The sequence below is a fragment of the Papaver somniferum genome, chromosome 3, assembly GCF_003573695.1.
Source record: "Papaver somniferum cultivar HN1 chromosome 3, ASM357369v1, whole genome shotgun sequence".
Classification (NCBI taxonomy): domain Eukaryota; kingdom Viridiplantae; phylum Streptophyta; class Magnoliopsida; order Ranunculales; family Papaveraceae; genus Papaver; species Papaver somniferum.
In genome coordinates, this window is record NC_039360.1 from 156,852,659 (window position 1) to 156,924,747 (window position 72,089).

The 72,089-nt window shown below is 38.0% G+C and overlaps 2 protein-coding genes across 2 annotated transcripts; both read right to left on the minus strand.

The window, feature by feature from the left end:
• Positions 1-33,834: 33,834 nt before the first annotated feature.
• LOC113357733 (GTPase ERA-like, chloroplastic) lies at positions 33,835-36,914 on the minus strand. Its single transcript, XM_026601182.1, has 9 exons — positions 36,495-36,914; positions 36,180-36,325; positions 35,887-36,027; positions 35,697-35,804; positions 35,169-35,294; positions 34,986-35,084; positions 34,786-34,887; positions 34,298-34,378; positions 33,835-34,162 (listed from the first exon to the last, which is right to left on the minus strand). Exons 1-9 carry the CDS (start codon positions 36,823-36,825, stop codon positions 34,076-34,078), a joined length of 1,221 nt encoding a protein of 406 aa, XP_026456967.1. The 5' UTR covers positions 36,826-36,914; the 3' UTR covers positions 33,835-34,075.
• Positions 36,915-52,459: 15,545 nt separating this feature from the next.
• LOC113357734 (GTPase ERA-like, chloroplastic) lies at positions 52,460-55,539 on the minus strand. The gene is made up of 9 exons (XM_026601183.1): positions 55,120-55,539; positions 54,805-54,950; positions 54,512-54,652; positions 54,322-54,429; positions 53,794-53,919; positions 53,611-53,709; positions 53,411-53,512; positions 52,923-53,003; positions 52,460-52,787 (listed from the first exon to the last, which is right to left on the minus strand). Exons 1-9 carry the CDS (start codon positions 55,448-55,450, stop codon positions 52,701-52,703), a joined length of 1,221 nt encoding a protein of 406 aa, XP_026456968.1. The 5' UTR covers positions 55,451-55,539; the 3' UTR covers positions 52,460-52,700.
• Between the last annotated feature and the right edge of the window lie 16,550 nt (positions 55,540-72,089).

Sequence of the window (72,089 nt, forward strand, 5' to 3'; positions counted from 1 at the left end):
TTATACGAACTCCTGATCCAACAATCAGATGTGAGTATTGAGACACGGGTCTCTCATCGAATCCTCTGACTGAGAATACTGTCTCTCAGAGTACATGCAGATATGTAGTCTCTCGGCTGGACAACGGCATATCTCATGAATACTGAACACTTCAGTAATTATTTCTATATAGAATCACGAGATTGACGGCTCCTAGACAGCTTGCTCTGCTAGTATAGAGCGATAACGTCTTAAGGATACAAACAACAAGTTTTCCTGACTATATAAAGGATATGAAGCTCCAGCAATCTCATGTCAGAATAATTAATGCTCCTAGACAGCTTGCTCTGCTTGTATAGAGCCATAAGTTAATTATTCCTGAATTCTTTAATTCATCCACTGAATTTCCGAAAATATTCAAATATTTTCGCAATATTTCGTTACTTCAATCTATGGTTCTTCCCAGCAGAATTCCATGGGTTAGTAATAAATATTCAACGCATGGGCATCTGAGTTACCTCCGAGTAAGCCCCGACTCAAATGGTGTAAGTGTACTCAACGATGATGCACTAACAATCACGGCATGAACGAGTATTTCAAAATACGACGAAACGATGAACCTATGCAAAATAGGGGAAAATAATATATAATTAAATATTGACCAAGGTGCTGAGGGATTTGGCTCACCGACCGGCCGTCCGTGCCGTGGCCAATCCCACCCTAGTTTTATATTTATCATATTTTTTGTTATTTTCCTTGATCTTATAAAAATCCTTTCATTTGAACAAACATCCTTAGTTTGAGGAAACTCCTCAGTTTCATGGTGCTTCCTTCGCGCGAAGGAAATAATATTAAATTGGGAAAAATATTGTGGGGCCGTGATTGTTGGCCAACAGACCATGCCTTGATCCCGGCCGGCCCCACACCTCATGGTTCCTCATTATTTTATTATTATTTCCCTAATCTCATGAAAACTCCTTCATCTCATGGTATTTTCATAATACATGAAAAACAATATAAAATTAGAAAACCCGTGGGACCGGGCTCCAGCCGGTCGGCCATGCCCTAGCCGGTCCCACACACCCCTTTATTTTATTATTATTATTTAAGGTTTCCTTCATCCCATGAAACTCCTCGATTTCATGGTATTTCTCTCAAATTAGGAAAATTCCTTCAAATCATGGAAAAGACACGGAAACATAAAAATTAGGGAAACTCGTGGGACCGGGCCCAAGCCAGCCGGCCATGCCCTAGCCGGTCCCACATGCCCTTATTTTTACTATTTTAATATATTTGCTTCCTTGATCCCATGGAACTCCTTCACTTCAAGGAAACTCCTAGATTTCATCAAATTCTTTTATTTCATGATATTTTCATAAAATTAGGAAAAGCACCATGGGACCGTGGTCACTGGTCGGCCGGCCATGCCTTGGCTTCAACGGTCCCACGCTTCATCATTTCTTCATTTTATAATTATTTTCCTTCATCTCATGAAGTTTCCTCAGTTTCAGCAAAACCCTGATTTTTTATTTTCTCAAATGGTTGCTCAAACGCACGCCAGAAAATATCAAAATTCTCAGGACTGAGACGCGGACGTGTTGACGACGTGAGCATGTTACCTTGACCGAACAAGGTTGGCTCTTTGGTTCACAATGAGTCGGTCCCACGTATTTTCATGGTTTGACCTAATTTGCGCAATTGCACGTATTAGGTCCAAGACTCTTCCAAATAATTTTGGAATTTCATGAAGTGATCGTCATTCGATCCCACGACCATCTAGGGTTGGTTTCATGACCCCTTGGTCGGTCTCTCACCTCTCCATAATAAATTAGGTTTTATCACCTAAGGCTCAGACGAGCATTATATGAAAAATGATTGAACCAACATTTGATCATCTTTTCACCAACTCTTCAAGGGGTCTTGGTATTTGCTCACGCGAGCATATGGACACTACATGGTCGACCCACGGTCTCATGTAGCCGGTCCTCATTCATTCCATGGTTAAATTTTCAATAAACTATCACTCGGTCATTGATCAATTAGGGTTTCTGAGTCCAAGGATCATAATTCCAGATTCGAATGCTAATAATTTTACGACGATCTCATGATCACCATTTTATTATACTCGGTTCAACTACCAGTATTCTAATTAATGTTTTATTTTGGTCACGCTGCCAATAATTCATCAGACGAGCAACACTTGCTCAGATGAGCAATATTTGCTCAAACCAAGGAATATTGGTTCAACTATCAATATTCAACAATTCATCGAATGAGCGATACTTGCTCACCTCAACGTGAGAATTACAACTATGTCTCAACTGACACGTTCAATTCATGAGTTTCAAAATATTTTGCAGAATCATGTTCAACTCAGCAAATACATGGACTCATCGTCCCATGAAGTCAGCAACTCACTAAATACACGTCTGCCCTGCAGACTCCACGTTCACGAGACATCAATCATGTCACTTGGGGGGATATAAACTAGGGTTTTGGTCTGGCGGTCTACGACACGTGCGTTCATACACACGATGGAATGTGAGCAAGTCGTGCAATCAGTTGAAGGAGTTAACAAAGTAGTGGATGGAAAATCGACCAAGTCTCCACACGATGAGCAACTGGTTTCAAGCACGATTTCCACTTCCCCACTATTTGATTCCATCAACTGTCACACTTCATGGGATCATGGTGTCTACAATTCCAGCAATATAAATAAATCTTTGAATCATGATTGAAGAGAACAAGAATCTCACGTCTCACAGACAACACGAGATTAACTCCACATCTGAGTAATTACTCAACAGAGATTCAATCATTCAGAACTTATATTATTCAGAATTCACAACACAACCACAATCTTTGATTATCATTGATTCCACACATTTCTCAGCGTCCCTCGTACAGATCAACACATCCTCTCTTGTGACCGAATTTATTCTGGAATGACCATTGTCTTGGTTTAGGCCGGAGTACTACAAATTGATCTCTCGAATTCAAAGCACTCCCTTCTTGCAGTGCATCTGTATGAGGTTGAAAATTTCACTCGGTTCAAGGAGTCTCCTCCGTACGGTTGTCTCCTCAATCCCGTGAAAACCGGCAAATCGTTTTGCCTCATCTACAGATTGGCGACCATAGTGGGAGATCATTCTCTCGGTTGCAAATCATAATTTCACAAGATGGCCGGTCTTAGGTCTGGGTTAGTCACAGGTTCCAACGCAAATGGCGCTAGAACTAGCAACAACAACAACGACAGAGAGGATATCCCGAAAACGATTCCGGCCTCTAACACTGACGGTGGTGATGTTACTCCTCCTCACGTCAATGCGGAGGGTCATCATTTGTTCGGCCAACACCCTGAGGAAGTCAGAGGAAATCCACCACCTACCATTTCCGATCTCATCAAAATGCAAGAGACTCTTGCAAAGAATCAAACCGATATGGCTACAACACAGAAGGAGCTATTTAATCAAATGAAGGCTCTCACTGATACAATGTCAGGGAAGACCCAAGGAAAAGGAAAAGAAAAGGAAAAATCCTCAGACACTGATCCTGAGGTAATTCCGATTCATAAAGTAGATGATGATGAAGTCCGCAAAGCTGCAGACGATCCATCGGCGAAGGAGTCATCAAACTTCATCACTCGGGAGGATTTGGAACGCCTTCTGGAGAACCGTGGAAAAGACAAAACCCCACATGTCCATCATCACCAGCCTCCATACCCTGCTGCTACGCAAAGGATTCCTCTTCCAAAAGGTTATACCTCTCCAACCTTCACTTTGTATGACGGAACACAATGCTCGGGAACATGTTTCTCGGTTCCTGGAAGCCTTGGGTGAACATGAACATAACCATGTTGTTCTCCTCAAAAAAATTTCAAAATCCTTGAAAGGCAGGGCATACACCTGGTACAACAACATCGCACCAGGAACTATCAACAATTGGGGAGAAATGATTAATGCCTTCTACAGAAAGTACTTCTTTGTGTCAGAGAAAATTACTCTCTCCGATCTTGGAAGAATGTTTCATAGAAACAATGAACATCCCAATGACTACATGAAAATATTCAGAGTCCAAGCCCTGGACTGTCATGATCCAAACGTCACGGAGCAGCAACTGGTAGACTTGTGTATCAACAACATGATCCCGGTCTACAGAGCTTTATTGGAAAATCTTCGTTTCCATACCTTCTCAGAGCTTCATGAAGCGGCAAAGATACCGGCAACTACTGCGCCCGCTTTACTGGAAAGAAGAAAAGCTGCAAAGGCTGAAGAACCGCGAGACACTCAAGGTAGCATACGTCTGATCAAGAAGCAGTAAAACCTCCAACCTTCCACAAACATTGTTGCATAAGGAAGAAAACGGAAATCCAAACCTCCCCGCAAGCATACCTCAGCTCCTTCAAAAGCACAAAGGAAGGATAAGCAAGATGCACAAGCCTCTGACCAACGCACAAGAGTTCCTGATCAAGAATCACCTGACTTTTCTTTTTCCATTGAAGAGGTGATCGAAATCCTAGATGCCTGGGTCCAAGATGGTGCAATCAAGTTTCCATATGTCAAGAAAGAACCAACTGAAGAAGACATGGAAAGTCCTCGTTAGTGCTGCTTCCACAAGTTCTTCAATCATCCCACAAGCGACTGCGGAGTTTTGAAGCATATTTTCAAAGAGAAGGTTGATCCATAATAGCTTCAACTGGGACAGAAGGAGTACACAAGAATCCTCTCCCAGTCAGAACCTTTACACTCCATGAACAACCTATCAAACAGGCAGTTCAATCCTTGGTCGAACATGAATTGCGTTATCTGTCGAAGGCACAAAAGAGAGACATGTTCACAGCACTGAACCACATCGTGTCAAGAAGTCCATTCCGGAAATACTTCTTGAGCCTCCAGCCACAAACCAAGAGATGTACGACTGGGGACTTCTTACCACAGTCGAAGAAACGAATTTGGAAGAACGTTGATCGATGCCGGCACCGCCATCAACATCATTCCATTGAAAACCTCAGACCCGCAGGCATCAGTCGACAAGAAGCTACTCATGCTCCCATCTCAATCAGAGACCTTGAAGGAGCGCTCGGAGTACTTATGGCTATATCACTCTCAAAGTGAACATAAGTTCAACACTGGACAGAAACCAAGTTTCACATAATAAGGAAGATCCAGGATATGACATGTCCTTAACACGAGCGTGGATACGCGCTGAAAAATGGTTACTTACAAAGCGCCTTTGGTTACACGTCCCTCCAACGAAGAAAGTTCTGATCCAGAAGATTTGACGGACATCATCAGAGTACTTGGAGGAATTTCAAACTTTGACGAGGTTGAAGAAAGAACCTGCAAAAGATGCATATACATCCATCAAGAGGTTCTGCACTCAGGCAAGTCTCATCCCATGTCTGTGTCATTTATTTCCTCACATGCTATCCTAGCATGGGGACTCAATTCTGCTAGCAACTCTGCAAGACGTTATGAATGGTAGCTTCACCATATTAGTATTTTACCAAGTGGTTGACGTTTCTCCGAATCAATTACTGAAATATTCATTATTGACGTCCAAACATGGCAAATAACACTTTGGGCGTTTCTCCTGCAAGTCCATGTGTTCCACAAATTCAGAAAGCTCTGATGTCTGCACAAGTGTCAAATACCACTACTGCAACGAAAGGGATGTTGAATCAACAGAAGATACTCCAGAGCCAAGACGATCAAACCCCTAAGACATTTGATGCTTAAGGAATATACGCTTCAACGCTCAAGCATCTAAAAAAGCCACCAAATTGTACTCCCAATCAAAGAGTACAGCTTCAACACAAATATCTCAACGGTGACACATTGATTCAACACCAACACGATCAAAGTGTAACTAAACGATAAGTCTTCATTATCCCATGATAAGACTTCTGAAGCATATGCAACATCATTCATACATGGATGGCACTAACTCCTTCAATATACACTGGGCAACCTGAGGTGATTCCGTGAAACTTCATTAACAGGTTTTCGCTACATCACAAGCCCCTGCATGATTTAGGAACTTTCTCTCTTCACCAATCACATCCAGTATGAAAACTCTTGATGCCATCTACCGTAACAATGTCGACTCACTGACAAAGCCAGTTCGTGGTAAAGTTATGCTTTCAGGAGCATTCAGGTTGAACTCTCAGTACACCTTCATCTTACGGACGCTCAACTCATCAACTAGTTGGTGAATGTAAAAGTCTCACTGGATGAAGTAGCAAAGATTATATCTATAATCATGGTTCTAGCCTTTTTCGGTCTTTGGAGCTCCAACCATGGTATCAACATCAACAATAAACTCTAGAAGAACACCATCCATGATCTCAGCATCGACAAGGATCTCGGGAGCGTTATCATTCATGGTCTTAGCACCAACAACGGTCTCAGGAGCAACATCCTCAGGGCTTTATCAACTAATCATTCTCTCAAGTATTGCTCGATGAAGTGGACTTCTCCAAGAACTAATGATTCATATCAAGGCGTGTAGACATGAAATATATTCACATGAAAGTCTTTCTGAAGCTTGCACGAGGGACGGGTACAAATCAAAGTCTTCAACAAGATGTTCTCATCGCCTCTACAAATGAGATACGACACACTTCAGGCCATGGGTTTGCAAAAACGTACCAATGGGTGAGGAATGGGACAATGCTTCCTCAACGAAAGATGTTCGACTATGTCTCTTCTATAACATACCAAAAGGGCGCATCGATCGGACATACGAGCTGAAATATATGACCTTTACAATCAGGTTTATGAAATATGAAAAATTTGTACGGGATTACAAATCACAAATGTGCACACTTTGTTGGCTGACCTCTACAACTCCGAATTGAGTGATTCTTTTCTCATGTGACAACTCTGTCTCTTAGCTTCAAAAGTTGGGGTCAAGCATCTTCCGACCTTGTATGAGGTCCCTACAGCTTCCAGAGCGTACAACATGCAAGCAACAATTCTTAGACGGGATTCATGACTTCCACAGTCGATCGGTGTCCACCAGGTCTTTCCACTAAGTACTTCATCAAGGTACCTCCAACTTCGACCACCTAGGTCTTTATATCAATTTTTCTACCTGGGTCCTCTATCCAAGTCTTTCCAAAAGAAGAAAAAAAAGGAGAGATTTAACAAAAACTGGGGACTGACGGTCCACTGATCATGACGATCAGTTTCACAGTCCAAGACTCATGGAACCAGACTCTCATGTGCTAATCATTCATCATAAAAGTAATGCTACCACAGGGACATGAAATCATGGTCATTACATCATCCCCTCTCGAGAGCAACCTCAACTATGGTCCCGTGACCAAGGTTTCAGAAGTGATGTTTCTACGACTGCCAGAAACAAGATGGTACTACAAGCACCATGATCATGTATCAATCAAAGGGTCCTGATCTCGAATGAATAAATGACATTAAAATCCTTCACCAACCGTTCAAGATACAAGCGAATGGTCTAAGAACACAACATGGGTATTTTACAACAAGCTCGTCTGAGATGATTTTACACTGTCCTGTACAAACCGACGAGCTGGGAGAAATTGGTGAATAATCTAGGGATGGGTCATATACCATTCTCTTCGTATAAATGTCCTTTACAACGTATCCAAAATTCAAAGAAATTGAAGAAACGATCAAGGAGATGTGGCCGAAACATTGGACAACATACAATCTGAAAAAGTTCTGAAAGTCTCCTGAAAGTTCACTGTTTCTCCTTTTTCAGGCCCTCAACATGCTCAAAACTCAAAAATATTCTTTGTTAAAGCTGGGAAATTTTCCGGGCTTGAAGATACATATGCAGATCGCGAAATCCGACTTCGAACGAAGATTCTACGGTGTTTTTGCTAAAATGCCGAAGTCTGAAATTTTCTGGTGACGTATTTCAGCAAAATTACTCGTACACTCACATGGATACTCATTCATTCATTCACAAATCAGCAATTTCATACTTCTATGAAGAGATTACAGAGATATACTTACCAGGGTTAGGGCTGAACATCGTTTCGGTTTTCCACTGGAACCGGACCAAACCAGACCAATTAGGAAGAAAAAACCGAACCATTTACTAACGGATTGGTTATGGTGTAGAAAGTGGAAACCCGATAGTGTTGGTTTTGGTTTTGTTTAACTGCTAAAACCGAACCAAAAACCATTGGAAAACCGATTAATTTTTAAACTTATTTTCTACCGTTGAGTATTAGATTCTACCCATTGATGTAAAGGATAAATAGAAACCCTAAATCCAATATTTCATTATAATACTCTCCCCTTTCTCTTTCTCTTTCTCCTTCTCTCAGCCATTACTGCTACTAGACTTTCTTCATCCCGTCTTCCTTCTTTTTTGTTTGTCAATAACTAAATTAAGATATATTATATATATATATCTTCTTTTGATCTCTAGATATAGAGTAAGCTTTAACTATTCTTGATAAAAAAATTTTTATCTGTTCGTGTAAACCAATACTATCGGCACGATTGTTTTGTCTGTAAATTGTGCAATTCTTCTTTTGGTTTGATATATAGAATTATTGGTTAAACAAAAACCACTAGGACAAACCAAAACCAGCTGGAACCATTTGGAAACCGAACCAATGGTTAATGGATTGGTTTGGTTTAGATTTTTATAAACCGATAGTATTGGTTTCGGTTTTGGTTTGGCTAGAAATCGAACCAAAACCGACCATGAACAGCCCTAACTAGGGGAGCCTCTAAATCATTTGAAGGTTCGGCAATCTCCATTGGCAACGCCGCTATCTCCATTCAGTTTGGGATTTCGGGAATTCTCCATATTCCCATATCCCAAAGAAGAGCACGCTTCATCAACACGATGCTTATCTATAATGATTTCTTCCTGGATTCGTCAACAACAATTATTATTATTTCATTCAAGGAGATGCCACGACCACCTGCACGAAAAAGGATACTTACATCGACTTCTTCATCAGTGCTGGATTCATGAAATGTTTGCCCGGGAACAAGTTGAAGACCGTCAATCGATGGAGTAAAAGTCTGAAAAGAAATAACAAACCTTGGTCTCATGATCCTAATTGCACGGGAAAAGTCATGACACAAGAAGAGCTAACAACTCACCAAAGAAACGTCTGGGGACTACACGTCATTTGCTAACATCCTGTAGTCCTTACTTCTGGGTTCTCCGCTCCCGTAGACTTTCTTCCATTTCCGTGGAGTCTACATTGATCCAGGATCTCACTACACGATCATCCTATGGTAAAGCTAATGAAATAACCACGAGTACAACTCAGTATGAAGGATCTCTCACCATCACCCATAGGTTCCAGAAGCACCATTTCTTAGAGTTTCGTCCGTAGAGATGTTATCTCTGGAAACACCATCTTTGGAAGAATCATCATGGGAGTCAGTCATTCTCTCAAAGTGGCTACTTCAACACATCGTTCATACAAAGCGCAGGCTTCGACAGAACAATGAATCATGGAATAAATGTTCTCACAACAAAGTCTACAAAAATGGTAACCTTCTAACTCTTACCTATTTACAATTTCACTAGCTGTAGTGATTACAATATCGAGAATTCGTTCGCTCCTTCAAACCTGCAAACACGAACAAAATTCATTATTCAAAATCATGAATTGATTTTTATAAAACCGTGAACAACCCACGTAAATTTTTTACTATGTGAACATTCACTGGTTTTCAAAAACTGGACAGACCTCCATTCTACAATTGTGAAAACTCACATACAGACATTATTTAACCATGTATGATTGTCTACTTTCAACAGTTGTTCAAAATCAAAACATTGATTTTACAAAATATATATATTTAACATGAAACTCACGTAAATTTGAAAAATATATCTATATATTTTTTTGCTCTCTCGCACGAGCGTCTGTCTTTGAAGCAATAGTATATTTTCAAAGATTTACGAAAGCTCGAAGATAAAATTTTCATGAAAGCTCATAAACAAAATTTTATTACTAACAGACGCACGTCTGTTCAAAAAAAAAAAATCTCTCGTACGAGCATCCACCTTTGAAATGAGAGTTTATTCTACTTTGTGAAATCTCACGTATTTAAAAAATAAAATTTTGTTTTTCGTGAAAGCTCATAGACAAAATTTTTATCATTAGACTCAGGTCTATTTTGTTTGTTCCTTAAACTAACGAACGGACGAGCGTCTATTCCTAAAATAAGTATTTCTTTTCGGGCCCCCCGTGAATCATAGACCGACCAAGGTCCCATCATCAAAATCAGCGGTTCAACACCAATTTATGCAATGCTCTATCATGCCAATGGGATCTCCATTCAAGTCGTGGTTTGCTCGTACTATCAAAAATCCGGTAACGTCTTAACTTACGACTTAAGTTCAATTTCTTATATTGTTTATGACCGGAAAATCACCATTCGATGCTGACTGAGGAACACGGCTTTCCTCACTAAGCAGGGGACTTAATGTAGATGGTGGATTTTCGACAAGGCTAAAATCGTAAACCCATAATTATACGAACTCCTGATCCAGCAATCAGATGTGAGTATTGAAACACGGGTCTCTCATCGAATCCTCTGACTGAGAATACTGTCTCTCAGAGTACATGCATATATGTAGTCTCGGCTGGGACAATGGCATATCTCATGAATACTGAACACTTCAGTAATTATTTCTATATAGAATCACGAGATTAATGGCTCCTAGACAGCTTGCGCTGCTAGTATAGAGCGATAACGACTTCAGGATACAAACAACAAGTTTCCCGGACTATATAAAGAATATGAAGCTCTAGCAAGCTCATGTCAGAATAATTAATGCTCCTAGACAGCTTGCTCTGCTAGTATAGAGCCATAAGTTAATTATTCCTAAATTCGTGGATTCATCCACTGAATTTCCGAAAATATTCAAATATTTTCGCAATATTTCGTTACTTCAAATATGGTTCTTACCAGCGGAATTCCATCGGTTAGTAATAAATATTCAACGCACGGGCGTCTGAGCTACCTCCGAGTAAGCCCCGACTCAAATGGTGTAAGTGTACTCAACGGAGATGCACTACATCACCACCGGCATGAACGAGTATTTCATAATACGCAAACGATGAACCTATGCAAAATAGGAAGAAAATATAAATAATTAAATATTGACGAAGAGGGATGGACTCACCGGCCGGCGGGCCGTGCCGTGGCCAATCCCACCCCAATTTTATATTTTATCATATTTTTTGTTATTTTCCTTGATCATATGAAAATCCTTTCATTTGAACAAACATCCTTCGTTTGAGGAAACTCCTCAGTTTCATGGTGCTTCCTTCGCACAAAGGAAATAATATAAAATTGGGAAAAATATTGTGGGGCAGTGATTGTTGGCCAACCGGCCATGCCTTGATCCCGGCCGGCCCCACACCTCATGGTTCCTCATTATTTTATTATTATTTCCCTAATCTCATGAAAACTCCTTCATCTCATGGTATTTTCATAAATACATGAAAAATAATATAAAATTAGGGAAACCCGTGGGATCGGGCCCCACCAAGCCGTCCATGCCCTAGCCGGTCCCACACGCCCCTTTATTTTATTATTATTATTTTAAGGTTTCCTTCATCCCATGAAACTCCTTGATTTCATGGTAGTTTTCTCAAATTAGGAAAATTCCTTTAAATCATGGAAAAATACACGGAAAATACATAAAAATTAGGGAAACTCGTGGGACCGGTCCCAAGACGGCCGGCCATGCCCTAGCCGGTCCCACACGCCCTTATTTTTATTATGTTAATATTATTTGCTTCCTTGATCCCATGGAACTCCTTCACTTCAAGGAAACTCCTTAATTTCAACAAATTCTTTTATTTCATAATATTTTCATAAAATTAGGAAAAGGCACCATGGGACCGTGGTCACTGGCCGGCCGGCCATGCCTTCGCTTCAGCAGTCCCACGCTTCATCATTCCTTCATTTTATAATTATTTTTCTTCATCTCATGAAGTTTCCTCGGTTTCAGCAAAACCCTGATTTTATTGTATTTTCTCAAATGGTTGCTCAAACGCGCCAGAAAATATGAAAATTCCCAGGACTGAGACGCGGACGTGTTGATGACATGAGCATGTTACCTTGACCGACCAAGGTTGGCTCTTTGGTTCGCAATGAGTCGGTCCCACGTATTTTCATGGTTTGACCTAATTTGCGCAATTGCACGTATTAGGTCCAAGACTCTTCAAAATAATTTTGGAATTTCATGAAGTGATCGTCATTCGATCCCACGACCATCCAGGGTTGGTTTCATGACCCCTTGGTCGGTCTCTCACCTCTCCATAATTAATTAGGTTTTATCACCTAAGGCTCAGACGAGCATTATATGAAAAATGATTGAACCAGCATTTGATCATCTTTTTCACCAACTCTTCAAGGGGTCTTGGTATTTGCTCACGCGAGCATATGGACGCTATATGGTCGACCCACGGTCTCATGTAGACGGTCCTCCTTCATTCCATGTTTAAATTTTCAGTAAACTATCACTCGGTCATTGATCAATTAGGGTTTCTGAGTCCAAGGATCATAATTACTGATTCGAACGCTAATAATTTTACGACGATATCATGATCACCATTTTATTATACTCGGTTCAACTACCAGTATTCTAATTAATATTTTATTTCGGTCACGCTGCCAATAATTCATCAGATGAGCAACACTTGCTCAGATGAGCAATATTTGCTCAAACCAAGGAATATTGGTTCAACTATCAATATTCAACAATTCATCGAATGAGCAATACTTGCTCACCTCAACGTGAGAATTATACCTCTGTCTCAACGGACACGTTCAATTCATGAGTTTCAGAACATTTTTGCAGAATCATGTTCAACTCAGCAAATACATGGACTCATCGTCCCATGAAGTCAGCAACTGACTAAATACACGTCTACCCTGCAGACTCCACGTTCACGAGACATCAATCGTGTCACTTGGGAGAATATCAACTAGGGTTTTGGTCTGGCGGTCTACGACACGTGCGTTCATACACACGATGGAATGTGAGCAAGTGGTGCAATCAGTTGAAGGAGTTAACAAAGTAGTGGATGGAAAATCGACCAAGTCTCTGCACGATGAGCAACTGGTTTCAAACACGATTTCCACTTCCCCACTCTTTGATTCCATCAACTGTCACACTTCATGGGATCATGGTGTCTACAATTCCAGCAATATAAATAAATCTTTGAATCATGATTGAAGAGAGAACAAGAATCTCACGTCTCACAGACAACACGAGATTAACTCAACATCTGAGTAATTACTCTCAACAGAGATTCAATCATTCAGAACTTATATTATTCAGAATTCACACACACCCACAATCTTTGATTATCATTGATTCCACACATTTCTCAGCTTCCCTCCTACAGATCAACCCATCCTCTCTTGTGACTTAATTTACTCTGGAACGTCCATTGTTTTGGTTTAGGCCGGAGTACTACAGATTGATCTCTCGATTTCAAAGCACTCCCTTCTTGCAGTGCATCTGTGTGAGGTTGAACATTTCGCTCGGTTCAAGGAGTCTCCTCCGTACGGTCGTCTCCTCAATCCCGTGAAAACCAGCAAATCGTTTTCCCCATCTACACATACGAAAACAAACTCAATTCTTGGAATTGAGATCGACGGGAAGAGGAAAGAAAAAGAATAGAAAGAAGAAGAATGGAGAAGAGAGAAGAAGAAAGAGAAAGTAGAAAAGAGAAATGAGTTTCTCTTCGACACGCGTAGAAGATAAGACAAATAAAACTTATGAAGGCGCCCACGAAACGGATAAGGGAAGCCAGACGGTTTATCTTGGAAATGACAAATCCACCCTTCAAAAACAAGTTGATAAATCTTCTTCGTCCTGCATCCAAATGACACATTCGAGTAGCCCATCTCGCACGACTTTCCGAGACCTATACAAAGGTACTAGTTTCGTAACTAAATTGTTGTTAGATTAATTCTTATTAATTAACGTTCGTCTCTAATTAATTAAGTCATTAGCGGCTTAGTTCGTCTCTTGACTGGTCTAATAACGTTGACGAGCTTGAGGGTCGTTACAATCACATCATTAGAATCATGAAAAACATAATTCTCGGCAGTTGATTGTAGCAAACAACAACATCACAATCAAGGTACAACCATAAAAGCAGAAAATTACGCAGTTGATAAATCTAAAGTAAATTCTCCATTGGTTGCAACTGGAGAAGTATTCTGACAATATTTTGAAGCAGCCACGTCACTAGCAGTAGTAGTTCGCAGCAATTGATGTACCAAAAGAGAAAATAAAGGAAAACTTAAATATTTTTCATGAATATATCGGCAAGCTGAGACTCAGATACAACATGCTGAATCTTCAAAAAACCTTTAAGTACCAGGTCTCTCACAACCTTATATTGCACCTTTATGCGCTTGGTCCTCGCATGAAAGACTGGATCCGATACCAAGCAGATTAAAGAAATATGACCACAATTCAGATGCTTAACAGGAATATGTAATTACTTGAAAAAGAAGGAAAGCCACTCTTATTCAGAAGCAGCTACAGACAAACACTTATACTCTTCTTCTGTACGAGACTTCGAAACTGTTGGTTATTTCTTACTAGACCATCATATCAATAAATTTCCAATAAAGAATGCATACCCAGAGGTTGACCTTCTTGTATAAGGACATCCTGCCTAGTCAGAACTGTATACGCTCTTATAGATTGAACATCACCTTTTCTCAAAGTAAGACCTGACCCAATAGTCCATTCCAAATACCTCAAAATCTTCTTAACTAACAAGAAATGAATATTTCTTAGAGCATGTATAAACTATGACACATAGTTTACACCAAAAGCAATATCTGGTCTTGTAAGTGTTAAGTATTGAAGACCTTCAACTCTATTTCTATACTTTGCAGCATCATCTAACAAAATTCTATCATTTATAGAAGTTATGGTATCTTTTACAACTGGGGTATCACAAGGTTTGTGCTCAAGTATATTTGCTTACGATAACAATTCTAAGGTATACCTTTTCTGTGTCAGCAATATTAAATCTAGATGTCTTATAGCTTCAATACCCAAAAAGTAACTCAAATCCCCCAACTGTTTCATTTGAAACTCAACACTTAAAGGCTTGATCTAAACAAGTCATAAGAGAATCAAAACTATCGATGAGAATAATATCATCAACATATAATAGCAGAACCATCATATCACACTTTGAAATATAAACAAACAATCCATAACACATATGGAGCTGACAAAACCATACTTCAAAACAAAGTTAAGGAATCTACCAAACCGAGCCCTTGGGGCTTGTTTTAACCCATATAAAATTTTGTTCAAATGGAAAACATATAGGATTAACAAAACCTTGTGGTTGAACCATATAAACATCTTCATTCAAAATAACCATGCAAAAAACCGATGAATCAATTTTAAGGAATCAAAAACTGATGTGTTCTTGATACAAAAGATGAGAAAAATTGTGAAATTGATGTTGTAAAAAGTATGAATTGATATTGAAATCAGCTAAAAAAAGGTATTGAGAAACGATATTGAAGATTAACTTATAAAATGGGCTATTTAATGTTTGGTACCCGGAAAATGCCCAACACATTGCTTTGGTACCCAACATTTTAAATATTAAGGGTTAGTACCTGGATCTTTCATTGACCGTGAAGTCAAGTCGTTGACTTAACAAAGCAAAAAATTCCGTAACGGAAGATATATTATTACTATATTATCCTTTCAAATTATAACAATGTATAAAAATGTCCTAACATCTGGTTATGGAATTATACGTGACAGAATCTGAACGTGGCTCCTAAATAAATGAACACGATTCACTAATTTCGTTAAAACCTTAAAACCAAAACCAAAACCGGATCTTTTTGTTCTCGACAACTCCTCTCTACAACTCAGGAACAAAGACAAGAAAAAGAGAAGCTTTGTCCGAAGATCCACAAAAAATAAATTAGATCGCAGCAACAACATATGATGCCAATTATTAGATCTCAGCGTAATACTTGAATTTCCATTTAAGTTTGCCTTAATTTTTGTTTCATCATTTAGCCGATGCCAACAAATTTAGTCACCTTATTTGTCGTATATATAAAGATTGTGTTAGATTTAAGTTAAATTTTAATTGAATTGAATTTTTTGTATTTTTTAGGGTTTTATAATTAATGATTGAAATCCTTAATTTTGTATGGTTTTCTTTGGTTGGTAATTCATTAATGGGTGTTTGAAATTAAATATAATTATGTGAAATTGGGGATGGATTTTAACTGAATTTCATCTGATTGATTGTAGAGGTGGTGGTTGTGGTATTGTTGTTGTGGATGGTACATTGGTAGTGGTGAGTGTTCATGTGGTAGATGTTAGTGGTGGTGTTGAGTGGAGATGAGTGGAAGTTGTCTTGTACGTTGAACAAATACAAAATTCTGGTCGGAACAGGATAAAGAAGAACAAGAATGAAGCAGTAGTTCATTAAAAATGTCAAAGGGAAAAACTAGGAGAATGAATAAGATGGTGTAAGAGGGGTGTCTTTTTATAATAAATCATGTCAGTGGTGTCCACTTCCTTTTACACTCACGTGCTAATGGCCAGTTAACATTGTTAGATAATAATAATTTATTATTAGGTTTATTAATCATTTATTTGGCGGACTGTTTAGTCAACGACTTGATTTCACGGTCAATGACGGACTCAGCTACCAACCCTTAATATTATAAATGTTGGTTACCAATCCTATATGTTGGATATTTGCTGAACATTAAATAGCCTTTATAAAATTTGTTATATTGTAGTAGAAATGTAGGGAAGACAAAGAGGCAAGAGAGTTTTCATTCATCAGTTTCTTAGGGTTACATGGATAAATTATATATAAGGGGAGACACTAGGTAACTAGATGGACCGCACACCCATGGGCTGTAGGCCCTGTAACACTCCCCCTTGTGCGGTTCAATAACAAAACTTTATACATAGTGCTTTACATATAGTGCTTCGAATATAGTTCTTCAAATGTCGTCCTCTCCTTGATGACTTGTGAGGTAAATCAATTTCCTTACTATAACTTTGACAAGGAAAAACCCAGTGGGATAAAACCTTGGTACAACTCTTCACATGTTGTCTCGTATTTTACATGTAGTTCATCACATGCAATACGATCTTCAAAGATTGACGAGTCTAAGTTAATTGCCTCGTTAAAACTTCGTCAGGAAAATCCATAGGAACAAAACCTGAACTAAAGAAAAAGAGTACAATAATAAAGAAACTTAGAACATAGTTGGATTCGTATACGTTGCCTCATTAAAACCTTGACAAGGAAACCCAGTGGGATAAAACCTTGACTAATGGAAAAGAGTACAACGAAAGATGCAAGTAAAGGTGATCTGTTGCAGATGATCACTTTGCTCCGTTGAAGTTGACTAGTTGCTTTATAACTCCTAAGGAAGAAAATCCTCATGGGAAAGACAATAGCCTTAGTTGGAAAATTACATTCCCGGTGTTTGTTGTTGTCTCATTAAAAACCTTGCCGAGTAACAAAACCTTGTGGGAAAAAATAACCTCGGTGAAGGAAAATAGTTCAACACACCATTAGATGCTCCCCTGATGTTAGAAAATTTTCATTAGTCTAATGCAGTCAAAAGGAGTTTATCACACTTTACTTTGATGACTTGAATGTTTATAAGACCATGTTGTTGATTTTGGAAGTTACGTTGCTTAACGGACTATCGCGTTTCATTTCTTTGATTCAGATATTTTTAGTAATATCAACGCTATCTTTATGTCTTCAACGTTCAACATACTTGATGTTTTTAGTATTGTCTCGCTAAAAACCTTATCGAGTAACAAAATCCTTTGGGAAAAACTATTCTCGATCGAAGGGAAAAAGAGTACAACACAACTTCAATTTCGAAGTAAATTATGTTGACATCATATCCTTGGACCCCTGATGTCGGCATCTCCCCCTGATTATTTTCAGGTTGTTCTAGACTGTTCCTTTAGTCATGTACTTTTCAAAACTGGATATCAGTAATAACCTCGAAAATAATCTACCATATCTTCCTCTGATTACTTTCGTTGGAGAAGAGATTATTGTTCCTTCATAATAAACAACTTTTGGATTGCACTTTCATTAGCATTCCTTTTAATGTCTTTGTAGGGATAAAAAAAATTATGTCAATGGTTACTTTTAAGTACATGATTACATTCACTATACCATTCCAATGACGTTGCGTTGGGGCGGAGCTATATCTAGCTAACAAGTTCCCTGAGGATGTAAAATTTAATCGAGTACATTATTATACTAAGTACAAAAATGCGTCTATTGTACTTAGACATGGTAATTTCATCTCCCAACACATCTTCGTCATATTTCTTTTTGACAAAATGGTTACTTACTTACATTTGAACCTCGACTAATCATGGGAGTGCTATCAGGATGCATGTTTTTGTTAAATTGCCTGACAACTTTAGACATATGCAAACTGGTGCAATAATATACCACAATCTCAATATTCGATCGAGATTTCCCTAGATTTTTCATCTCAAATTCGGATTTTAAATAGCTTTTAAGGTCTCTTATCACATCAAGAGTACACATCATGTTTGTACCATCAACATAAATAGATACAATTCCAAATCAGGAACTTTCTTATGAATACGCAAGGAAAAATAACTTACTTGTCTATCCCCTCCAAATCAAATAGCCACTTAGACGGGTATACCACATCCGTATGATTGTTTGAATCTATAAGTGAGCGTTCTGTCTAACTGTAAACGCACTCCGTGGTTTAGAGTCATTTGATTTGGGCAACAAAAATTTATCAAGTACTTTTGTAAATATCTTCTATCTCTTGATTCTTTCAGAGATACGTAACAACCACATACATATGCTGCATTTCAAGTCCTTTTGAAATTACCAAGCTAACTAGGTAGCAAAGCTCTATAACGTTCATTACAAGAGAACAATTCCAGGGCTTTGTGAGAAACCTCTCGCCACAAGGCGAGTCTTTGTACTTTAAGACTGCTTTCTTCTCATTATGCTTTATGACAAATTGATTATATATGTCCAATAGGCTTTACACTTGGTTGGTTAGCACTACCACACCAAATACCCGTATATTTTCCAAAGAACTGATTTCTACCTGGATTGTGTAGGCCAAATATGCTATTTATTTGAAATTAATCAAAATAAAGCATGGTTCGATCTCATTGTGCTCTACTTCTGGAGCAACTATTTATGTATTGTATCATCATTGTGCACGCATGATCCTTCCATTAACTCATGTGCATTCTCATAATCCGTCAGAATTTCATTGTTCTCTAGAATCATTTAAAACTTCAGAGCGTCCTCCAGTTTGATTCATGGACATATTCAGACACAATCTTATGAGATGATTTCTGATTATATATATAAGTTATGCCTTACTCACCTACTTCCTTTCTAGGTGAGGATTGATCGAACCAAGTGGTCTCTTCATCTTCCTTTATGGAGCCACGACCTCAACTACACTTCCACCAAGTGTAGTTGCAACACCTTAGTCTATGGTGTACCCCATACCGAGGATTTCTAACCTTGCAGGAATATTTGCAGCTGGTATGTGTGATCTTGTCATTTTAGCGACATCAGTGTACATTCTGAAAATCGAATATTCTTTATCGCTTCACATTTACATTTGTGGAGTACAAGAATCAATATGAGACACATTTACATTGGATATTTGTGGACTTATTTATTTGGTTTTTTTGAACATGCCTAGTTCCGTTTTTCCCTTAAGATAAGTCTGTATCATATAAATGGTCGGCTTAAATTGTGGCTGTTGATCTCGTTTATTAAGAATTTTGATCTTAATGTTATTCGTTCTCTTGAATATGATATTGGTTATAATTAAATGATGTCATTTGTTCAGTTGGTTGTACCAACCCTATTTCAATGTATTCATTTGGGGTTTAAAAGGGCTTAAACACCATTACTGTGTACTTAATATTTTTCTCCCAAAATTTGAATGTTCCTTGAAATGTATCAACTTGCTCGGATATTAATATGTCAGTTGTTTCAAAACATACGTTCAAAATAAAATCACATGTATTCCAATTTTTGTGGAAGAACTCACAAAAGATGATATGAGTCAGAAAATTTTCATTTCTCTACTTCATCCATAATACTAACGAACCGGTATATGTTGAAGTATGACAACAAGAGAATTAATTATTTTTAATAATATATTCAACCTAAAGTAAGTGGTTGACATGTGTAGTGAGATTCTCTTGGCCTATTGAGATAAAGAAATTTCTCAAATTAAGCTAAATCTAGTAAAATTGAAAATGGAAAGAACCCCGGAGTGATAAAGGTTAGACGTAATGACTCATATAAAGCATGTGAAAAGGGACATATATGTCATGACACGAAAATGTATTTTTTTCTACATACCTCAAACAATGGTTCCCAGTGTATATACATAAAACTGGAACAAACTTTGATACCCAAGGCCGGAGAGGAACAGAACCGGGCCGAAATGGAATCGGGCTGAGCTGCACCGGGCTAGGTTGGGTTGGTCAAAACGGTCTGGGACGGGTTGGTCGAGCCGAGCTGGACCGGTTGGTTGAACCGAGTTGGTCGAACCGGGATGGACCGGGGCTTGTCTTCCTGACCTAATTTCTTCTTCCTCCTTTCCGCGAGGATCACACACCGGACGTGATGGGTAATCACCGCCGCACCAGAAAAACAAAAAAATAAAATTAAATGTACAACACAAAATTAGAATGAATCTTTACGCCTACATATGACATATATTTATATATATATTGTTCTATCATATGAGATATATTATTATAAAACATATATAACCATGATATGATATAAAATAGATTCAAAATAATTTCAAATTAGCTGATTTGAACAAATAGATCATGGAAAAGAAAAAGGAAATGGGCATAGATCACGATATAATTATTTTTTTCTTAATCAATCATGGAAAAAGAAAAAAAATAGGACATAATAGATCCAACTTATCTGATTTGATTCTAGCGATTTTAACATTAGCTTGACAACAATCGATCGCATAACCGCGTTGATGTAAATCATCTAGAAAAAAAAATCTAACAAATCCAATCTAGCTCTGCGGCATAGCATCGGACATGATAACGTATTGTAGTAGAAATGTAGGGAAGATAAAGAGGCAAGAGAGTTTTCATTCATCAGTTTCGTAGAGTTACATGGATACAATATATATAAGGGGAAACACTAGGTAACTAGATGGGCCGCACATCCATGGGCTGTAGGCCCTGTAACATGTTATAATTTTTCTTTCTATTATTAGAACAGAACCAGTCTGATACCATGTGAAATATTTTTAGATAAAAGAAATATGAATTAAACAAAGAGCATAAATTTAAGAGTCGTGCTGTCACAAGGGTACCCTCGTGACAGCTTCCGTAAGGGAGCACCTCCGAGCCATTGGATATCAAATCCTAGATATGTGCACTCCCCGAGGAAAATTTTAGAAAATAAATATATTTTCGGGTTTTTATTATTTTTCTTGTTTTTTCATGTCCCTAAATTCCATGTTATTTATTGTAAAATCCTTCTAGTAAATCGCTGATTTTTTAGCTCGTAAAATAAACTACTACGGTTATTTTTACTTGCTTTCTGAAAACCTAGCGTAACACCATTTTTTCCCACATGGAAGAAAACTTGATCAACTTGGATCATGATGACTTTGAGGGGATTAATCAAGGGGAGAAAACGCCTTATATTAACGATACATCGTATTTCTTTACTCTTTGTATATTAAATATCCCTTTTATATTATTAGGTTTTACTGTATCAGTTTATCAAATCTTATATCATCAGCTATATCCAGTATATGGTTGGCATATGTTGCGAGTATCTGTACTAACTTTTAAATTAATTTTGTAATCTATATTTAGATCACCTTGAGAAAGAATATGATTGGAAATCTACTGGGATAGATGAACACGGCCACTGTGAGGACAAGATAGACGAAGTCGATTGCAAAAGCTTCCTCGAGAATGAGATGAATGAGTTTCGCCCATATGTAGGTATGGAGTTTGAATCACAAGAGAATGCATATGCCTTTTATATGCATCCTTGATAAAGCATTGAAAGAAGTCGACGATGCTATGAGAAATTTGTCGATTAAGTCTACGGATCAAACCACGCCAACCAGAGAAGAATGCTTAGAAAATACCTCCATGCCTCAAAAGAAGTTGATACGTGATCCAATGATTGCCAAAACTAAAGGTCGACCAGGTAGGATGAAGGCGTGTGTTGATAAACGAGTTAACAAGAAGAAAAAAGCTACTACTCTGTTAGAACACGGGCATCCAAATCAAAACCAATTGTCAATGAGTGGAGAGACCCATAGAGTTATAAATCGCGGGATCTTAGATAACCCAACAATGTGGGACTAATAATCTCAACACGCCCCCTCACGTGTAGCCTCGTTGGGTCTAACACGTGGACAATAAATCGGGTGACGCGGAGTAAAAGCGCGGTCAATGATTCGTCGCAAATAGCCTGCTCTGATACCATGTTAGAATACGGGCATCCAACTCAAAACCTATTGGAAATGAGTGGAGAGGCCCTTAGGATTATAAACCGCATGATCTTAGATGCCCATACAATGTGGGACTAATAATCTCAACACGTCCCCTCACGTGTAGCCTCGTTGGGTCTAACACGTGGACAATTAAATTGGGTGACGCGGAGTAAAGGCGCGGTCAATGATGACTCGTCGCAAATAGCCTGCTCTGATACCATGTTATAATACGAGCATCCAACTCAAAACCAATTGGCAATGAGTGGAGAGACCCATAAAATTATAAACCGCAGGATCTTAGATAACCCAACAATGTGGGACTAATAATCTCAACATACTCCATCTATAGATATAACATCAGAATCTTCTGCTAGTTAATCTATATCTGTACACTATTAACTAGTTAATTTGTTAAACATACAGTAGACGAAATCGCCGTAAATCCAGTAAAAGTCTGACATATCAAGCACCAAATCCTATACCAGGCAAAAAAAAAAAGTACGCATCTTTGCATTGTATTATGTAACGACTTGGTTAACTTGTTTTCTGTTTAACTTTTCTTATTTATGCTTTTCTTATGCAGAAGCGATTCAGGGTGGTCAGGAAAATAATCACGAGGATGGAAACTATGTTTCTAATGCATATATACCATGTTCGATGTACATGCTAAATTTTAGTTTCTAACATCTTTGTAGTCTTAGCAGTGAGTGCGAGTCTGATCACGAGTCTGAAAAATATCACCTTCCAAGTGATAATATTGATTTTGACCAAAATTCGGATGATTCTGACTATGTATAGGTAGGGATGCACAGGAACCGTCTCGTCCCATGAAACCGTACCGGAACCGCAGGAACCGTATCGGTACCGTCCCGGAACCGCGGTCAGATGGGACAGGTACAAGTACCAAAAACTGATATCGTGCCTAAAGTAGGTACAAGTAACGGTTCTAGGCTATTCCCGTCCCGTCCCGTCCCATACTACCGAGGATTTTTATTCATACTTTTTTTAAGTGCAACACTACTTTTGGAATGTTTTGGGAGCTTCATATACCTTTCCTTCATGGAAGATGAACAACGCAGGCTACAAATTATGATCCTTCTGCATGAACTTTGGTGTAGGTATATATGCATGTCTTCTGGTTAATTAAACTTTTCTTGTACTGATTGATATTCAAGATCATGTCTCAGGTAACGCACACAACTTTCCTCCTCACTCACGTTTGCTTCTTGTTTTACCATGTGGTGTCAATTATGACGCTTCGCCGATTACGACATTCTATTACTGACCTACCAGACTCAATTCGATGGGTTACTGAGCCTGTTTGGATTCTAGCTCTTTCTTATTTCATACCATATCTTGAGACTGTAGCCATCACCAGTGTACGTGGTTGCTTAAGTATCCTTTTACCGTTGTTACTTTGTTTCTTGTGAATATTAGTATTTTGTTAATGTAGCTTTGCAATGCCTTCGTTGTTTCCAACTAACTAATTTTAGTGTTTCTTTTTCAAAATATGTGCAGTTCCCGTACTATGAATTTGTCGACCGGGCGTCAATGTACAAAGTGGGATGCTTGTCTTACGCAACTTATTTCTTCGCAAGCTTTCCAATGTTTTTGAGGTAAAATGTGAATTCAAATTCTTGCAATGCGTTCAATTTCTAGCTATTAGGAAAAAGTGGATTTTTTTTAACATATGGTACAGGTAAAGAACCGGTCCCGTCCCGTCCCGTACCGAGTTAAACAGGTACAAGTCCCGTCCCGTCCCGTACTACACGGATACAGGTACAAGTACAAGGTACAGGTACCGGCCACAGGGAGGTACAAGTACTGAGCTAGACAAAAACCCGTACCATCTCGTCCCATGTACAGCCCTGTGTATAGGTAAATAACTCAACTTAATTTAAGATTGGATTGTTTTAGCTTTTAATTACTAACTTGGATTATGTTTTATTTTTTGCAGGGGGGAAACAAATCTGGTGCTGGAAATTTTGAGGGCGGAAGTTATGAGTATTATTTATTTTTGAGTATTTTTCTTTTTATTGGAAATATACATTTAGATCGATGAAATAAGATTTTTGAAATACATAAAATACAGTTTCCATTTGTGAGTTTTTCATTGTCTTGTACAAAAAAGTGAATGTTACAGGTGCTAAAGGCTGAGATTTTATACCACGACCTTAGTGGTTAGTGGGCGTTTCACTTTTGTGGCTATTCATCGCTCCAAGGAACTAGTATAATGAAAGGTTAAGTTTGGCTGCAGAGTAGAGACGGATATCCAAGCATCATACTTGTTCTCGATCTCAACAGTTTTTGTGGTCGTGCAACGGTATTGGTTTACCTTTTCCATCCAAGCAGAGACAAAATGCTCCTTCGGACCTAACCAATTGTCCCCTGTGTATCAAACGTATTGGGGTAATTGATCCAGTTATCTCAAATGAACTCGTATCAATTTTTAAAACCTCTGTTACAGGATCCTCGAACTGTATAAAAAGAAAGATGTAGAGTTTTTGGTTCCTTTTGTTGGTATTAAACTTTTTCAAATGTTAAATGAGAAAAAGAAAAAAGAAAGTAGAACAGCAGCATGAAGTCGCCAATTAACAAGAACTCTCTTCTATAACTAGCATCAAGAAGAGTTTTAAGCGTTCTGCAACCAACCTTTAAATAGGTCTAAAACAGAGTTGAGAAAGCCAGCTAAAATAATAATTTTTAGCTTTGGAGATGAAGAAGCACCAAATCTGGGCAGAACAATTTTTGATGAGGGTGTACAGACCAGGTTCTTCTTCTTCTAAATTAATCATCCAAGCTCCCGTCACCTAGAAATTGATATCGCTGGCGGAAATAAATTCTCTTATTCGGAGGGACTAATGAGCAAAAAACTCAAAATGTGGGGACATGAAAAAATAAGAAAAATAATAAAAATCACGAAAATATATTTATTTTCTAAAAGTTTCCTCGGGGAGTGCACATATCTAGGATCTGATATCCAACGATTGAGAGGTGCACCCTTACAGAAGTTGCCACGAGGGTACCCTCGTCACAGCATGACTTATAAATTTAATGAGAATATGAAATATTAGAGTAGTGAAGAAGAAATATATTGCAGTAGGAAATATCATTTAGTCCTAGAAATAATATATTAGAAAAAGTCTAGTCCAGTTGACTCAGTCATGTGTCTGTTTGGTCCTTTTTGGAAAAATATATTATAGTTTGGTCCTAGAAATTATAGTTTGGTCCTAGGATGACGTCATGGATGATGTAATTGTCATTGTGTGGTGACAGAAATATCCTTTTGGGATCACATATATAGAAAAAAATCCTAGAAAATATCTTATTTTTATTTTTACATTCACTATCTTCTAGTTTTCAGATCTAGTTTTTTTCTCTCCATTTCTTTTTTCTTTTTCTTTTCTGATACTGTTTTTTTTTCCAATGAAGACGATGGTGATTTGATCTGTTGTTGTTGTTGAAATAAGACAATGGAGATGATGTTTCGATGAAGACGATGGTGTCGGTGTTGTTGTTCAAAGAAGATGATGGAGATGATTTTTGTTGATGTTTCAGATTTACTTTCTCTTCTTGTTTTTCTTTCTCTTTTTTGATGAAGATGATGGTGTTGAAGTTGAAGTTGAAGAAGATGACGAAGATGTTGTTGTTTGTTTATGATGTTGTTGCTTTTGTTGTCAAAGAAGATGACGAAGATGTTGTTGTTTGTTTATGATGTTGTTGTTTATGATATTATTGATGAAGTTCATTCTTGTTGTTGTTATTGAAGATGACGAAGAATTTATTTCTGCTGCTGTTGAAGACGATGAAGATGGTGCTGTTGCAGTTCATTCCATAAATGAACTTTGTTTTTTAAGGTTTTTATATGGAGTTCATTTTCTGGAATGAACTCTGTTTTTTTAGGTTTTTATATGGAGTTCATTTTTGGAATGAACTCTGTTTTTTTTTTATATGGAGTTCATTTCTGGAATGAACTCTGTTTTTTTTAGGTTTTTATATGGAGTTCATTTCTGGAATGAACTCTGTTTTTTTAGGTTTTTATATGGAGTTCATTTCTGGAATGAACTCTGTTTTTTTTAGGTTTTTATATGGAGTTCATTTATGGAATTAACTCTGTTTTTTTAGGTTTTTATATGGAGTTCATTTATGGAATGAACTCTGTTTTTTTAGGTTTTTATATGGAGTTCATTTCTGGAATGAACTCTGTTTTTTTAGGTTTTTATATGAAGTTCATTTCTGGAATGAACTCTGCTTTTTTAGGTTTTATATGGAGTTCATTTCTGGAATGAACTCTGGTTTTTTTAGGTGATTTCTGAAAAAAAATAAGTAGAAATTAACAGGAGTTCATTTTGAAGAATGAACTGCTACAAAAAAATAAGTAGAAATTAATACAAAAGGGTAATTTTGTCCATTTAATATTTTTAAATAATTATGGACCAAACAGTAAAGGCGTTTTCCCAAAGGACCAAACTGACATGGACCCACCTAGAAAAGGACCAAACGATATTTTTTCCTATATTGTATCGATAAAATTGTAATGTTACAACGGACGGGATCGAGCAACAAAACATTTTAACAAAGCCTTTTGACAAAAAATAATAACCGCAAGATGTCAAAAGCTTTTGTTAAAATCATTTGTTCACTGATCCCTTCCCATGTTACAATACATTCAATGTTGTACAGACAGTATACAAAGGTTAATTACATTGACACATAAAACTCTCTCTTTCCTAGAACTCTGTCTCTCTTAAAACTCGAGTTTCAAACTTAAAACTCTCTCTTTCTTAGGACTCACTAGAAAACCATAGGCGCCTGAAAACTCTCTTACTCAAATTTGCTCCTTAGGGAGTAAATCTGAGTAAGAAAACTACAACCCACCTTTAATCTTTGTTTCCTCCATATGTGTTTTTGTTTCAGCTTTTTATTTAAGTTTTGGGTCTGATTCTGAGTTATTCAGATTAAAACCCTAACTATCTTGTTATTTCTCACATCTCATTTGATCTTAAATGTCTTTTAGTTTCTACTTTAGTGTTTTGACTTGGGGTTTTCGATCTTATCAACGGGTTTCACAATTAGTTTGATGAACAAGATCAAGCTTACAGCAACAAGATTTTTACAAAAGACACCAACCCAGCATTTACTTCAAAGACACCAACAAACAGTTACGGAAGACCGATGATGAAGACTCTGATCGATTCCAATTCTGGAAGGAACGGTTAGAACTCTGCATCAGATCTAGATCAGTAACTTGTTTATTAATTTCTTGGTTTGTTGTTGTTGTGATGTTTGTTGTCTGTTTGAACTCCCAAAATCTACTGGAAATCTTGTAACGAGTCAGAGTCATGTAATCGTGCCCGATTTTAACTAGAGTTATTATTATCAATATTAATTAATGGTGGGTTTGGATGTAGAATTTTAAAGATGGGATTTATGGGTCCAGGGAATTTGGTGGAATTACGTTTCCCTCGCTACATTTGGTTGTCCAAATCCCTGGAATTACATTTCCCACGGGATTCACTTTTCCAGCAAATCCTCCATATGGAGTCCGACCCCTCCCCCATAAGATTTGCTGGGAAACTTATCAGAGGATTTATGTATCCACTTTTTTTTACTCCAAATCCCATATATACACAATTTTAAGATTCTTAGGGCAATGCCAAACAATACAAGGACTTTAATACAAGTAAATTTTATGAATCCTAGGAATCTCAACTGAGTTACCAAACATACGAGGGATTTACATGAACCCCGGAATTTGCAATCCCGTGGGATTACAAATTCCTGGAAATTGTGAATTCTACAACCAAACCCACCATAAGGTTTTTTGGGATTTTTTTTTTGACATTGACACATAAGACTAGCTTTGAACATTACAGAAAGCTTGATCTCGAATTTGACTGACCATTACATTCTCTCATAAAATTCATGAATGAATACTGCGTCATTAACCTGTGAAGTTAGATGACACTTCGTTTGAATGTGGACGAAGCAATACCTAACAACCAAAACGGAAGAAACTGGAAGATTTGTAGATTCATTTCCGTGTGAGGCTAATGAGCGCCCCATTCAGCATTTTACATTTCCTAAGAAAAACACTACTGGCAAATATTTTTCTGGAGGGGCACTGGAGAAGACTAATTTTTATCGCATTAAAACATTGGAAAAATTTATTGTCATGGTCCTGTGGTTCATGGCTCGTCTATGTTAGCCTGAAACCAGCAGGAGGATGTATTTATAATTCTGTCAGTTACTTCCTGCGTTTTTACAGTTGACCTCTTTTTAAGTTAGTGCTTAAATATACGTTGACATCTCGACCACGTGTAAGGTCAGTGTCGTTTAGGGTTCAGTGTTAGGTCTTCTTCTCCTTTAATAAGCTTGTACTTGCATTTAGTGTTTATCAATGAAAATAGAAAAGAGAGGCAGTACAGTGGTACTGAGGTTACTGTGTTTGTGAAGTTATATCTCCATCACTCTTCCCCGATGTACTGTGTTGCTTGAATGCTTAGTACAACTCTATCTCTCTTATTACCTTATCAAATATTCCAGTACATCACATTTGGTATCACCCAGTCGATTCCTCTCTCTTTTTCTACGCCATGACTGGTCCAACTATCAAAGATGTAGATACCACCACCCGTGAACTATCTCAACTAATGAAGAATCTTACAGATCTACACACCCGTGATGCAGCAGAGCGTAAGGAAGCTGCTCTACGAAAAGATACCTTACTTGCTTCTTTGGTTAAAATTTCTGAGGAAAACCAGGCTAAGTTTAACGCACTTATTCAAGTTCTATTTAAAACACCACCAAATCCACGTGAACCTAATTCTGAAGAAGGTTCAAATAACAACCACCGTAAGAATCCTTTCAATACCTTCTCTAAAGTTCCTACACCCGACTTCCCTATATTTGCTGGTGACAATCCTCGTAGCTGGATCCGCAAGTGTGAAAGATTTTTTCAGATCCATTCCACTTCTGATGAGAAAAAGACTGAAATTGCTTCTTTATACTTGGATGGCAAAGCTGATTCATGGTTTCTGGACTTCCTTACTGGTAAAACATTCATCTCTTGGCTTGTTTTTGTAGAAGCTATTTGTAGTCGTTTTGAGGATCTAACAAATGATAATTATGTGGGTTGTTTCAACAAGTTATCTCAACTTACATCTGTGGAAGAATATTTTGAGCAATTTGAGCAGTTAAAAGCATTAATGTTGAGTAAAAATCCTCATCTTACTGAAGACTACTTGTGTTGAGCTTTATTAGTGGGTTAAAGGATGTTTTGAAGAGCTCTGTGCAGATGCACAAACCTACCACCCTTGCTCAAGCATTTTATTTGGATAGATTACAAGAACTAGCTCTCTCATCACAATCCTCAACCTCAAAAACCATTCCATATAAATCAACACCAACCACTTTCACTTACAGCAAACTTCCACCACCAAGAAGACCTACAACTCCTTCTCCAATGGGTGCTTCTACTTCTACACCTATCTCTCAAATTTCTACACCACCACCTAAAACACCTTATGTACCACCCATAAGAAGACTCACTTATGAGCAAATGAGTAAAAGAAGAGCCAAGGCCTTTGTTTGAATTGTGATGAAAAATACCAACCCGACCATAGATGTAAATCTCAACAATTATTTATGATGGTAGATGACCATGAAGCTGATGATATAGAGCCTTCACCTCCTCAAGCTCCTTGTGCATATCAATTGGTTGATTCAGATATGGAGATTTCTCTCCATGCCCTTACTGGCAATGTCAATCCTGACACCATTAGGATCCCAGGATTCATTAAGAAAAGAGCCATCACTGTGCTAGTGGACACAGGAAGTACTCATAGTTTTATTAATTATACTCTAGCCACTCAATTAGGGTGTGAAGTTCAACCAATTGCTCACATGTTGGTCACTTTGGCTAATGGAGCTAAAACTACAAGCACTGGAATCTGCCAACATCTCAACTGAACAATGCAGAACCATCAATTTGCTACTGATTTGAGATTGCTTCCACTTGGAGGTTGTGATTTGGTTTTGGGAGGAGATTGGTTGAGAACTTTAGGAGATGTCACCTTCAACTTAGCTAAATTTTCTATTTCCTTCTTACACAATGGCCAGTTGATCACTCTACAAGGTACTTCCTCTAAGCCCACTCTTTTAATGCTCAGTAGCAATGCCATGAAGAATTTTATTAGGAAGAACACCCCAGCATTGGTGGGCCAATTTTTCTCTATATCAGTATCTCCTTTACCAGCTGACATTCCACCTCCAATACAAGACTTACTCCACACCTTTAATGAGGTTTTTCAAGAGCCCAAACAGCTACCACCACAAAGGGTTCTAGATCACCAAATCATCCTCAAACCTGACTCAGAACCCATCAATCTCAGACCCTATAAGTTCCCTTATATCCACAAGTCTGTGGTGGAATCCTTAGTCCAAGAAATGCTTTAAAATGGCATCATTCAAGATAGCCATAGCCCCTTTGCATCTCATATACTTCTTGTGAATAAAAAAGACAACACTTGGAGGTTCTGTGTTGATTACAGGAAGCTCAATGCCATTACAGTCAAGGATAAGTTTCCTATTCCAGTTATTGATGAGCTTCTAGATGAACTGCATGGTTCTAAGGTATTTACTAAACGGGATTTAAGGGTAGGATATCATCAAATCAGAGTACATTCCACTGATATCCATGAGACTGCTTTTAGAACTCACCATGGCCATTATGAGTTCAATGTAATGCCATTTGGCCTCACCAATGCTCCTGCTACTTTTCAAGCACTTGTGAACTCTGTGTTTGGTCCTTATCTAAGAAAATTTGTACTTGTGTTTTTTGATGACATCATAGTATATAGCCCCTCCATTACAAAACATGTGCATCATCTTTCAGTGGTTCTCTCCTTGCTAAGGGAACATCACTTATATGTCAAATATTCAAAATGTTGTTTTGCACAGTCTTCATTAGAGTATCTAGGCCATATCATTACAGCTGATGGAGTGGCAGTTGACCCAAACAAAATTTCTTTCATGAAGTCTTGGCATGTCCCTACAACTATTAAGCAACTTAGAGGCTTCTTGGGCCTAACAGGCTACTATAGAAAGTTTTTTGAAGGGTATGGCTCTATTGCTAAACCACTTACAGATCTCTTGAAGAAGAATGCATTTCTCTGGTCCCCTGAAGCTGAAGAGGCCTTCATTACACTTAATAATGTTATGTGTACTACTCCAGTTCTTGCACTTCCTGACTTCACCAAGCAGTTTGTAGTGGAAACAGTTGCTTGCTCTAGAGGCATTGGAGGGAAGAGTTATTGCTTTCTACAGCAAACCCTTGGGGCCAAAGGCACTGGGACTTTCTACTTATGAAAAGAAATTATTAGTTGTTGTCAATGCAGTCACCAAATGGAGACATTACCTCACTGGACACCACTTCATTATTAATACTGATCAGCAGAGCATTAGATACTTCATGGAGCAGAAGCTTACTACATTATTGCAACAAAGATGGCTCATCAAACTTCTTGGGTTTGACTATACAATTCACTACAAGAAAGGCCTAGAAAATAAGGCAGCTGATGCACTTTCTAGACTTCCAGTCCCTAGCTCATCCACCACTTGCAATGTTCTTTCCTTATCTACACCAACATGGACTCAGGACATCCTTGCCAGTTATACAGATGATGTTGTGTCTTCTGCACTCATTCCACAGTTGCTAGTCAATGGCTCTGCAGTTCCTCATTACACTTATTTAGAAGGCATTCTCAGGTTTAAAGGCAGGATTTATGTGGGCACAACTACTAACCTGAGACAACACATTCTTCATTCCATTCACTCATCTGCAATTGGAGGCCATTCAGGCATTCATGGAAGCTACATTGGGGCCAATACTTATTTTTATTGGAAAGGATTGAAACAAGATAATCTGCTCCTAGTCAGCTAGTGTGACACATGCCAGAGGAACAAACTGGAGCATCAGCACCCTCAAGGCCTTCTCCAACCACTCCCAGTTCCAGATCAAGCCTGGCAACATATTAGCATGGACTTCATAGAGGGTCTCCCTAAGTCCAGTAATAAAGATGTTATCTTAGTGGTGGTGGACAGATTCACTACATATAGTCATTTTATAGGACTTACTCATCCTTACACAACAATTACAGTGGTTCAGGAATTCTTAAATAACATCTTCAAGTTACATGGGCTACCTGCTTCCATTGTCTCAGACAGAGACAAAGTCTTCACCAGCAAATTTTGGCAAGAGCTCTTCAGAACTTTGGGAACACACCTCAACATGAGCACTGCTTACCACCCTCAGTCAGATGGCCAATCTGAAAGAGTTAATACTTGCTTGGAAGGTTACTTAAGGTGCATGACAGGTCATAAACCCAAGCAATGGTTCAATTGGCTCCCATTAGCAGAATGGTGGTATAATACAAACTTTCACACCAGTCTCAAAATGTCTCCCTTTCAAGCTTTGTATGGGTATGTCCCTCCTCACTTAGCCTTCCCAGCAATTGCTAATACCTCTGTAACATCTGTTGAAGAATATCTCCAAAGGAGAGATGCAGTTATTGATCTCTTGAAGGAAAACCTTCACAAGGCACATGAAAGAATGAAGTGGTTTGCTGACAAGAAGATGACTGACAGATCATTTGCTGTGGGAGATTTGGTTTACTTGAAGTTACAACCTTACAGGCAAACTTCCATGGCCTTGCGCAAGAATTTTAAGTTGTCTGTTAGGTACTTTGGACCATTTCCTGTGCTTCAGAAGGTAGGACAAGTGGCTTACAAGCTAGAGCTTCCTCCAGGCTCAAAGATTCATCCTGTCTTTCACGTCTCCCAGTTAAAACAGAAGCTAGGTGCTGCTTTTCCCACTATCCCTTCATTGCCCTTGGTCGACTCCAATGGCGAGATCATTCTAAAGCCCATAGCTACACTGGATTCTCGACAAGTTTTTCGTCAGGGTAAGGCAGTACAACAACTTTTGATTCAGTGGTCTCATACTACACCTGCGGATGCCACTTGGGAGGATTTGCCTAACGTTCGAGCTCACTTCCCTAAATACCATCTTGAGGACAAGGATATTCTGAAGGAGGGACTATTGTCATGGTCATGTGGTTCATGGCTCGTCTATGTTAGCCTGCAACCAGCAGGAGGATGTATTTATAATTCTGTCAGTTACTTCCTGCGTTTTTACAGTTAACCTCTTTTTAAGTTAATGCTTAGATAGACGTTGACATCTCGACCACGTGTAAGGTCAGTGTCGATTAGGGTTCAGTGTTATGTCTACTTCTCCTTTAATAAGCATGTACTTGCATTTAGTGTTTATCACTGAAAATAGAAAAGAGAGGCAGTACAGTGGTACTGAGGTTACTGTGTTTGTGAAGTTATATCTCCATCACTCTTCCCCGATGTATTGTCTTGCTTGAATGCTTAGTACAACTCTATCTCTCTTATTACCTTATCAAATATTCCAGTACATCACATTTATGTCAGGTTCAAACCTTACATGATTGAGTGTGCAGTACTAAGGCACTTCACAAGGCTCGAATTTGTCCTCCATAACCATAGTGTTTCAGGAGACCTTCATCTTGTCGCCAGTTATCTTTCACCTTAACTTCCACCTGTTTAAACAAATTTTTTTTATTAAACTTACCCATAAACCCAAGATAAAGTATAAACATGAAAGGAAGCGTTTATCACAATGTCTACAAAGATATGAGAGGGAAATCCAAACTCTCAAATTTCAGAATATGCACCTCAAGGAAGACTTTCTTCTGCAGGAAATCTTCAATATCAAGCCGCGCAGCTGTTGCCAAGAGTTTTAGAGCCTTCCCTTCCTACATGCCCAAGGGATCAGAAAGGAACAAATGTATAAAAGAAAAGGAAGGGGGGAAAATCTATTCAACGACATAAGACGGTACATCAGAATTCGCACACTGGATTGGGGATCCACAAAGAAACCACTCATTACAACAGAACTTGTTATGAGGTTGGATGAAAGCCAATCTGGTCTAGGATCACCAGCGAACTAGCTTTGACTTAATACAGATGGGACATAGTTTTCATGGACAATAATGGGATGCTTGACTATGGTACCATCATTGAGATGGTTCAAGTCTCTCATCCACAGGGTCTAACAATCCAAACTTAAAGTATGCGTCTCAATGGATGCACCAGATTACCTTCAACAAACTCGTGAAGGGATTTAGGTAGAGAATTGTGAAGTATTAGATGCATAACTTACTTTTCCAATGAGGATTATCTTTTGTGTATTCTTCTCAACAACAATCTCAACTTGAATGAAGTCTTTTGAAGTTGGTCTAGTTTTGTAGTTTACCACGTTCACCTGAGAACAGAAAACAAATGGGAGTCTCAATTTCATTCCAAATCATATGATCAAATCACGACAGCAAAAAAATCTTGTCAGCAGCTTAATGAATATACCTGACACGCATAAGGAACTTCATTTCTGTATTGGATGAAAATTTTCTCTCTAACAATTTCTGCTACGAAGAATCTCTCTGGGTGCTCACTAGCAATATCCTAGAAACCCCAAAGAAAAGAACAAGGTGAATGATACTGACACATAGTCATAAGCTAGTCAGGCTAGTTAAGGGAACACTTTACCTTTGGATAATAAGCTGGTCCTATAGGAAGTTTTGTTAGTATCCAATTCTTAATATCTTCAATTCCATGACCAAATTTTGCACTAACAGGAATCACCTCATCAACATCAGTGAACTTTTCATACCACTGCAGCATACAAGTAATCATATTATATTTAAGCAAAACTAAGCAAGTAACTACATAAATGGTAATTTTTACCCAAATATGGCATAGAAGCAAGATCACTACAGTATATCACTGTAAGGCTGCTTGCTTTTACGAAAAAAGTTTAGTATGTAGTAACACAAAAGGAAGAGATTTTGCTGACTGATGTGAAACAACATCATACGTCACTGATGGAGACTTTCACATCAAATCTATCATCCGGCCATCCCTCTAACATATATCGACTTCACACACTGTTTTCTAGTTCGAATGACTGAAATTATGCTATCTAGTTCGAATGACTGAAACTACAAATTTTTAAATTTATCATTAGGAATGCACGACCAAATAGAAGACATTAGAATACATCTATTAGTTTCTAACCTCTAGTCTCTTTGCAGTCTCTCCAGGCTTAATCAAATCTTTCTTATTCAACACCAACAAAGTCGGTACTTTCTCTTTAAGGTTACCTTCCTCCAAAACCTCGTCAATCTGAAAGACAAAAAGACCAAAATTCAGAAAACACCAACTACAGCAAGGTTCCACTGCATACTATATTTGAAAAAGTGCATACCTTCTGAGGCATCTTAGAAGCATCAACAACAATCAAAACACAATCCGCATTAACGGCAGCACTGCGAACATTTTTCATCATCATTGTATCCAGCTGGTGCATTTTCTTCTCAATAACACCAGGTGTATCATAAAGGATCATCTGAAAGCCGCCATATCTCTCATGAATAATTTTTACATGCTTTCATGCTTCAACTACTCCTCTAAGTCCCAACATAAAAGAATAAGAGAAGATACTAATAATCTACAAATGGCACGAAAACCTACCAAATAAAAATAAAGAAATAATATTACCTGATATTCTTCACTAGAAATTATACCAAGTATCCGATGTCTAGTGGTTTGAGGTTTATCTGTTACAATAGAGAGCTTCTGACCAACCATCTGGTTCGAAAGTGTACTCTTTCCAACATTTGGTTTACCAAGTACAGCCACATATCCTTCAAAACCCACATCCAAACTATGAATTTCATCCCATTGACAATCTATAATAACATAACTGAACACTGGAACAGCGGAAGCAAAGCCAAAATAGCTTAACAAAACAAAAAGAATTGGAAATAAACCAAAAAAACCCAAAGTAAAATTGGAAGGATAATCGAAACTAACCACTTCTATGGTTAGGGTCGACAACAAAATCGAGTTCCTCCATCTCATAATCATCAAGTAAAGCCAAATTTCTATCTGGTTTTTCATTTAATGATAAGTATGAATCATCATCACAAGGATTTATTCCTTCTTCATCATCATCATCATCGACATATCTTTCCTTTGAGAGTTGTTCTTCCAAAACAGGCTCACGGTTTCTAGAAGACTGGAATGAAATTTCTTGAAATGGGTTTCTTGTAAACCGGGGATACGAGACTTTAGTTAAGCTAGAGGAAAAATGGAGAAGATTATCTCTAGGAAGAGTTGCGGAGATCTGTAGAGTGAGCTCCATTGGAGCGGGAAGTAAAATTTAGTTCATCCGAGTTGTCTGTCTCTGTGTGTTTATCTCTTCGGCATTTGTGTAAAGAGTGTTATCACGTGTCTTTGCTATATCTAAGGGGCTATCAAAAACTACGAAATTGTTTGTGTTTTCCTGAAATTGCGGTTACAGGCCTCTCTATTTTCCCATTATACAGTACTAGTGGATTACCCGTGCCATCATGGTACGGCGGTTCTGATGGAGGAGGTGGTGCTGATGTACCGGGTCACAATCACCAATTTTTGTTTCTCACAAGTTTGGAAACAAAACCAAGTTGGTAACTACAAGGGTGTAAAACATAGACAAATTGTTATAGAAACCTGATGTCGATAGTTTCCAATTGGTGCTCCTAGGAACTACGATCCCAAATTGCTAAATCAGCTTACCAAAATGATCTCTTCAAGTTCAGCCCTATAATCCATCCTGATTCAGTTCCAGAAATAAGAATGAACACAATCTTCAATCAAGCATTTCCACAAACAGTTGGGTGAACACTTAAGCATACCCAAATAATCACATTAGAATCAGAGAAAAAAAAGATGGTGGACCCCACCTTTTACCCCACCCCTGCAAATCTCCCACATGGCTGCTCTAACAGCCCTTGGGTTTCTTCAGGGTGCAGATCGCGGGACACACCTTCGGTGTTTGTATCATCGTTGATACAGAAAAGAGTCCGTACACAGTAATAAATACGTACTGATAAAAAGGGGTAACTCACATTGACCATACACGTGTGATCATCCAAGACATGACTAATAACAGAAACAGGCAGTAATATATACAGTTGTTATTAGCTGTAATGAACAGACAGAAATGGAAGTAAAACTAACTGTCAAAATAGTGTGTTACTACCCTCCTGCAAACTGAAGGGGAGAAAGCACCTTCAGTTTGTTCTTTAAAAAATTGAATCTTGCTGCAGCTAGTCCCTTGGTAAAAATATATGCAATTTGTTCAAGAGTAGAAAGAAAAATGACCTGTAAAGATTTGGATTGAACCAACTCTCTGATAAAGTGAAAATCCATAGCCATGTGTTTCATCCTGCTATGAAACACTGGATTAGAAGCTAGAGCTATTGAACTTTGATTGTCATAGGAAATAGTTGGTGAAGTTTGTTGAAAAATGACTTCAGTTGTTGTTGAAGCTAAATACCTGTATTCTGCTTCAATGCTTGATCTTGAAAAAGTTGCTTGCTTTTTAGATGACCAACTAATTGGATTTGCACCAAAAAAAATATAATAATTACTAATAGATCTTTTGTTATCTGGATTTTCTGTCAAATCTGCGTTTGAGAACCCTTGAAGTGCAGTGAAAACTTTGGTGAAGAATAAACCATGATTCAAAGTACCTTTGATATATCTTAACACCCTCTTGGCAACAGATAAATGTACTGAAATAGGTGATTGCATGAACTAACAAATCTGATTGACTGTAAAGCAACTCTCAGGTCTTGTCCAAGTGAGATATTGTAAAGATCCAACTATTGATCTGTACTCTGTTGGATTAGACAAGACTTCACCATCATTAGCACTTAGTTTCAGTGATGCAGAATAAGGAGTGGAGCATGGTTTAATACCCACAAGATTTATCTTACCTATTAAGTCAAGAGCATACTTGGTTTGACTTAAAAAAAAGACCTGAATTATTTCTTTTCACCTCTAAACCCGAAAAATAATGTAAATCCCCCGAGTCCTTTACCGTAAATTGTGTACTCAGATAAGAGATAATTGAATCACAGTGAGATGGACTGTTTCTTGTCATGATTATATTATCCAAAAATACTAGAATAATTGTGAGCTTAGAACCAAGTTATTGAACAAACAATGAAGAATCAACTTGAGAAGTATGAAAATCAAGAGCAACTAGAGCATCCATAAGTTTTTCATACCATCCCCTAGGTGCCTATTTTATGCCTTATAATGACTTGTTTAACGTACAAACATAGTCAGGGTGTTCCTTATCTTCAAAATCAGGAGGATGTGTCATATATACCTCTTCTTTTAAGTCTTTATGTAGAAAAGCATTACTAACATCTAATTGCTTGATGTTCCAATCAAAGTTGACAACTATAGAAAGTACTAACTAATGATTGTAGGTTTTACAACTGGACTAAAGGTGTCAATGAAATCAAAACCCTCAAGTTGATGAAATCCCTTTGCCACTAACCTGGCTTTGTGTCTTTCTATAGTGCCATCGGGGTTATACTTAATTTCAAATACCCATTTACATCCTACTAGATTTTGATTTGAATTTGGAGGGACTATAGACCAAGTGCTATCCTCCTTGAGGGCAGTATTCTCTTTTTTTCATAGTAGCTAACCAAATAGGAACCTTAGCAACTTGAGAATAGCATGTAGGAATGATATTATTAAAATGAGTCAGATGAGCAGCAGATAAAGCATATTTTGTTGAGATAAATACCTTTGGTTTGAAAGTACCAACTTTGGATCTTGTTATTATCTGATGAGTTGAAAAATAAGAATCTTTCACAGAAGTACTTATAGATGTATCATTAGAGTGAGACTGTGCTGATGAAGTAGAAGTATCATAAGTAGTTTGTAAGGAAGTACACTTGGTATAGAAGTATTTGAGATAGGTGTAGAAATATCCAAAGTAGCAGGAGTACTTGGAAAATCTAGAAAAATTAGAGAATCAACATTACTTTGTGTAGAGAGATCTTTATAAGGAAAATTTTCTTCATGAAATACAACATGTCTAGAGACAAAAACCTTACTAGTAGAGGGATCTAAGCCTCTGTATCCCTTGTGGTTAGCATTATAACCAAGAAAAACATACTTGACGCTCATTAGTTGTAGTTTATTCTCAGTGTAGAGTTTTAACCAGGGAAAACACAAACATCTAAAAGTTTTGAGAAAGAAATAATTTGGTTCTCTGTTGAACAAGGATCAAAATGAGTTGAAAAGGATAATGACCTGGTTGGTAGTCTGTTGATAATAAAGTTTGCAGTAGACAAAGCATCAAACCAAAATTCAAAAGGCAGAGAGGCTTGATATAAAAAGGTTCTTGTAATCTTTATATGGTGTTTATGTTTTGATTCTGCCACACCATTCTGTTCAGGTGTGTGTGGACAAGTAATCTCATGAGAAATGCCACTATTGAGTAAAACATCTTGGAGAGCATTATTTACAAACTCTCCCCCTCCATCAGTCCTGATTATTTTTATTTGAGAATTCAGTAGGATTTTTGTATATAGGTTTTGAAGTTAATGAATATAGTCTTGAAATCATATTTAAGAGACAAAGGAATACCCAGTTGTAAATGGGGAAAACGATTTGCTGGTTTTTTAGGAAAGTGAAGAGGTGACGGTTCGGAAGAGACTCCTCAACCGAGCCTGCTTAACCCCACACAGATGCACTGCATGGGAGTGATTTGAGTTCGAGAGATCAATCTATAGGACCCCGTCCTAAACCAAGTCAATGGTCGTTCCAGAGTCAATTAGGTCACAAAGAGGGAGATGGGTTGATCTGTAGGAGGGAAGCTGAAAATTATGGGATCAATGATGATCAAGGATTGTGGATGTGTTGAAGGTGTCTGCAAGTATGTAAACTGTGTAAATAAGTTTCAATCGAGAGAATTGCTCTGTGCAGAAGAATGTTGTTCTCAGTCATCGATTTTAGACTTATTTATATTGTCAGAATAGTGAACACATTGATCCCAGTAAGTGTGGCGGTTTTTTGAGTGAAAGAGTGGGAAAGTATGATATCGTGGTAAAATCAGTTCCATGTCGTGTGGAGACTTGGTTGATCGTCCACCCACTACTTTGGTAACTACCTCAACCGTTTGCACGACTGACTCACATTTCTCATTGTGGATGAACACACGTGTTGTAGGCCGCCAGACCAGAACCTTAATTGATATCCACATGTGACGTGATTGATGTCTCACGAACGTGGAGTCTGCAAAGCAGACGTATATTTGATTAGTCAGTTGTTGAATTAATTAGACAGTGAGTCTAAGTTTTTTTTGAATTGAGCATGATTGACGAATGCTCAGTGATTCATGGATTGAACATGCCAGACGTACAATACTTGAATGATGTTGATATTGCTCGTCTGAGCAAATATTGTAAATTCGATGAATTGTTGAAAACCAATTGTCAATGAGTGGAGAGACCCATAGAGTTATAAATCGCGGGATCTTAGATAACCCAACAATGTGGGACTAATAATCTCAACACGCCCCCTCACGTGTAGCCTCGTTGGGTCTAACACGTGGACAATAAATCGGGTGACGCGGAGTAAAAGCGCGGTCAATGATTCGTCGCAAATAGCCTGCTCTGATACCATGTTAGAATACGGGCATCCAACTCAAAACCTATTGGAAATGAGTGGAGAGGCCCTTAGGATTATAAACCGCATGATCTTAGATGCCCATACAATGTGGGACTAATAATCTCAACACGTCCCCTCACGTGTAGCCTCGTTGGGTCTAACACGTGGACAATTAAATTGGGTGACGCGGAGTAAAGGCGCGGTCAATGATGACTCGTCGCAAATAGCCTGCTCTGATACCATGTTATAATACGAGCATCCAACTCAAAACCAATTGGCAATGAGTGGAGAGACCCATAAAATTATAAACCGCAGGATCTTAGATAACCCAACAATGTGGGACTAATAATCTCAACATACTCCATCTATAGATATAACATCAGAATCTTCTGCTAGTTAATCTATATCTGTACACTATTAACTAGTTAATTTGTTAAACATACAGTAGACGAAATCGCCGTAAATCCAGTAAAAGTCTGACATATCAAGCACCAAATCCTATACCAGGCAAAAAAAAAAAGTACGCATCTTTGCATTGTATTATGTAACGACTTGGTTAACTTGTTTTCTGTTTAACTTTTCTTATTTATGCTTTTCTTATGCAGAAGCGATTCAGGGTGGTCAGGCAAATAATCACGAGGATGGAAACTATGTTTCTAATGCATATATACCATGTTCGATGTACATGCTAAATTTTAGTTTCTAACATCTTTGTAGTCTTAGCAGTGAGTGCGAGTCTGATCACGAGTCTGAAAAATATCACCTTCCAAGTGATAATATTGATTTTGACCAAAATTCGGATGATTCTGACTATGTATAGGTAGGGATGCACAGGAACCGTCTCGTCCCATGAAACCGTACCGGAACCGCAGGAACCGTATCGGTACCGTCCCGGAACCGCGGTCAGATGGGACAGGTACAAGTACCAAAAACTGATATCGTGCCTAAAGTAGGTACAAGTAACGGTTCTAGGCTATTCCCGTCCTGTCCCGTCCCATACTACCGAGGATTTTTATTCATACTTTTTTTAAGTGCAACACTACTTTTGGAATGTTTTGGGAGCTTCATATACCTTTCCTTCATGGAAGATGAACAACGCAGGCTACAAATTATGATCCTTCTGCATGAACTTTGGTGTAGGTATATATGCATGTCTTCTGGTTAATTAAACTTTTCTTGTACTGATTGATATTCAAGATCATGTCTCAGGTAACGCACACAACTTTCCTCCTCACTCACGTTTGCTTCTTGTTTTACCATGTGGTGTCAATTATGACGCTTCGCCGATTACGGCATTCTATTACTGACCTACCAGACTCAATTCGATGGGTTACTGAGCCTGTTTGGATTCTAGCTCTTTCTTATTTCATACCATATCTTGAGACTGTAGCCATCACCAGTGTACGTGGTTGCTTAAGTATCCTTTTACCGTTGTTACTTTGTTTCTTGTGAATATTAGTATTTTGTTAATGTAGCTTTGCAATGCCTTCGTTGTTTCCAACTAACTAATTTTAGTGTTTCTTTTTCAAAATATGTGCAGTTCCCGTACTATGAATTTGTCGACCGGGCGTCAATGTACAAAGTGGGATGCTTGTCTTACGCAACTTATTTCTTCGCAAGCTTTCCAATGTTTTTGAGGTAAAATGTGAATTCAAATTCTTGCAATGCGTTCAATTTCTAGCTATTAGGAAAAAGTGGATTTTTTTTAACATATGGTACAGGTAAAGAACCGGTCCCGTCCCGTCCCGTACCGAGTTAAACAGGTACAAGTCCCGTCCCGTCCCGTACTACACGGATACAGGTACAAGTACAAGGTACAGGTACCGGCCACAGGGAGGTACAAGTACTGAGCTAGACAAAAACCCGTACCGTCTCGTCCCATGTACAGCCCTGTGTATAGGTAAATAACTCAACTTAATTTAAGATTGGATTGTTTTAGCTTTTAATTACTAACTTGGATTATGTTTTATTTTTTGCAGGGGGGAAACAAATCTGGTGCTGGAAATTTTGAGGGCGGAAGTTATGAGTATTATTTATTTTTGAGTATTTTTCTTTTTATTGGAAATATACATTTAGATCGATGAAATAAGATTTTTGAAATACATAAAATACAGTTTCCATTTGTGAGTTTTTCATTGTCTTGTACAAAAAAGTGAATGTTACAGGTGCTAAAGGCTGAGATTTTATACCACGACCTTAGTGGTTAGTGGGCGTTTCACTTTTGTGGCTATTCATCGCTCCAAGGAACTAGTATAATGAAAGGTTAAGTTTGGCTGCAGAGTAGAGACGGATATCCAAGCATCATACTTGTTCTCGATCTCAACAGTTTTTGTGGTCGTGCAACGGTATTGGTTTACCTTTTCCATCCAAGCAGAGACAAAATGCTCCTTCGGACCTAACCAATTGTCCCCTGTGTATCAAACGTATTGGGGTAATTGATCCAGTTATCTCAAATGAACTCGTATCAATTTTTAAAACCTCTGTTACAGGATCCTCGAACTGTATAAAAAGAAAGATGTAGAGTTTTTGGTTCCTTTTGTTGGTATTAAACTTTTTCAAATGTTAAATGAGAAAAAGAAAAAAGAAAGTAGAACAGCAGCATGAAGTCGCCAATTAACAAGAACTCTCTTCTATAACTAGCATCAAGAAGAGTTTTAAGCGTTCTGCAACCAACCTTTAAATAGGTCTAAAACAGAGTTGAGAAAGCCAGCTAAAATAATAATTTTTAGCTTTGGAGATGAAGAAGCACCAAATCTGGGCAGAACAATTTTTGATGAGGGTGTACAGACCAGGTTCTTCTTCTTCTAAATTAATCATCCAAGCTCCCGTCACCTAGAAATTGATATCGCTGGCGGAAATAAATTCTCTTATTCGGAGGGACTAATGAGCAAAAAACTCAAAATGTGGGGACATGAAAAAATAAGAAAAATAATAAAAATCACGAAAATATATTTATTTTCTAAAAGTTTCCTCGGGGAGTGCACATATCTAGGATCTGATATCCAACGATTGAGAGGTGCACCCTTACAGAAGTTGCCACGAGGGTACCCTCGTCACAGCATGACTTATAAATTTAATGAGAATATGAAATATTAGAGTAGTGAAGAAGAAATATATTGCAGTAGGAAATATCATTTAGTCCTAGAAATAATATATTAGAAAAAGTCTAGTCCAGTTGACTCAGTCATGTGTCTGTTTGGTCCTTTTTGGAAAAATATATTATAGTTTGGTCCTAGAAATTATAGTTTGGTCCTAGGATGACGTCATGGATGATGTAATTGTCATTGTGTGGTGACAGAAATATCCTTTTGGGATCACATATATAGAAAAAAATCCTAGAAAATATCTTATTTTTATTTTTACATTCACTATCTTCTAGTTTTCAGATCTAGTTTTTTTCTCTCCATTTCTTTTTTCTTTTTCTTTTCTGATACTGTTTTTTTTTCCAATGAAGACGATGGTGATTTGATCTGTTGTTGTTGTTGAAATAAGACAATGGAGATGATGTTTCGATGAAGACGATGGTGTCGGTGTTGTTGTTCAAAGAAGATGATGGAGATGATTTTTGTTGATGTTTCAGATTTACTTTCTCTTCTTGTTTTTCTTTCTCTTTTTTGATGAAGATGATGGTGTTGAAGTTGAAGTTGAAGAAGATGACGAAGATGTTGTTGTTTGTTTATGATGTTGTTGCTTTTGTTGTCAAAGAAGATGACGAAGATGTTGTTGTTTGTTTATGATGTTGTTGTTTATGATATTATTGATGAAGTTCATTCTTGTTGTTGTTATTGAAGATGACGAAGAATTTATTTCTGCTGCTGTTGAAGACGATGAAGATGGTGCTGTTGCAGTTCATTCCATAAATGAACTTTGTTTTTTAAGGTTTTTATATGGAGTTCATTTTCTGGAATGAACTCTGTTTTTTTAGGTTTTTATATGGAGTTCATTTTTGGAATGAACTCTGTTTTTTTTTTATATGGAGTTCATTTCTGGAATGAACTCTGTTTTTTTTAGGTTTTTATATGGAGTTCATTTCTGGAATGAACTCTGTTTTTTTAGGTTTTTATATGGAGTTCATTTCTGGAATGAACTCTGTTTTTTTTAGGTTTTTATATGGAGTTCATTTATGGAATTAACTCTGTTTTTTTAGGTTTTTATATGGAGTTCATTTATGGAATGAACTCTGTTTTTTTAGGTTTTTATATGGAGTTCATTTCTGGAATGAACTCTGTTTTTTTAGGTTTTTATATGAAGTTCATTTCTGGAATGAACTCTGCTTTTTTAGGTTTTATATGGAGTTCATTTCTGGAATGAACTCTGGTTTTTTTAGGTGATTTCTGAAAAAAAATAAGTAGAAATTAACAGGAGTTCATTTTGAAGAATGAACTGCTACAAAAAAATAAGTAGAAATTAATACAAAAGGGTAATTTTGTCCATTTAATATTTTTAAATAATTATGGACCAAACAGTAAAGGCGTTTTCCCAAAGGACCAAACTGACATGGACCCACCTAGAAAAGGACCAAACGATATTTTTTCCTATATTGTATCGATAAAATTGTAATGTTACAACGGACGGGATCGAGCAACAAAACATTTTAACAAAGCCTTTTGACAAAAAATAATAACCGCAAGATGTCAAAAGCTTTTGTTAAAATCATTTGTTCACCGATCCCTTCCCATGTTACAATACATTCAATGTTGTACAGACAGTATACAAAGGTTAATTACATTGACACATAAAACTCTCTCTTTCCTAGAACTCTGTCTCTCTTAAAACTCGAGTTTCAAACTTAAAACTCTCTCTTTCTTAGGACTCACTAGAAAACCATAGGCGCCTGAAAACTCTCTTACTCAAATTTGCTCCTTAGGGAGTAAATCTGAGTAAGAAAACTACAACCCACCTTTAATCTTTGTTTCCTCCATATGTGTTTTTGTTTCAGCTTTTTATTTAAGTTTTGGGTCTGATTCTGAGTTATTCAGATTAAAACCCTAACTATCTTGTTATTTCTCACATCTCATTTGATCTTAAATGTCTTTTAGTTTCTACTTTAGTGTTTTGACTTGGGGTTTTCGATCTTATCAAAGGGTTTCACAATTAGTTTGATGAACAAGATCAAGCTTACAGCAACAAGATTTTTACAAAAGACACCAACCCAGCATTTACTTCAAAGACACCAACAAACAGTTACGGAAGACCGATGATGAAGACTCTGATCGATTCCAATTCTGGAAGGAACGGTTAGAACTCTGCATCAGATCTAGATCAGTAACTTGTTTATTAATTTCTTGGTTTGTTGTTGTTGTGATGTTTGTTGTCTGTTTGAACTCCCAAAATCTACTGGAAATCTTGTAACGAATCAGAGTCATGTAATCGTGCCCGATTTTAACTAGAGTTATTATTATCAATATTAATTAATGGTGGGTTTGGATGTAGAATTTTAAAGATGGGATTTATGGGTCCAGGGAATTTGGTGGAATTACGTTTCCCTCGCTACATTTGGTTGTCCAAATCCCTGGAATTACATTTCCCACGGGATTCACTTTTCCAGCAAATCCTCCATATGGAGTCCGACCCCTCCCCCATAAGATTTGCTGGGAAACTTATCAGAGGATTTATGTATCCACTTTTTTTTACTCCAAATCCCATATATACACAATTTTAAGATTCTTAGGGCAATGCCAAACAATACAAGGACTTTAATACAAGTAAATTTTATGAATCCTAGGAATCTCAACTGAGTTACCAAACATACGAGGGATTTACATGAACCCCGGAATTTGCAATCCCGTGGGATTACAAATTCCTGGAAATTGTGAATTCTACAACCAAACCCACCATAAGGTTTTTTGGGATTTTTTTTTTGACATTGACACATAAGACTAGCTTTGAACATTACAGAAAGCTTGATCTCGAATTTGACTGACCATTACATTCTCTCATAAAATTCATGAATGAATACTGCGTCATTAACCTGTGAAGTTAGATGACACTTCGTTTGAATGTGGACGAAGCAATACCTAACAACCAAAACGGAAGAAACTGGAAGATTTGTAGATTCATTTCCGTGTGAGGCTAATGAGCGCCCCATTCAGCATTTTACATTTCCTAAGAAAAACACTACTGGCAAATATTTTTCTGGACGGGCACTGGAGAAGACTAATTTTTATCGCATTAAAACATTGGCAAAATTTATTGTCATGGTCCTGTGGTTCATGGCTCGTCTATGTTAGCCTGAAACCAGCAGGAGGATGTATTTATAATTCTGTCAGTTACTTCCTGCGTTTTTACAGTTGACCTCTTTTTAAGTTACTGCTTAAATATACGTTGACATCTCGACCACGTGTAAGGTCAGTGTCGTTTAGGGTTCAGTGTTAGGTCTTCTTCTCCTTTAATAAGCTTGTACTTGCATTTAGTGTTTATCAATGAAAATAGAAAAGAGAGGCAGTACAGTGGTACTGAGGTTACTGTGTTTGTGAAGTTATATCTCCATCACTCTTCCCCGATGTACTGTGTTGCTTGAATGCTTAGTACAACTCTATCTCTCTTATTACCTTATCAAATATTCCAGTACATCACATTTGGTATCACCCAGTCGATTCCTCTCTCTTTTTCTACGCCATGACTGGTCCAACTATCAAAGATGTAGATACCACCACCCGTGAACTATCTCAACTAATGAAGAATCTTACAGATCTACACACCCGTGATGCAGCAGAGCGTAAGGAAGCTGCTCTACGAAAAGATACCTTACTTGCTTCTTTGGTTAAAATTTCTGAGGAAAACCAGGCTAAGTTTAACGCACTTATTCAAGTTCTATTTAAAACACCACCAAATCCACGTGAACCTAATTCTGAAGAAGGTTCAAATAACAACCACCGTAAGAATCCTTTCAATACCTTCTCTAAAGTTCCTACACCCGACTTCCCTATATTTGCTGGTGACAATCCTCGTAGCTGGATCCGCAAGTGTGAAAGATTTTTTCAGATCCATTCCACTTCTGATGAGAAAAAGACTGAAATTGCTTCTTTATACTTGGATGGCAAAGCTGATTCATGGTTTCTGGACTTCCTTACTGGTAAAACATTCATCTCTTGGCTTGTTTTTGTAGAAGCTATTTGTAGTCGTTTTGAGGATCTAACAAATGATAATTATGTGGGTTGTTTCAACAAGTTATCTCAACTTACATCTGTGGAAGAATATTTTGAGCAATTTGAGCAGTTAAAAGCATTAATGTTGAGTAAAAATCCTCATCTTACTGAAGACTACTTGTGTTGAGCTTTATTAGTGGGTTAAAGGATGTTTTGAAGAGCTCTGTGCAGATGCACAAACCTACCACCCTTGCTCAAGCATTTTATTTGGATAGATTACAAGAACTAGCTCTCTCATCACAATCCTCAACCTCAAAAACCATTCCATATAAATCAACACCAACCACTTTCACTTACAGCAAACTTCCACCACCAAGAAGACCTACAACTCCTTCTCCAATGGGTGCTTCTACTTCTACACCTATCTCTCAAATTTCTACACCACCACCTAAAACACCTTATGTACCACCCATAAGAAGACTCACTTATGAGCAAATGAGTAAAAGAAGAGCCAAGGCCTTTGTTTGAATTGTGATGAAAAATACCAACCCGACCATAGATGTAAATCTCAACAATTATTTATGATGGTAGATGACCATGAAGCTGATGATATAGAGCCTTCAACTCCTCAAGCTCCTTGTGCATATCAATTGGTTGATTCAGATATGGAGATTTCTTTCCATGCCCTTACTGGCAATGTCAATCCTGACACCATTAGGATCCCAGGATTCATTAAGAAAAGAGCCATCACTGTGCTAGTGGACACAGGAAGTACTCATAGTTTTATTAATTATACTCTAGCCACTCAATTAGGGTGTGAAGTTCAACCAATTGCTCACATGTTGGTCACTTTGGCTAATGGAGCTAAAACTACAAGCACTGGAATCTGCCAACATCTCAACTGAACAATGCAGAACCATCAATTTGCTACTGATTTGAGATTGCTTCCACTTGGAGGTTGTGATTTGGTTTTGGGAGGAGATTGGTTGAGAACTTTAGGAGATGTCACCTTCAACTTAGCTAAATTTTCTATTTCCTTCTTACACAATGGCCAGTTGATCACTCTACAAGGTACTTCCTCTAAGCCCACTCTTTTAATGCTCAGTAGAAATGCCATGAAGAATTTTATTAGGAAGAACACCCCAGCATTGGTGGGCCAATTTTTCTCTATATCAGTATCTCCTTTACCAGCTGACATTCCACCTCCAATACAAGACTTACTCCACACCTTTAATGAGGTTTTTCAAGAGCCCAAACAGCTACCACCACAAAGGGTTCTAGATCACCAAATCATCCTCAAACCTGACTCAGAACCCATCAATCTCAGACCCTATAAGTTCCCTTATATCCACAAGTCTGTGGTGGAATCCTTAGTCCAAGAAATGCTTTAAAATGGCATCATTCAAGATAGCCATAGCCCCTTTGCATCTCATATACTTCTTGTGAATAAAAAAGACAACACTTGGAGGTTCTGTGTTGATTACAGGAAGCTCAATGCCATTACAGTCAAGGATAAGTTTCCTATTCCAGTTATTGATGAGCTTCTAGATGAACTGCATGGTTCTAAGGTATTTACTAAACGGGATTTAATGGTAGGATATCATCAAATCAGAGTACATTCCACTGATATCCATGAGACTGCTTTTAGAACTCACCATGGCCATTATGAGTTCAATGTAATGCCATTTGGCCTCACCAATGCTCCTGCTACTTTTCAAGCACTTGTGAACTCTGTGTTTGGTCCTTATCTAAGAAAATTTGTACTTGTGTTTTTTGATGACATCATAGTATATATCCCCTCCATTACAAAACATGTGCATCATCTTTCAGTGGTTCTCTCCTTGCTAAGGGAACATCACTTATATGTCAAATATTCAAAATGTTGTTTTGCACAGTCTTCATTAGAGTATCTAGGCCATATCATTACAGCTGATGGAGTGGCAGTTGACCCAGACAAAATTTCTTTCATGAAGTCTTGGCATGTCCCTACAACTATTAAGCAACTTAGAGGCTTCTTGGGCCTAACAGGCTACTATAGAAAGTTTTTTGAAGGGTATGGCTCTATTGCTAAACCACTTACAGATCTCTTGAAGAAGAATGCATTTCTCTGGTCCCCTGAAGCTGAAGAGGCCTTCATTACACTTAATAATGTTATGTGTACTACTCCAGTTCTTGCACTTCCTGACTTCACCAAGCAGTTTGTAGTGGAAACAGTTGCTTGCTCTAGAGGCATTGGAGGGAAGAGTTATTGCTTTCTACAGCAAACCCTTGGGGCCAAAGGCACTGGGACTTTCTACTTATGAAAAGAAATTATTAGTTGTTGTCAATGCAGTCACCAAATGGAGACATTACCTCACTGGACACCACTTCATTATTAATACTGATCAGCAGAGCATTAGATACTTCATGGAGCAGAAGCTTACTACATTATTGCAACAAAGATGGCTCATCAAACTTCTTGGGTTTGACTATACAATTCACTACAAGAAAGGCCTAGAAAATAAGGCAGCTGATGCACTTTCTAGACTTCCAGTCCCTAGCTCATCCACCACTTGCAATGTTCTTTCCTTATCTACACCAACATGGACTCAGGACATCCTTGCCAGTTATACAGATGATGTTGTGTCTTCTGCACTCATTCCACAGTTGCTAGTCAATGGCTCTGCAGTTCCTCGTTACACTTATTTAGAAGGCATTCTCAGGTTTAAAGGCAGGATTTATGTGGGCACAACTACTAACCTGAGACAACACATTCTTCATTCCATTCACTCATCTGCAATTGGAGGCCATTCAGGCATTCATGGAAGCTACATTGGGGCCAATACTTATTTTTATTGGAAAGGATTGAAACAAGATAATCTGCTCCTAGTCAGCTAGTGTGACACATGCCAGAGGAACAAACTGGAGCATCAGCACCCTCAAGGCCTTCTCCAACCACTCCCAGTTCCAGATCAAGCCTGGCAACATATTAGCATGGACTTCATAGAGGGTCTCCCTAAGTCCAGTAATAAAGATGTTATCTTAGTGGTGGTGGACAGATGCACTACATATAGTCATTTTATAGGACTTACTCATCCTTACACAGCAATTACAGTGGTTCAGGAATTCTTAAATAACATCTTCAAGTTACATGGGCTACCTGCTTCCATTGTCTCAGACAGAGACAAAGTCTTCACCAGCAAATTTTGGCAAGAGCTCTTCAGAACTTTGGGAACACACCTCAACATGAGCACTGCTTACCACCCTCAGTCAGATGGCCAATCTGAAAGAGTTAATACTTGCTTGGAAGGTTACTTAAGGTGCATGACAGGTCATAAACCCAAGCGATGGTTCAATTGGCTCCCATTAGCAGAATGGTGGTATAATACAAACTTTCACACCAGTCTCAAAATGTCTCCCTTTCAAGCTTTGTATGGGTATGTCCCTCCTCACTTAGCCTTCCCAGCAATTGCTAATACCTCTGTAACATCTGTTGAAGAATATCTCCAAAGGAGAGATGCAGTTATTGATCTCTTGAAGGAAAACCTTCACAAGGCACATGAAAGAATGAAGTGGTTTGCTGACAAGAAGATGACTGACAGATCATTTGCTGTGGGAGATTTGGTTTACTTGAAGTTACAACCTTACAGGCAAACTTCCATGGCCTTGCGCAAGAATTTTAAGTTGTCTGTTAGGTACTTTGGACCATTTCCTGTGCTTCAGAAGGTAGGACAAGTGGCTTACAAGCTAGAGCTTCCTCCAGGCTCAAAGATTCATCCTGTCTTTCACATCTCCCAGTTAAAACAGAAGCTAGGTGCTGCTTTTCCCACTATCCCTTCATTGCCCTTGGTCGACTCCAATGGCGAGATCATTCTAAAGCCCATAGCTACACTGGATTCTCGACAAGTTTTTCGTCAGGGTAAGGCAGTACAACAACTTTTGATTCAGTGGTCTCATACTACACCTGCGGATGCCACTTGGGAGGATTTGCCTAACGTTCGAGCTCACTTCCCTAAATACCATCTTGAGGACAAGGATATTCTGAAGGAGGGACTATTGTCATGGTCATGTGGTTCATGGCTCGTCTATGTTAGCCTGCAACCAGCAGGAGGATGTATTTATAATTCTGTCAGTTACTTCCTGCGTTTTTACAGTTAACCTCTTTTTAAGTTAATGCTTAGATAGACGTTGACATCTCGACCACGTGTAAGGTCAGTGTCGATTAGGGTTCAGTGTTATGTCTACTTCTCCTTTAATAAGCATGTACTTGCATTTAGTGTTTATCACTGAAAATAGAAAAGAGAGGCAGTACAGTGGTACTGAGGTTACTGTGTTTGTGAAGTTATATCTCCATCACTCTTCCCCGATGTATTGTCTTGCTTGAATGCTTAGTACAACTCTATCTCTCTTATTACCTTATCAAATATTCCAGTACATCACATTTATGTCAGGTTCAAACCTTACATGATTGAGTGTGCAGTACTAAGGCACTTCACAAGGCTCGAATTTGTCCTCCATAACCATAGTGTTTCAGGAGACCTTCATCTTGTCGCCAGTTATCTTTCACCTTAACTTCCACCTGTTTAAACAAATTTTTTTTATTAAACTTACCCATAAACCCAAGATAAAGTATAAACATGAAAGGAAGCGTTTATCACAATGTCTACAAAGATATGAGAGGGAAATCCAAACTCTCAAATTTCAGAATATGCACCTCAAGGAAGACTTTCTTCTGCAGGAAATCTTCAATATCAAGCCGCGCAGCTGTTGCCAAGAGTTTTAGAGCCTTCCCTTCCTACATGCCCAAGGGATCAGAAAGGAACAAATGTATAAAAGAAAAGGAAGGGGGGAAAATCTATTCAACGACATAAGACGGTACATCAGAATTCGCACACTGGATTGGGGATCCACAAAGAAACCACTCATTACAACAGAACTTGTTATGAGGTTGGATGAAAGCCAATCTGGTCTAGGATCACCAGCGAACTAGCTTTGACTTAATACAGATGGGACATAGTTTTCATGGACAATAATGGGATGCTTGACTATGGTACCATCATTGAGATGGTTCAAGTCTCTCATCCACAGGGTCTAACAATCCAAACTTAAAGTATGCGTCTCAATGGATGCACCAGATTACCTTCAACAAACTCGTGAAGGGATTTAGGTAGAGAATTGTGAAGTATTAGATGCATAACTTACTTTTCCAATGAGGATTATCTTTTGTGTATTCTTCTCAACAACAATCTCAACTTGAATGAAGTCTTTTGAAGTTGGTCTAGTTTTGTAGTTTACCACGTTCACCTGAGAACAGAAAACAAATGGGAGTCTCAATTTCATTCCAAATCATATGATCAAATCACGACAGCAAAAAAATCTTGTCAGCAGCTTAATGAATATACCTGACACGCATAAGGAACTTCATTTCTGTATTGGATGAAAATTTTCTCTCTAACAATTTCTGCTACGAAGAATCTCTCTGGGTGCTCACTAGCAATATCCTAGAAACCCCAAAGAAAAGAACAAGGTGAATGATACTGACACATAGTCATAAGCTAGTCAGGCTAGTTAAGGGAACACTTTACCTTTGGATAATAAGCTGGTCCTATAGGAAGTTTTGTTAGTATCCAATTCTTAATATCTTCAATTCCATGACCAAATTTTGCACTAACAGGAATCACCTCATCAACATCAGTGAACTTTTCATACCACTGCAGCATACAAGTAATCATATTATATTTAAGCAAAACTAAGCAAGTAACTACATAAATGGTAATTTTTACCCAAATATGGCATAGAAGCAAGATCACTACAGTATATCACTGTAAGGCTGCTTGCTTTTACGAAAAAAGTTTAGTATGTAGTAACACAAAAGGAAGAGATTTTGCTGACTGATGTGAAACAACATCATACGTCACTGATGGAGACTTTCACATCAAATCTATCATCCGGCCATCCCTCTAACATATATCGACTTCACACACTGTTTTCTAGTTCGAATGACTGAAATTATGCTATCTAGTTCGAATGACTGAAACTACAAATTTTTAAATTTATCATTAGGAATGCACGACCAAATAGAAGACATTAGAATACATCTATTAGTTTCTAACCTCTAGTCTCTTTGCAGTCTCTCCAGGCTTAATCAAATCTTTCTTATTCAACACCAACAAAGTCGGTACTTTCTCTTTAAGGTTACCTTCCTCCAAAACCTCGTCAATCTGAAAGACAAAAAGACCAAAATTCAGAAAACACCAACTACAGCAAGGTTCCACTGCATACTATATTTGAAAAAGTGCATACCTTCTGAGGCATCTTAGAAGCATCAACAACAATCAAAACACAATCCGCATTAACGGCAGCACTGCGAACATTTTTCATCATCATTGTATCCAGCTGGTGCATTTTCTTCTCAATAACACCAGGTGTATCATAAAGGATCATCTGAAAGCCGCCATATCTCTCATGAATAATTTTTACATGCTTTCATGCTTCAACTACTCCTCTAAGTCCCAACATAAAAGAATAAGAGAAGATACTAATAATCTACAAATGGCACGAAAACCTACCAAATAAAAATAAAGAAATAATATTACCTGATATTCTTCACTAGAAATTATACCAAGTATCCGATGTCTAGTGGTTTGAGGTTTATCTGTTACAATAGAGAGCTTCTGACCAACCATCTGGTTCGAAAGTGTACTCTTTCCAACATTTGGTTTACCAAGTACAGCCACATATCCTTCAAAACCCACATCCAAACTATGAATTTCATCCCATTGACAATCTATAATAACATAACTGAACACTGGAACAGCGGAAGCAAAGCCAAAATAGCTTAACAAAACAAAAAGAATTGGAAATAAACCAAAAAAACCCAAAGTAAAATTGGAAGGATAATCGAAACTAACCACTTCTATGGTTAGGGTCGACAACAAAATCGAGTTCCTCCATCTCATAATCATCAAGTAAAGCCAAATTTCTATCTGGTTTTTCATTTAATGATAAGTATGAATCATCATCACAAGGATTTATTCCTTCTTCATCATCATCATCATCGACATATCTTTCCTTTGAGAGTTGTTCTTCCAAAACAGGCTCACGGTTTCTAGAAGACTGGAATGAAATTTCTTGAAATGGGTTTCTTGTAAACCGGGGATACGAGACTTTAGTTAAGCTAGAGGAAAAATGGAGAAGATTATCTCTAGGAAGAGTTGCGGAGATCTGTAGAGTGAGCTCCATTGGAGCGGGAAGTAAAATTTAGTTCATCCGAGTTGTCTGTCTCTGTGTGTTTATCTCTTCGGCATTTGTGTAAAGAGTGTTATCACGTGTCTTTGCTATATCTAAGGGGCTATCAAAAACTACGAAATTGTTTGTGTTTTCCTGAAATTGCGGTTACAGGCCTCTCTATTTTCCCATTATACAGTACTAGTGGATTACCCGTGCCATCATGGTACGGCGGTTCTGATGGAGGAGGTGGTGCTGATGTACCGGGTCACAATCACCAATTTTTGTTTCTCACAAGTTTGGAAACAAAACCAAGTTGGTAACTACAAGGGTGTAAAACATAGACAAATTGTTATAGAAACCTGATGTCGATAGTTTCCAATTGGTGCTCCTAGGAACTACGATCCCAAATTGCTAAATCAGCTTACCAAAATGATCTCTTCAAGTTCAGCCCTATAATCCATCCTGATTCAGTTCCAGAAATAAGAATGAACACAATCTTCAATCAAGCATTTCCACAAACAGTTGGGTGAACACTTAAGCATACCCAAATAATCACATTAGAATCAGAGAAAAAAAAGATGGTGGACCCCACCTTTTACCCCACCCCTGCAAATCTCCCACATGGCTGCTCTAACAGCCCTTGGGTTTCTTCAGGGTGCAGATCGCGGGACACACCTTCGGTGTTTGTATCATCGTTGATACAGAAAAGAGTCCGTACACAGTAATAAATACGTACTGATAAAAAGGGGTAACTCACATTGACCATACACGTGTGATCATCCAAGACATGACTAATAACAGAAACAGGCAGTAATATATACAGTTGTTATTAGCTGTAATGAACAGACAGAAATGGAAGTAAAACTAACTGTCAAAATAGTGTGTTACTACCCTCCTGCAAACTGAAGGGGAGAAAGCACCTTCAGTTTGTTCTTTAAAAAATCGAATCTTGCTGCAGCTAGTCCCTTGGTAAAAATATATGCAATTTGTTCAAGAGTAGAAAGAAAAATGACCTGTAAAGATTTGGATTGAACCAACTCTCTGATAAAGTGAAAATCCATAGCCATGTGTTTCATCCTGCTATGAAACACTGGATTAGAAGCTAGAGCTATTGAACTTTGATTGTCATAGGAAATAGTTGGTGAAGTTTGTTGAAAAATGACTTCAGTTGTTGTTGAAGCTAAATACCTGTATTCTGCTTCAATGCTTGATCTTGAAAAAGTTGCTTGCTTTTTAGATGACCAACTAATTGGATTTGCACCAAAAAAATATAATAATTACTAATAGATCTTTTGTTATCTGGATTTTCTGTCAAATCTGCGTTTGAGAACCCTTGAAGTGCAGTGAAAACTTTGGTGAAGAATAAACCATGATTCAAAGTACCTTTGATATATCTTAACACCCTCTTGGCAACAGATAAATGTACTGAAATAGGTGATTGCATGAACTAACAAATCTGATTGACTGTAAAGCAACTCTCAGGTCTTGTCCAAGTGAGATATTGTAAAGATCCAACTATTGATCTGTACTCTGTTGGATTAGACAAGACTTCACCATCATTAGCACTTAGTTTCAGTGATGCAGAATAAGGAGTGGAGCATGGTTTAATACCCACAAGATTTATCTTACCTATTAAGTCAAGAGCATACTTGGTTTGACTTAAAAAAAAGACCTGAATTATTTCTTTTCACCTCTAAACCCGAAAAATAATGTAAATCCCCCGAGTCCTTTACCGTAAATTGTGTACTCAGATAAGAGATAATTGAATCACAGTGAGATGGACTGTTTCTTGTCATGATTATATTATCCAAAAATACTAGAATAATTGTGAGCTTAGAACCAAGTTATTGAACAAACAATGAAGAATCAACTTGAGAAGTATGAAAATCAAGAGCAACTAGAGCATCCATAAGTTTTTCATACCATCCCCTAGGTGCCTATTTTATGCCTTATAATGACTTGTTTAACGTACAAACATAGTCAGGGTGTTCCTTATCTTCAAAATCAGGAGGATGTGTCATATATACCTCTTCTTTTAAGTCTTTATGTAGAAAAGCATTACTAACATCTAATTGCTTGATGTTCCAATCAAAGTTGACAACTATAGAAAGTACTAACTAATGATTGTAGGTTTTACAACTGGACTAAAGGTGTCAATGAAATCAAAACCCTCAAGTTGATGAAATCCCTTTGCCACTAACCTGGCTTTGTGTCTTTCTATAGTGCCATCGGGGTTATACTTAATTTCAAATACCCATTTACATCCTACTAGATTTTGATTTGAATTTGGAGGGACTATACCAAGTGCTAGCCTCCTTGAGGGCAGTATTCTCTTTTTTTCATAGTAGCTAACCAAATAGGAACCTTAGCAACTTGAGAATAGCATGTAGGAATGATATTATTAAAATGAGTCAGATGAGCAGCAGATAAAGCATATTTTGTTGAGATAAATACCTTTGGTTTGAAAGTACCAACTTTGGATCTTGTTATTATCTGATGAGTTGAAAAATAAGAATCTTTCACAGAAGTACTTATAGATGTATCATTAGAGTGAGACTGTGCTGATGAAGTAGAAGTATCATAAGTAGTTTGTAAGGAAGTACACTTGGTATAGAAGTATTTGAGATAGGTGTAGAAATATCCAAAGTAGCAGGAGTACTTGGAAAATCTAGAAAAATTAGAGAATCAACATTACTTTGTGTAGAGAGATCTTTATAAGGAAAATTTTCTTCATGAAATACAACATGTCTAGAGACAAAAACCTTACTAGTAGAGGGATCTAAGCCTCTGTATCCCTTGTGGTTAGCATTATAACCAAGAAAAACATACTTGACGCTCATTAGTTGTAGTTTATTCTCAGTGTAGATTTTTAACCAGGGAAAACACAAACATCTAAAAGTTTTGAGAAAGAAATAATTTGGTTCTCTGTTGAACAAGGATCAAAATGAGTTGAAAAGGATAATGACCTGGTTGGTAGTCTGTTGATAATAAAGTTTGCAGTAGACAAAGCATCAAACCAAAATTCAAAAGGCAGAGAGGCTTGATATAAAAAGGTTCTTGTAATCTTTATATGGTGTTTATGTTTTGATTCTGCCACACCATTCTGTTCAGGTGTGTGTGGACAAGTAATCTCATGAGAAATGCCACTATTGAGTAAAACATCTTGGAGAGCATTATTTACAAACTCTCCCCCTCCATCAGTCCTGATTATTTTTATTTGAGAATTCAGTAGGATTTTTGTATATAGGTTTTGAAGTTAATGAATATAGTCTTGAAATCATATTTAAGAGACAAAGGAATACCCAGTTGTAAATGGGGAAAACGATTTGCTGGTTTTTTAGGAAAGTGAAGAGGTGACGGTTCGGAAGAGACTCCTCAACCGAGCCTGCTTAACCCCACACAGATGCACTGCATGGGAGTGATTTGAGTTCGAGAGATCAATCTATAGGACCCCGTCCTAAACCAAGTCAATGGTCGTTCCAGAGTCAATTAGGTCACAAAGAGGGAGATGGGTTGATCTGTAGGAGGGAAGCTGAAAATTATGGGATCAATGATGATCAAGGATTGTGGATGTGTTGAAGGTGTCTGCAAGTATGTAAACTGTGTAAATAAGTTTCAATCGAGAGAATTGCTCTGTGCAGAAGAATGTTGTTCTCAGTCATCGATTTTAGACTTATTTATATTGTCAGAATAGTGAACACATTGATCCCAGTAAGTGTGGCGGTTTTTTGAGTGAAAGAGTGGGAAAGTATGATATCGTGGTAAAATCAGTTCCATGTCGTGTGGAGACTTGGTTGATCGTCCACCCACTACTTTGGTAACTACCTCAACCGTTTGCACGACTGACTCACATTTCTCATTGTGGATGAACACACGTGTTGTAGGCCGCCAGACCAGAACCTTAATTGATATCCACATGTGACGTGATTGATGTCTCACGAACGTGGAGTCTGCAAAGCAGACGTATATTTGATTAGTCAGTTGTTGAATTAATTAGACAGTGAGTCTAAGTTTTTTTTGAATTGAGCATGATTGACGAATGCTCAGTGATTCATGGATTGAACATGCCAGACGTACAATACTTGAATGATGTTGATATTGCTCGTCTGAGCAAATATTGTAAATTCGATGAATTGTTGAATATTTAGTTGAATCAATATTCAACAAAATATTGATAGTTAGATGCATTTGAGCGAGTATCGACAAATTACCGAATATTGATAGTTGGATCAATATTCGAGCAACTGAGCAAGTATTGCTCAATTCGACAAATTACTGAATATTGATAGTTGGATCAATATTCGAGCAACTGAGCAAGTATTGCTCAATTCCATACATTACTGAATATTGATAGTTGGATCAATATCGAGCAACTGAGCAAGTATTCTCAATTCGATAAATTACTGAATATTGATAGTTGGATCAATATTCGAGCAACTGAGCAAGTATTGCTCATTCGATGAATTATCGGTAACGTGACCCAATAAAATATTAATTAAAATATTGGTAGCCTTCCAAATGTTATATAATTAATCCAGATGTTGATTGTTGGGTCAACATAAATTTATTAGTGTTTAAAATTGCTCAAAATCATGATTTGCAGAGCATTTATTCGAAACCCTAATTTTAATCAATTGTTCATCAATTGATGATTTATTGAAAATAGGCCACTGAGTGAAGGAGTGACCGCCTACATGGGATAATTGACGACCATGTAGCGCCAAAGTGCTCTAGTGAGCGTGCACTAAAGTCCTTTGTTCACTGGTTGGTGGTTGGTGAAAGGATGATTAAATGCTGGTTTAATCACTTATTAGAATAGTGCTCGTCTGAGCATCAGGTGATAAAACCTAATTATGGAGAAGTGAGGAACCGGAAAAAGGAGCATAGAACCGGCCCTTGGTGGTGTAGGACCAGCTGACGGTCGATTGAGCAAATTCCAAGTTGGTTGGAAAGAGTTTGAACCCAATATGAGCAATTGAGCAAATTAGGTCAGAATTATAAAGAAGTGTGGGACCGGATCCTTGCAAGACCTAGGGCCGGCCTTGGTCGGTCAAGGAAGCATTCCCGTGTCACCATAATGTTCGTGTCTCAGTCCTGAGAGTTTTGGTATTTTCTGGTGTGCGTTTGAGCAATTTTTTGGGTTTTCAGAAGAGTTTGATCTTTGACTGAAATTCTTGATTTTTGCTCGAATGAGCAACTAGAGCTTTGCTCGTTTGATCAATATTTTGAGAATATTAAAATAATAATATTTTATTATTTTTCGTGAATAGCCTAGTCGGTCATGTGACCATTTGACTTTTTGGTTTTTTCTTGGTTTGAGCAATATTTGAGAAAATATGAAGAAATCAAGGTTTTTGCTCAAACGGAGGAGTTTCATGATATGAGGGAAATATTAATTATGAAAACAAGGGATTGAAAAGTGTGGGACCGGCCATGGCTAGGGTACCGTCCTGCTAGGTAGCCCGGGTCCCGTGACACTTTCCCTTATTTTTATTATTTTTCATCTTTGAGGAAAATATGGAGAAACCGTGAGTTTTTCTCAAACTAGGAAAGTTGCTTGAATGAAGGAGTTTTCATGAGATCATGAAAATAAGAAAATAAGAAAAATAAAAGAAGAGGCATGGTGGACCGGAAACGGCGGCATGTCGGCCGGCCGATGGGCCTTGTCCGTAGGCGCCTCTTTTATTTTATTATTTTCTCTCTCCCATTTTGTGTAGGATTCCTCGTTTGTCCATATTTTTGAATGCTCTTTCGTGCATTTGGGTGCTCGTTCGTGCATCATCGTTGAGTACACTTGCACCATTTTCTTGGGGCTTACTCGGTCATAGTCCAGACGCCCGATTGGTGAGTAATTATTAGTAATTCATGAAATTCAGCGGAGAATGATTCATGAAACGGAGTAATAATTATGAATTGTGCATCTATTAATAATCCATAAATCCAGTCGGGGAATTCAGGGAACGGAGTAATGAGATATAAGAGATTATTTTCTAGGAATTCAGTGAATGAATGTCACGATAAAATTAATCTATTTGCGGAATCGATATATGCAATAGTTGAAGCATCATAATCGTTCTTAAGGGTGCATAGTCAGGGGACAACGTGCAGCGTCGACGTCCTGAAGGCGTTAAGCCCTCTAACAAATAATTATGTCTAGAGAGCCGCCTGAATCTATACACGGTCTCTCTACATAGTGAGGGAACAACGTGCAGCGTCGAAGTCCTGAAGGCGTTAAACCCTCTAACAAACAATTATGTCTAGAGAACCGCCCAATCGTTATTCTATGTAGAGGTGGGTCTCTCTATGTAGTCAGGGAACAATGTGCAACGTCGACGTCTTGAAGGCGTTAAGCTCTCTAACAAACAATTATGTCTAGAGAACCGCCCAATTATTTGACTCTACATAGAGGCCATGATGAAATATGCAGCATCGAACACTCAGCCAGGTAGGCCTTTCGAGAAACATATTCATCATGGTTCTGAGAGGAACACCCACTCAGTCAGAGATCGTGAAACGATTCACGGATCATAAAATATGAATCGTCACATGCGTTCCTAAAGCTAGGTCAGAAACATGCAGTATCATGATTTTACGATTTTGACCTTTGTCGAAAATCCACCATCAACATTACAGTCATGTTCTGCAGTAAGCATTAGATGGTGATTTTCCAGTTGACGAGATAAGCAGTTAAACTCAGTCATACATAGGTATTTTTAGAATCCACGATTTTCTCCAATGGTTTCATGTACGAGCAAATGCTCAGGTAAGGACCCTGATAGTATGATAGAGTGTCATGCCGTGAGCACGGAGAGATGAAGCACTGCTGATTTGGACGGTCGGACGTCCAGTTTTGGTCGGTTTAGCGTTTATGGGCCCGACCTAAAAAAGGAAATCCTTGTTTTATTTGGTTTTTGGAAATAAATTTGATATAAAAGGGAAGAGACCCTAAAGAAAAAAAATTAATTTTTTCTAAGCTGACCGACCACCTTCCCCTTCACCCCTTCACGCCTGAACAAAAGAGGAGATTTTCCGCCGGAGCTGCTCAACGCTGGTCATCGTCCGGTGAACTTCCGGCCAACTCTGGATGAATCAAAGGTAAGTTTTTTTTTTTTCTGATTTATTGTGTGTTAGTCATGAGTTGTTTGAAAACAAAATTTCATAGGTATTCATGCATGTGTAGGTTTTATGAAAAATTTGTTTTTAGCAAACACCTTCCGTCCGCCGATTTAGGAAACGAACAATAATCCCCAACATGAAAGAGATACATATATTCTTGAATAGACATGGCCCAGTTGCAGTAGAGAAGATTTTGCTTATGAGGTTTCATGAAAATCAAAATTTTATTTTCAAAGCGTGAACTTTCACACAGATACTTTTTAGGAACATACATTTCTTCGTAGTTAAAGTAATAAACAATGATATAGTATTAGGAAATTTTTGAAATGGACCTGCACCTCATGATAAAAATTTATTTGTGAACCTTCAAAATTTTATTTGGAATATGTGGACCTTAACGAAAAATAGAAAAGACCCTCGTTTCATAGACGAACACCCGTTTGAGCAAAACAATTTTTTTGTTTTTTTTACAATAATTCACGTAAAAAAAAGAATTTGTTTTTTGAAAGTTTCGTGAGTTATTTACTCACGTCCAAAAAAAAAATTGTGTACGTGAGTTGTAAATTTTTTTTTATTAATTTGAGTAATTGTTGGAAGCAAACAATTGTATGTGATGAAATAATGTCTGTATGAATTTTGTGATTTTATAGTGTGTGTACACACGGTAGAAAATCAGTGAATGTTCACATGAAGAGATTATATGAATTACGCATAATTTCGTGAAAAATCAGGTGTCGACTTTTAAATAATGAATTCTTTGCTCGTCTTCGCAGGTTTGAAGAAGCGAGCAAGTTTTTGAAGTTTTACGCTATTATCACTACAGCTAGCGAAACCGTAGATAGGTAAGAGTTGAAAATTACCATTTTTGTAGACACTGATGTGAGCATCCTAATTATTCTGTCGTGTTTTAATTCCATTGTGTTGATAAAATTTGTATATGGATGTCATAGCAACTTTGCAAAAGATGACTGATTCCCATGATGACGCTTCCGGAGATGATATTTCTAGAGAGGATGCTTATACAGATGCGTATTCCGGTAATGATGATTCTGGGACTTCCAGAGAGGAAGAAGAAACTCCTAGAATTAAGAACATTCTGAATACTGAAGATGAGTTCTTCGTGTTTCTGTATAAACCTGAAATACGTCCCTCAGGTTCCTCGTTTCTGCTCCTCATAAATCCAAGGAGTACTACTCAGAACAAATCAGTATCTCCTCAAGCGATAACTTGGTTTTGTTTGCAAGGGAAACACTATTCAGCTTCACATGTGGAATTCAAGCTTTCGCGAAAGCCTTTGACCGATTTTTCTGGATGGGCAAGACATATGCTGGGTTATAGCCGTGTAAGGAACATGCTGGATCGTGCACAAGTGACACGAGCCATTCAAGCAGATGGAGAGTTAGTCATCCATCATAATATACGAGGTATGGTGGTTTTGCTTGCTCGTTGGTGCATTTCTACTCATAATTTAATATGCAGATGGGGAGAATTCACCATCACCTTGGAAGATATAGTCGCTTTATTGCATCTCCCAATTACTGGTAATTTCCCTGAAGAGCTCTCAGCCGAGGAAACTGCAATGTCTGACGTATTGGAAGCTACGATGCATGATTTCAACAAGTCACCCAAGTTTTGCTACGCTCGATGGTTGAAGCACTGGTGGTCGAGAGATAAAATTCCTGAAGAACCTGTTGATGGTACATTAACCATTGTTGCTTTCTTATGCTTGTGGCTCTCCAGAGACGTTCTCGAGGATAGTGGACATTTTTTGAAGCTATTTGTGATTCCTTTTGCTATTAAAATGGCTAAAGGTGAGAAACTTCCTATTGGTAGTCTGTTCTTGGGTTCGCTGTTTTCCAATTTAGACTCCTTGGTCATAGACTCCAACGTTTCTAAGGGCTTCATGAAAGTTGAAACATATGTTAATACGATGTTTCTCCAAACTTTAGTGTGGGAGCACTTTGAGAATTATGCTTTGATTCCTCGTAGCGTCTTGCAAGGACCGAATGTGGACACTCGTCATGCTTTCCTTGAGAAAGATAATGCCAGGATTATGCGTTGGTCTACAAAGCAACCAAGACACAAGGCACGTCTCACCAGCGTTTTAGACAACGAGTCTGAGTTTAACTATCGCCCCTGGGTGTCGGTTCCTCCTCTCTTCTCACAATTGATCACTTTCAATGCTGCTGAAGAAAATGCCACATTAAAATCTGGCATCTGTTTGAGCGATGGAGAGAAATCTTTTATACTAAGTTGCACTCCTGGTTATTTAGTGTCAGTAATGCACGAAACTTTCCAGATGGAAGAATACAACATCGACAGAGAAGCTCGACAAATGGGTCTCGATCAGTGTTCTCCAGGTCATCGAATGAATAAGCCATCGGTTGAGCATCTGAAGGCTCATTTAGAATGCACACATGTGGAAGGAAATGATTACTTATTTCCTTGTTCCGACCGAGCTACCTATGTAACTCCAAGTTATATAGACTTCTGGCGCCAACAACTTGAGCGCTTATATAAGTTTGCGATGGATGTTAAGTCTCTGATACGAGAGTTTTCTTCTGCTGGCATGATTTCTGATCGACCAAGATTGAAGCATCTTTCTAGTGGTAATAAAATAAAAACGCCTCCAAAAAGTTCACAGGTATATATTCTCCTTATTATTTTAGCAAAGACATGATAATCGCATCTTAACTATTTCATTAACTTTATTGTAGGACGACCGTGTTGTGAGATCTCGAATTCACGTAGACTTATCAGAAGTGCAAGACAGTCCCCAGAGTGGAGAAGGCAGAAGTAGGAGGAATTATAGGATGATACCGAATAATGTGCAGTCCCCAGTTGCTTCTTTGGTGAGTTGTTAATATTCCCTCTACCGTGACTTTTCTTTGTCCATGTATAGATGGGGAAAAACGATTTGCTGGTTTTTAAGGAATTGAGGAGACGACCGTACGGAGGAGACTCCTCGAACCGAGCGAAATGTTAAACCTCACACAGATGCACTGCTGCAAAGGGGGTGCTTTAGATTCGAGAGATCAATCTGTAGTACTCCGGCCTAAATCAAGACAATGACCGTTCCAGAATAAATTCGGTCACAAGAGAGGATGATGGGTAGATATGTAGGAGGGAAGCTGAGAAATGTGTGGAATCAATGGTAATCAAAGATTGTGGGTGTGTGAATTCTGAATATGATAAGCTCTGAATGATTGAAATTGTTCAATTGAGAGTAGTTGCTCAATTGATGAGTTGATGATCTCGTGTTATCGATGAGACGTGAGATTGATGATGTTCTCTTCGTATATCTTTCAATCATGATTCAGAGACTTATTTATATTGCTGGAATTGTAGACACCATGATTCCATGAAGTGTGAAAGTTGATGAATCAAGGAGTGGGGAAGTGGAGATTGTGTTTGAAACCAGTTGCTTAATGTGTGGAGACTTGGTCGATTTTCCACTCATTACCTCGTGAATTCCTTTAACTGATTGCACGACTTGCTCACATTCCATCGTGTGTTTGAACACACGTGCCGTAGACCGCCGGACCAAAACCCTAAGTGATAACCCCCCAAGTGACACGATTGACGTCTCATGGTTTGTTAGTCAATTGATGACTTCGTGGTTTGATGGGACGATGAGTCCATGTAGTTGCTGAGTTGAACATGATGTTCTGAAACTCAGGAATTGAGCATGTCATGAGACAGAGGTATAGTTCTTACGATAACGTGAGCAAGTATTGCTCATTCGATGGATCGTTGAATATTGATTGTTGAACCAATATTCCTTGGTTTGAGCAAATATTTACCATCTGAGCAAGTGTTGCTCATCTGATGGATTATTGGCAGCGTGACCAAAATATTAATTAAAGTACTGGTTATTGAACCGAGCATAATTAATAAGATTAATGACCATGAGGTCGTCGTAAAATTATTAAGGTTGGAATATGGAATGATGATCCTTGGATTCAGAAACCCTATGGGGTCATGAAACCGGCCCTGGGTAGTCACGTGATCGTCTGATGATCACTTCATGAAAATCCAAAGTGTTGGAAGAGTTTTGGACCTAATACGTGCAATCGTGCAAATTAGGTCAAAACTATGAAAATTGATGGGACCGGCTTCCGTGAGCCAAAGAGCTAATCTTGGACGGTCCAGATAGCGTGCTCGTGTCCCCAAGGCGTCCGCATCTCAGTCCTGAGAATTTTGATATTTTCTGGCATGCAATTGAGCATCCATTCGAGAAAATATGCCAAAATTAGGGTTTCGACGAAACTGAGGAAAACACCATGAGATGATGAAAAATAATTATAAAATAAGGAATGAGGAGGCGTGGGACCGCCGTGGTCAAGGCATGGTCGGTCGGTCGTGACCACGGTCTCGTGGTGCCTTTTCCTTAATTTTATAATATTTTGATGATTTTATGAAAAATTCATGAATTTTGAGAAATTTGATGAATTTAGGGAGTTTCCATGAATTGAAGGAGTTTTCATGAGTTCATGGAAGCAAAATATTAAAATAATAAAAACACGGGCGTCTGGGACCATGGAGGCATGGTCGGCCGGCTATGGACCGGTCCCACGAGTTTTTCATAATTTTTTAATATTTTTAGGTATTTTTGATGATTTGAGGGAATTTTTCCTAATTTGAGAGAAATACCATAAAATCAAGGGAAAATAGGATAAATAATAATAAAATAATAAAACAAAGGGTGTGTGGGACCGGCTAGTGTCCCGGTCCCACAAGTTTTCATAATTTTATTTTATTTTATTATTATATGATGATTTGTGCAAAAAATACCATGAAATCAAGGAGTTTTTTCATGAAATTAGAGAAATAATAATAATAATAATAATAAAATAATAAGGAACCGTGGGGTGTGGGGCCGGCTGGGACCAAGGCATGGCCGGTTGTCCAATGGTCATGCCCCACACTCCTTTCCTTAATTTTATATTACTTGTTATGGACTTATGGAAGTACCATGAAACCGAGGAGCTTCCTCGAGACGAAGGAGATTTGATCAGATGAGAGAATTTTCATCAAATCATGGAAAATAATAAAAATGTACTAAAAATATAAAACTGGCGTGGAACTAACCACGGCACGTTCGGTAGGTCGTGTGTCCGTGTTCCCAGCACCTTGGTCAATATTTTTATTTATTTATTATTTTCTTCCCTATTTTGCATAGGTTCATCGTTTCGTCGTATTCTGAAATACTCGTTCGTGCGGTGACTGTTTGTGTATCGTCGTTGAATACACTTTCACCATTTGAATCGGGGCTTACTTAAAGGTAGCTCAGACGCCCGGTTGTTGATTATTTATTACTAATTGTGGAATTCGGTGGAGGATAATTCACAAAACTGAGTAATAAGATGTTTATTATTAATTCATAAGATCAGCTGAGGAATCGACTACGAATTCAGAATAATAAAGTGAGCATTACCATTCCATGGGATCGTAGATTCGACCATAGAATCAGAGTAATTAAGATTTATCTATTACCATTTATGAGACCAGTTGTGGATTCGATCATGAAAACAGAGTAATGAGATAATATAGTTATTGCTATTCTATGAGATCAAGCCGTGGATTCGATCATAGAATTAGAACAATTGTTTATTGCCATTCCACGAGAATAGTCGTGGATTCGACCATGGAATAAGAGCAATTTTTATTGCCATTCCATGGGACCAGTCGTGGATTCGACCATGGAATAGGAGCAATAATAGATTATTCTGGGAATTCAGTAGTGAATGTCACGGCAAAATTAATCTTAATTAGGAATAATTAACTTTGTGGCTCTATACTAGCAGAGCAAGCTGTCTAGGAGCATTAATTATCCCGATATGAGCTTTTCGGTAAGTCATATCCTTTATATAGTCAGGGTAAACTCGTTGTTTGTTCCTGAAGACGTTATCGCTCTATACTAGCAGAGCAAGATGTCTAGGAGCCGTCCATCTCGTGATACTATATAGAAATAATCATTGAAAGTGTTCAGTATTCATGAGATATGCCGTTGTCCAGTCGTGAGACTACATATCTACATGTACTCTGAGAGAAAGTACTCTCCGTTGAGAATTCGATGAGAGACCCGTGTCTCAATACTCACGTCTGATTGCTGGATCAGAGCTTCGTATAATTATGAGTTTACGATTTTATCCCTTGTCGAAATCCACCATCTACGCCATGTAATTAGGATCGTGAAACCAATGTTCGTTGTTGCTCCAGATTATTGCTCCATCAAGTATTGAAGGACTCCATCTTCCTCAACCAACAACTCATGAGTCCAACGATGAAGATAAAGCTGATGTAAGTATTCTTTTGTATAATAAATCATGATACTTCTTGAATAAAACAATAATGATTGTTGCTGATATATCCAGGAGGAGATTGTCGTGGAAAACCAACATGACCATGTTGTTCATTCGTCTTCGAATGGTGGTGAGAAAGAGAACCTTCAAGAATCGGGACCAAATGAAAGTAATGGTGCTCCCAATGTTGATGCCGACCATATTAATCCTTCGAACAATTTGGAAACCCCTCAAGTAAGTATCCATTTTGTATTCTCTTTATAGAAGTATAATATTGCTGATTTGTGAATGAATGAAAGAATGAGAATCCATACGAACAAATGAAATTTTTTAGTGAAATACGTCATCAGAAAATTTCAGAACTCAGTCTTTTAGTAAAAATGTTGTAGAATCTTCGTCCGATGTCGAAATTTCGCGATCTACCCATGTTATCTCATGCCCAGGAAATTTCCAAGCTTTTTTAAAAACTATTTTTGAGTTTTGAGCACGTTTAGGGGATGAAATCGGCGAAACAGTATACTTCTAGGAGACCTTCAGAAATTTTTCAGCTGGCATGTAGTCCAATGTTTTGGCCACATCTCTTCGCTCGTTTATCCAATTGCTATGATATTTTGATATGTTGTAGGGAAAATCATACGAAGAGAATATTATATAACTAAACCTTAGATTCCTTACCAATTTCTCCCAGTTCGTCGTCTTATACAGGGCAGTGTAAAATCTCTTCAGACGAGCTAGTTGAAAAACGTGTTTTTATGGCTTCATACCATTTGCTCATGTCTTGAACATATAGTAAAGAAATTAGATAGCGTTATTTCACTTACATGCTGGATTTGATGATTTTCTTTTGATTTTCATGCTTGGAGCGTCCTAATCCGGTGTAATCTTCATATTAGGCGTCAAAAGTCGAAGTAGAGAATGACGGAGCCAATGATGATTCAAATCATATGGTGAATCGAGTTGATGATGCTACCATCTATGCACCTCAATTCCATGAAAATGTTTCTACTGAAGTTGTCGAGGAGAATGAAGCTCAAATCATCATCACTTCAGAGGTAGAAGAAACCGGACCCAGAATGGAAGAAACCGCTCCAACAATAGAAGAAACTGTTCCTACAACTGCTGAAGTTGTTCTGATAATTGAGAACCACATACTAGTGCATGAATACCCTAATGCATGGATTGTTTGTGATCCTCCATTCGTTGAGTTACTGCCATATCACATATCAGTTGGTGGATTTAGCGTTCCCATAAGGTATGTTGTTATGTATGAGAAATTGTGGAAAATGTATAGTCACATTGTTGTCTCCAAGGACCCAAAACGTAGTTTCTTCTTGAAAATGCAAGTAGGAACAATCTTGCGTGTCATATATGATATACGAACCATGGATAAAATTAATGTTACTCAAGACGTACTCTTTAATTGGGAGCACAACTTGAAGAAATATGAAGAACTTGGTTTCAACTTGAAGTGGCTTCGTCAGAGGATCAACACCATCAAGGATGCAGTAGAGAACAATATAGCTTTTACCAGTGATGCTGTGGTGGAGAAAATGGCCAGGATCACTGAATTGACGGAAAAGCTGGAGTTGGAAAAAGCAGCCTTGTAAGTCTTGGAGAATGCAGAGAAGCAGAAATCTTAATTTGTCGGCTTCCTTTAGTTTTCCTTACCATAATTTCTTGAACTTTGAACTTCTGAGAGATGTGAGGTTTTATTTTGGTTTTGATTTTTTTATTGGTTTTGAATAAGTGAGTGATTGAGGATTTTCTTTTGGAATTGATAGAGATTTTCTTAAAATAAAAGAACTTTGATAAATTGTTGAATTCAAATACTGGATGCAAGTGTTGCAAACGTTTTGGAGGAATTGAAAATACATGTGAAAGAAAATCCTAAAATGCAAATATTGGGTGTTTCAAGTGTTCGTATTTTGAACATAAAAACAGCCCAGGACACTGAATGTCTCAGGCATAAAAGTCTTTGAGCCAATTCTCATGTATCACTGGTATAATTGTCTTGCTCTTCATGTAAACCAATTTGTAGTATCCTCCAACCACGTACTTAGCAATCATAAAAGGCTCTTCCCAGTTAGAACTCCTTGTGGAATGGAGATTACGTTTGGTTGCCTTGAAAACTAAATCCCATTCATATAATTTGTTAGGCTTGGTTTCTCGTGCGCTGAATATCTTCTGTTGGTTTGGAATTCCTTGTATAGTGGGATTCCCCGTTTGTGGAGATTTCCAATGCTGCGGCACATGTGGACACTCGTGCAAGGGAGAATATTTAGGATATTGATTGTTGTGTTCGGTCATTATTCCAGCAATGACCATATCAATGAGACGCTGAATTAGGAGAGGCTCGGCGTCCAACCACTTGGTGAAATGTTGCTGAGGCGAGACTAACCACTCATAATGTTTGGGGATAGCTTGGTTATGAGTAAAATTGAGTCCCCGGACCAGGGTAGCATATTTGAAAGTTGATAATATGGACGCACGAGAAGGAACAAGACTTGCCTGAGTACGGAATCTTTTAACGAAATCATGTGCGCTCTCTTTAGGTTTTTGTTTAAGTGCTATCAAGGCTTAATCTTTCCCTAGATGTTCGAATGATGGATCTTCCTCTATTTCTTCGGAATCAGAGCTTTCTTCAACAGAGAAATATGCAACTGAAGGTGTTGTAGTTACCTTTCTAGTATGAATCCACGTCCGTCCGAGGATTATGTCATATCCTGGATCTTCTCTGATTATATGAAATTTGGTTTCCGCCCAGGTTGAACCAACTTTCATCTTGAGAAAGATGTAACCAGACGCGTCTCTGGATATTCCTTCGTGATATCTGACTGAGACGGGAGCATGAGTGGCTTCTTGTCGAGTGATGCCTGCAGATCTGAGAGTTTTCAAAAGGATGATATTGACAGCAGTGCCAACATAGACCAATGCTCGCTTGAATTCATTCCCTTTGATATTGACTGTGGTGAGCAGTCCTCAGTCATACATTTCTTTTTCAGTGACCGCGGGCTCAGGGAGCGTTTCTGGAATGGACAGTCGTTTACCGAATACGATATGGTTCAAATCCGCAAACATTTTCATCCTTTGATCCATTCACAGATAAAGCAATTCGCAGACATGCTCGATCAATGATTGAACTGCTTCTTTGACTGGTTGTTCAGAGTGTGTGAAGGTTCTGATTGGGATAGGATTCTTGTGTACTCCTTCAGTCCCCAGTTCTTCTGAAT

What these genes read in the sequence shown, in the direction of transcription:
- LOC113357733 (XM_026601182.1), bottom strand. Translation starts at nt 36,825, where the DNA reads ATGGAGCTCACTCTACAGATCTCCGCAACTCTTCCTAGAGATAATCTT. An exon ending in AGACTGCAAAGAGACTAGAG is followed by an intron (nt 35,295 to 35,696) that starts GTTAGAAACTAA and finishes TGTATGCTGCAG; the next exon opens with TGGTATGAAAAGTTCACTGA. An exon ending in AGAAGAAAGTCTTCCTTGAG is followed by an intron (nt 34,163 to 34,297) that starts GTGCATATTCTG and finishes TTGTTTAAACAG; the next exon opens with GTGGAAGTTAAGGTGAAAGA.
- LOC113357734 (XM_026601183.1), bottom strand. Translation starts at nt 55,450, where the DNA reads ATGGAGCTCACTCTACAGATCTCCGCAACTCTTCCTAGAGATAATCTT. An exon ending in CGACCCTAACCATAGAAGTG is followed by an intron (nt 54,951 to 55,119) that starts GTTAGTTTCGAT and finishes TGGGTTTTGAAG; the next exon opens with GATATGTGGCTGTACTTGGT. An exon ending in AGAAGAAAGTCTTCCTTGAG is followed by an intron (nt 52,788 to 52,922) that starts GTGCATATTCTG and finishes TTGTTTAAACAG; the next exon opens with GTGGAAGTTAAGGTGAAAGA.